The 52,803-nt window shown below is 34.3% G+C and overlaps 6 protein-coding genes across 7 annotated transcripts; 4 read left to right on the plus strand and 2 right to left on the minus strand.

The window, feature by feature from the left end:
- Positions 1 to 12,271: 12,271 nt before the first annotated feature.
- Positions 12,272 to 16,657, minus strand: LOC125188374 (putative protein phosphatase 2C 60). Of its 2 annotated transcripts, none has more exons than XM_048085172.2 (6): positions 16,437 to 16,657; positions 16,108 to 16,296; positions 15,248 to 15,710; positions 14,556 to 14,923; positions 13,634 to 13,870; positions 12,272 to 12,843 (listed from the first exon to the last, which is right to left on the minus strand). In XM_048085172.2, exons 3-6 carry the CDS (start codon positions 15,564 to 15,566, stop codon positions 12,586 to 12,588), a joined length of 1,182 nt encoding a protein of 393 aa, XP_047941129.1. In that variant the 5' UTR covers positions 15,567 to 15,710; positions 16,108 to 16,296; positions 16,437 to 16,657; the 3' UTR covers positions 12,272 to 12,585. The 2 variants fall into 2 exon arrangements, with proteins under 2 accessions (XP_047941129.1, XP_047941130.1); XM_048085173.2 differs by having other exon boundaries at positions 16,091 to 16,296.
- Positions 16,658 to 29,653: 12,996 nt separating this feature from the next.
- Positions 29,654 to 34,002, plus strand: LOC125186677 (uncharacterized). Its single transcript, XM_048083091.2, has 8 exons — positions 29,654 to 29,965; positions 30,072 to 30,150; positions 30,388 to 30,458; positions 31,187 to 31,285; positions 31,487 to 31,543; positions 31,852 to 31,920; positions 32,638 to 32,703; positions 32,811 to 34,002. The coding sequence occupies exons 1-8, from the start codon at positions 29,738 to 29,740 to the stop codon at positions 33,768 to 33,770; spliced, it is 1,629 nt and encodes a 542-aa protein (XP_047939048.1). The 5' UTR covers positions 29,654 to 29,737; the 3' UTR covers positions 33,771 to 34,002.
- A 621-nt stretch (positions 34,003 to 34,623) lies between these two features.
- On the plus strand, positions 34,624 to 40,515 carry LOC125186674 (Splicing factor, CC1-like protein). Its single transcript, XM_048083090.2, has 14 exons — positions 34,624 to 34,674; positions 34,919 to 35,540; positions 36,777 to 36,858; positions 36,941 to 36,997; positions 37,232 to 37,287; positions 37,926 to 38,151; positions 38,254 to 38,340; positions 38,473 to 38,547; positions 38,750 to 38,833; positions 38,980 to 39,044; positions 39,125 to 39,290; positions 39,391 to 39,479; positions 40,020 to 40,134; positions 40,230 to 40,515. The coding sequence occupies exons 2-14, from the start codon at positions 34,966 to 34,968 to the stop codon at positions 40,275 to 40,277; spliced, it is 1,725 nt and encodes a 574-aa protein (XP_047939047.1). The 5' UTR covers positions 34,624 to 34,674; positions 34,919 to 34,965; the 3' UTR covers positions 40,278 to 40,515.
- A 787-nt stretch (positions 40,516 to 41,302) lies between these two features.
- On the plus strand, positions 41,303 to 45,099 carry LOC125188929 (putative 26S proteasome non-ATPase regulatory subunit 3). Its single transcript, XM_048086030.2, has 9 exons — positions 41,303 to 41,468; positions 41,580 to 41,673; positions 41,896 to 42,086; positions 42,364 to 42,501; positions 42,595 to 42,731; positions 42,922 to 42,976; positions 43,046 to 43,156; positions 43,578 to 43,817; positions 44,413 to 45,099. The coding sequence occupies exons 2-9, from the start codon at positions 41,592 to 41,594 to the stop codon at positions 44,923 to 44,925; spliced, it is 1,467 nt and encodes a 488-aa protein (XP_047941987.1). The 5' UTR covers positions 41,303 to 41,468; positions 41,580 to 41,591; the 3' UTR covers positions 44,926 to 45,099.
- A 288-nt stretch (positions 45,100 to 45,387) lies between these two features.
- Positions 45,388 to 47,839, minus strand: LOC125188930 (uncharacterized). Its single transcript, XM_048086031.2, has 5 exons — positions 47,632 to 47,839; positions 47,319 to 47,415; positions 46,343 to 46,421; positions 46,159 to 46,240; positions 45,388 to 45,723 (listed from the first exon to the last, which is right to left on the minus strand). The coding sequence occupies exons 1-5, from the start codon at positions 47,674 to 47,676 to the stop codon at positions 45,583 to 45,585; spliced, it is 444 nt and encodes a 147-aa protein (XP_047941988.1). The 5' UTR covers positions 47,677 to 47,839; the 3' UTR covers positions 45,388 to 45,582.
- A 1,389-nt stretch (positions 47,840 to 49,228) lies between these two features.
- LOC125186423 (GCIP-interacting family protein) lies at positions 49,229 to 52,375 on the plus strand. Its single transcript, XM_048082783.2, has 6 exons — positions 49,229 to 49,362; positions 49,540 to 49,708; positions 50,360 to 50,550; positions 50,707 to 50,947; positions 51,767 to 51,903; positions 51,994 to 52,375. Exons 2-6 carry the CDS (start codon positions 49,585 to 49,587, stop codon positions 52,219 to 52,221), a joined length of 921 nt encoding a protein of 306 aa, XP_047938740.1. The 5' UTR covers positions 49,229 to 49,362; positions 49,540 to 49,584; the 3' UTR covers positions 52,222 to 52,375.
- Positions 52,376 to 52,803: the final 428 nt, after the last annotated feature.

The raw sequence follows: 52,803 nt of genomic DNA on the forward strand, positions 1-52,803 counted from the left end.
GCGTCCAGGTTGCCTTAGTCCTGCCTGGAGGGGTAATTACAATTACAATTCATGTTTTTAAGGCTAATTACAATTAAAATTCATGTCAACTATATATACTAGCCATGTCAACAACTAATATAATTATGTCAACTATGGTACATATCGTGTCAACGGTACATACAAGTCATGTCAACTACGGTACATATCGTGTCAACTACACGTACAAGCCATGTCAACTATGTTACACACTATGTCAACTATACGTACAAGTCATGTCAACTACACATAGAAAACATGTCAACAACAATTATAAGTCATATCAACTACACGTACAAGCCATGTCAACAACAATTAGAGTTGTTTTTTAGTTGTTAACATATACTACTAAAAGTTATTGATATTTTCTTATTAGTTGTTGATATTTGATTTTGCTCTCTATTGACATCTATCTTATGATTTTCTTTATTAATTAGTATAATATTTGTTTTCTGAGTTGTTGACACTTTATACAAGCTGTTGACATTTGGTTATAAATTGTTGACATTTCAACCAAGTTGTTGACATTTCAATACAATTTGTTGAACTGATTAACATTTGATATAACTGCTAAATTCAAAATTCAGAATCCACAATAATAGTTTTAAAACAGATCCAACTATATGATTTAAGATTACTTACGCATGGAGATGTAGTCATATAATTTAAGATTAAATAAACATATAATTTAATTATGCTCAATTATAATTCATGTTTTTAAGGTTAATTACAATTAAAAATCATGTCAACTATATATACTAGTCATGTCAACAACTAATATAATTATGTCAACTATGGTGTATATCGTGTCAACGACACATACAAGTTATGTCAACTATGTTACATACTATGTCAACTACACATAGAACCATGTTAACAACAATTATAAGTCATGTCAACAACAATTATAAGTCATGTCAACTACACATAGAACCATATCAACAACAATTATAAGTCATGTCAACAACAATTATAAGTCATGTCAACTACACATAGAAACCATGTCAACAACAATTATAAGTCATGTCAACAACACGTACAAATCATGTCAACAACAATTATAACCAAATGTCAACTACACTTTCAAGTCATGTCAACAACAATTCAGTCATTTTATAAAAACAATATACTCTACTATTTAATCTAAGTTTTAGTTATTTTATTTTAACAATATTCTCTTCTTTCTCTTTCCCTTTCTCCTGTTGCTTTTCTTTGTTCGTTTCAACTTGTGCGTCATCCATTGGGCCTGCAGCTGGTGGTGAGATATGAGAGCCTGATTCATTATTCTTCTACTTCTTTTTCTTTAGCAGCCTATTGAATTAGTAATTTATAATTAATATCAAATTAATTTGAATTAATTCTAAATAACAAAAAAATAAGATTTGGCTCACCCCTTTAGGATCATAACCTGGCGATGTAGGGATATTTTCTCTGTTTCTTTCTTCTGCATACTGTTTGTAAATTAGTTCTACAATGTTAGTATATAAACTGTAGGAGTAATCTAATGTCAACTCAGAAAAACATATGTAAGCAAAATGATGTACTTACTTCATCAAAGAAATGTCCAAATTTAAAAGTTGGAAATTCAGTCAAATCTTCAAGAACTTCCTTTTTTTTCCAGCAATAACTATTGATTCAGATATTGTTTTCCGGTGATCAAAAGTATCAGGCTTGTCTTGAAGGAACGTCTTGGACAAATGAAGAAACTTGTCGGCCACAGATTCAAGTGGAGTCGTTTGGCTTCCAAGTGCAGATCTAGCCATATCACACAACAATCCAAATAAAAAATTAGATTTGATGTGTGAGGGAGCTTCTTTAAGGACCCTGGCAAGATTGATCTTCCCGTAATTCATATGATTAATGTTTTTCACTACATTCTGTATGAATTCTTTTGGGAGTAGGTTCTGGGAAGACCCAACACCACTGTCATCAACATCAGGCATTTGTTGTTGAGGCACTTGTTCTTCCTCAATGGACCCAACTTCACCGCCAACGACTGTCTTTCTCTCCACCACGATATCATCTCCCGTCTCCTCCCCCATTACATCCTCTGGTCCAAAACATACAGCATATATATATATATATATAGGGATGTATTCATATCCTTCTTCCATATAATGTTCTATTCTCCTTTTTAATCTTGGCCATCTATTTTCTAAATCTAATGGACGAAATTAGATGCTGATTTATTTTAATTAATTAAAAAAACTGATAAGGGCTTTTAGGGTAATCACAACGCAGACGGTTATGGTAAGTGCTTGATTATCTCAATCCAAAGATTCTACAAAATATTTTTTCTCTTCTTCCGGTATTCTTCAATCTTTCTCCATTGCAGAAAATTATACAGATTGCAGCGGTTTTATTTCTCGTGGTCGCCATATTCGAGCAGCCCCGTATCGTGCTCGCTATATTATCATTTTCGTGTTCTTGAACAATGGAAGAAGGTAATTTTAGACGAATTTATTTTGTGATTAAACTGATTCAGTGTGACTTGAAAACCCTTTGTTTGGTTTTTTTGTTAAATCAATAAGCAATAAGGTTTTCGCATGGTTTCAGCATTAGTTTCGAGTTCTTCTAGGGTTGAGTGTTTATTTTTTTTCGCAAGGTTTAAGCATTAGTTTCGACTTCTTCTCGTCGTCGCCATATTGGAGCAGCCCCGTATCACGCTATATTATTGTTTTCGTGTTCTTCTAGGGTTTGTTGTTTATTTTGTTTTATGTGCTGCTGTGTTGTAATTCTGGATTTATATAATGTACGAATAGTACTGTGTAATGTATTCTTTCTTATATTTAATGTATGGTTCATATCATATAATGAAACTAAATTCTAATATGCTTGTTGTCTTGATATTATGTATAGTGTTTGTTATACTTGAATGTTCTCCACAATTGAAGCCTGTGGTTGGTCAGAAGTTCCAATCCCTTGATTTTGCTTATGCGTTTTATGATGTGTACGCCCGCACCGTCGGTTTTGATACGCGAAAACAAGGAATGAGGAAGGCGGCGGACGGTGTAACTACTAGGTATTCTGTCGTATGCAACAGGGAGGGTAGCAAGAGGTCCATCCTCCGGATGTTGTAAAGACCAAGGGTCATGCTAGCAGCTCCGCGAGCCAACTGATTTCAAAGAGAGAAAAGGCTGTAAAGGAGGCTAGTAGGCCTCTTAGACGTTGTAAGGCGTGCGATGAGTTGGGACATCACGACTCTAGAAACTATCCAATGCTTAAAGAGATGGCGAAGGAGAAAGAGTTTAGTAAAGGCAAGAGGAAAGCTTGATGTGTTTTGTACCTAAAAAATTAGTTTTCGTTTTGTATTCAGTTTTATTATTTGTTTCGTTGTCTTAGTTTTATTATTTCTAGCGCTGTGAACATTTTATGCATAATAAATTTGCATTTTTCGGGAGTTAATGTGCATTATCGAACAATTGCCTTGCATTAATAATGATTTTCTGTGCATTACTCCCTTTATTTATACCATTATTCCATTACTTTGTTAACGTGCATTATCGAACAATAGTCTTGCATTAATAATGATTTTCTGTGCATTACTCCCTTTATTTAAGTACAGAAAATTAAGTGCTTGTAGACAATAATGTACAACTTCGTTACTAATAATGTACATTAACAGACTAAAAATGTATAATTATTATGCATAAATTGTTGACAGTGGTAGGATTAATAACACATTCGAAACGAAATGATAACTAAGACTAAACCGAAAACTAGAACTAATAATGTTTTTAGGTACAAGATACATCAAGATTTCCTCTTGCCCTTATGAAGCTCTTTCTCCTCCGCCATCTCTTTAAACATTGGACAAGTTTCTAGAGTCGTGATGTCCCATCTCATCGCAAGCCTTGCACCGTCTAAGAGGCCTAGTAGCCTCCTTTATAGCCTTTTCCCTCTTGGAAATCAGACGGGAGGCAATAGAACCTTTGCTGCTCAACCAACCTCTCCCTGAACTTTTGCGCAATCGCAAGTGGAAGAACATCATCCACCGCTTCGTCAATATCTAACCAAGGCTGCTTCGCCGCTGCCCGAAAATCAATAATGTATCGCATTAATGCACAATACTAACTGTATGTATAATGTACAAAAGTAAGCAAATAATGCACCAATGAATATTACATTCTATCAACCATTGACCTTTTATAAAACCGAAGCATTTAAAGTAAAACAAAAAAACATAATGTACACCACTCCCTACAATAATGTACAAATGGCAACAAATAATGCAAATATGAATACAAATTTCACTCAATTTTAAGGCATTTTATCAAACCGACTGATGTAGATTCAAACAAAAAAGTAATGCACACCACTACCTACAATAATGTACACATTGCATCAAATAATGCACGAATGAATATAAAGGCAAATGCAAGACAAACCAAAAATCAACCCAGATACGATTTCATCTACCAAATCGCCCAATACACAATTGGAAACCAGTCATTCATTACAAACTTCAATAATGGACAGAACCCTATAAAAAATGAACACGATTTTACGATTTACAGTGGGTATTACGAAAAAATGAACCCTATCAATAATCGACGATTAGGTTGTGTGTCCGCGGTGAAAATAGGCGATTCACAGTGGGTATTACTAAAAATTGAATCATTAAATGTGTCGACCAAATGTGTGAAAAAATCGTCACTGTTTTAATGACGAAAATTGACGATTAGAAGTGTCTCTTACCAAAAATCGGAACTTTTGAAACCCGCCTTGTTGTCGACTGTAAATCTATCATCGCGCGGCCAAGGAATCACATTAGAACTATGAATCGTCGACCGGCGGTGCTTTCACGGCGAAAAATCGGCGGGAGTGGTGGTGTCTCTTCAATTTGAGTAGCGGCTAGGGTTTTTCCTAGTTTGAAATGGGGGAGACGGTTTGAGAATCGTGGGCTGATGGGAAGAGACGTTTGGAGTGAGAGAGAGAGTGAGCATATGGAAGGATTGCTTAAATCTCGCTCCTGCCGTTTTAATTCATGGCTGTTTTACAATTTTACCCATATAATGCACAGAATGAACCTAATAATGCAACACGGGATGATTTTGTGAGGCTTCATCTAGTCCATCCATCATACTAATCTAATGGATGTGATTAAGAAGGAAATAGTAACTAAAGGGGTAAAAGGAGTTTAATGCTACCCTATATATATATATATATAGGGATGTACTAAGATGACAACCCTCTTTATTGTAACACCATACCACCATTTTAGGCCACTGGATCTGAAAATCGTGTGCTTGTCATGCTGCCACGTGTAAAAACACGGAGAGGTAAAATAGGAAATTTCTAATTTTGCGTTACCAGATTGCAGTGTTGTTCATTGAATATTGCAGTCTTACCACAACAATATTGCAGTTTACCACGACTGCAATATCTAATGCAGTACAATATCTAATACAGTAGACTGCAAACCCGTATTTTTTCACGAAACTTAATCCTAGCCGTCCATAGATGAGATCTAACGGACTATATTGGTGGTATGGTGTTATCCTATCTATGGTGGCACCATAGTGCACCCCTATATATATATATATATATATATATATATATATATATATATATATATATAGGGGTGCGTTAGACTCCTTTGCACCCTAAGTGTCCTATTTCCTTCTTAATCTCAGCCCTTGGATCCTTGAATTGGATGGTTGTGATCAATGCATTATTAGTCTATAATGTTCCATTATTAGCCGCTGTGCATTATTAGAATGAAAATGTGCATTATTAAATGACACGTGGCATTAATCTAACCGTCAGATGACAAAATCGTGGGGCTAGGATTAAGAAGGAAAAAGGACAAAAGATATGAAAAGTATTTGAATGCATCCCTATATATATATATATATATATATGTATATATATATATATATAGGGTCTTGTTAGGTTGAGATTATTTAGCTAAATTGAGAAATGAGATGCAATATGGACCACTCATCCAGAATATTTGTAAAATGTCAACAGCATGTAGTTTATGTCAACAGAGGGGCATAATTGTAATTTTATTAATTTTTTTTTTAAAATTTTTTAATTTTTTTTTATTTTTTAAATTTTTTTTTAATTTTTTTTGTTTTTTTATTATTTTTTTTTAATTTTTTTTTTCAACTATATGTACAATTCATGTCAACTACACATTAAATGTCAACAACTTTATTCAATAAATACTATTTGACATGAATTGTACATGTAGTTGACATTATATTGTGTAGTTAACATGGATTGTACACATAGTTGACATTATATGTGTAGTTGACATGAATTGTGTGTGTGGTTGACATGGATTGTACACATAGTTGACATTATATGTGTGTAGTTGACATGAATTGTATATGTAGTTGAAAAATAAAAATTTTAAAAAAAATGAAAAATAAAAATTTAAAAAATTTAAAAAAAATTAAAAAAAAATAAAAAATAATTTAAAATTTTTTTTTAAAAATTAATAAAAAATTAAAATTAAAAATTTTAAAAAAATATTTATTGAATTAAATTTACTATGATATTACCATTCGCCTTTCATAATTAATTAATCTAAAGATATTTTCCATGTGGAAAAATCTGGACCACTCATTTAATAAAAATGAGTGGCTGATATTGCATCTCATTTCTCAATTAGCATAAAAAATCTCAATTGATCACAATCCTATATATATATATATATATGGTATTGATAAAATGCAAACTTATATATTGTACAAACTCAAAACTCTTCTATACAGCTTCAACACAGTTTCAGTATAATATCAACACAGTGTAAAATTTCAAGATTTTAATGTCAACACATTATCAACGCAATATCAACACAGCATCAATCATTGACTACTGTTGAAATTCTGTTGACATTTTCCTGTTGATGCTTTTTTATGATCTGTTAACATTTTTCAATGGTCCAGATCATAGTTTTGAGTTTGTACAATATTTAGAGTTTTCATTTGATCATATTCCTATATATATAGGGTCTTGTTAGGATGAGATTTTTGGGCATAATTGAGAAATGAGATGCAATCACAAGATTAACTTAATGTCAACAACTATCACATTATGTCAACACGGGGATATAATTGTCTTTTCATTAAATTGTGTTTGAAATCATTTTCTAAAATCCTCTAGCTGCAAAGTCTTCAAATCTTCAACATTCAAATCTTCAAATCTCTTCAACATTCAAATCTTTAAATCTTCAACATTCAAATCTTCAAATCTCTTCAACTTTCAAATCTTCAAATCTTCAAATCTTCAACATTCAAATATTCAAATCTTCAACATTCAAATATTCAAATCTTCAACATTCAATAAAATAACACTTATTAAAATGTCAACAACTAAAAAATAACACTTATAATTCACATATCAATACCGAGAATATCGAATGTCAACAACTCGTATTGAAATGACAACAACTAACAAATACTCCCTCCGTCCCCGAATACTTGACACGGTTTGACCCGACACTAGTTTTAAGAAATATAATGGAAAGTGTGTTGAAAAAGTTGGTGGGATGTGGGTCCTACTTTTAAAGTATTAGTTTTATAATAAATGTGAGTAGGAATGAGTTAGTGGAATATGGGGTCCACTACCAAAAATGGAAAAAGTGAACTGTGTCAAGTATTCGGGGATAGACCGAAATGGCAAACTGTGTCAAGTATTAGGGGACGGAGGGAGTAACACTTACAATTCACATATCAATACCGAGAATATCGAATGTCAACAACTCGTATTAAAATGTCAACAACTAAAAAATAACATTTACAATTCAATATCAATATCGAGAATATCGAATGTCAACAACTCGTATTAAAATGTCAACAACTAACAAATAACACTTACAATTCACATATCAATACCGAGAATATCGAATGTCAACAACTTGTATTAAAATGTCAACAACTAACAAATAACACTTACTATTCACTTATCAATACCGACAATATCGAATGTCAACAACTCGTATTAAAATGTCAACAACTAACAAATAACACTTACTATTCACATATCAATATCGAGAATATCGAATGTCAACAACTCGTATTAAAATTAGGGGTGGCAAATCGTGCGTGTCGGGTCGTTATCGTGTCGACACGATAACGACACGAACACGACCCGTTAAGAAAACCTCAAACACGAACACGAACACGACCCGCTACCCTCAGACACGAACACGACACGAACCCATTAACGACACGAACCGTTTCGGGTCAACACGACACGAACACGACACGAACCCATTAATGACACGAAAATAAGTATTGAAAAATGAAAATAATAATAATAATACTATTAAAATATTATGTGTTAATAAGAATAATAGTATTAAAATATTATATGTTAACGGATAACACGAACACGACACGAACACGCATTGTTAACGGATAACACGAACCCGACACGAACACGACACGAAATTTTCGTGTCCTTAATGGGTCGACCCGATAAGGACACGAACACGACAAGGTCTGACCCAAACCCATTAATTTCGTGCCGGTTCGTGTCGTGTTATCGTGTCGTGTCAAAAATTGTCAGCCCTAATTAAAATGTCAATAACTAACAAATAACACTTATAATTCACATATTAATAGCGAGAATATCGATCATCAACAATTCGTATTAAAATGTCAACAACTAAAAAATAACACTTATAATTCACATATCAATAGCCATAATATCGAATGTCAACAGCTCGTATTAAAATGTCAACAACTAACAAATTATATAGGCAATTGACATTATACGTGTGTAGTTGACATAAATTATATATGACACAAATCTTCTTCCAAATATCCAATCGGAAGGCATCAAATCTGCAAATTCGAACTTGAATATCAAAACACATATACAGTCATCGAAAATCCAGAATTTATTGTATATACGAAACTTTCTTCAGTTAAACTCGCAGAAATATCCAATCGGAATGCATTACCGCTCAAGAGATAATACAGCCCTACAAACAGAATAGATTCCGGCAGCAACTCCACAGAGCTTCAATTTCACTCTCCACACTTCAAATAGAGCTAGGAGCTTCGGCTTTAATCTAATGGAAGAAATAATTAAGAAATGAGCCAGAGACGAAACGGAAACGGAGACGAAGGAGATTGACTCGCCGGAGGTGAAGCAGCTGAGGGAGGATCTGCTGGACGGAATCGAAGAGGATTCCGATCTCTGTACTTCCATCCACGACTTGTTCATGAAGAGCTTCGAGGAGGAAATCACTGCATCTCCCGCTTCCGGTCACGGATCCGAAGCGGCTGAGGAAGGAATCGGCGAATCGGCGTCGGATTGCGGCGAATCCGGAGGGGTTGAGGAAGGAATCGTCGAATTGGCATCGGATTCCGGCGAATCGTCGGCCGGATCTAGGCTATCTACTCGAATTGGCGTCGTAATCCAGCTTCAGCGACACACGCTGCCGGTCCACGGCGGAGCTCGTCACCTCCTCCTTCTTCACCTTCCTCTACACCACCTCCGAGTAGCGCACCCACTTCTCATCGCCTGGTTCCCGATTCCTGCTCCTCAACGACGTATGCACCAGCGCCGCCCGCTCCTCGCCGTAGGCGTATGTTAGTGACGACAGAGATAAATAGTCCACCTTGCCGATCGAGATCGTCAATTTAGCATAATTTGTGATATAATCAGTTTTAATTTTGGATCTAGATGATTTTTGGAATCACCCAAATTCCAGAATTCCAAAAGATGTCTCGCGCAGATCACTAAACACAATATGAAGAACACTAATTAAAATATAAATTACCATTCTGCCCTTTCATAATAAATTAATCTAAAAATATTTTTTGTGTGGCAAAATCTAGACCACTCATTTAATAAAAATGAGTGGCTGATATTGCATCTCATTTTTCAATTACCCTAAAAAATCTCAATTGATCATGAACCTATATATATATAGAGAGTTGTGATCAATGTCGAACCAATTTTAAAGACCGAACTAGAGACCAAATCTGGGCCATTAGATCTAGTTTTTTTGATGAGATGTACTGCTGTGAAAAAAAATTCGGCTTCATTACAAGCCCATTTTACTTCATTATATAAGTTTATTACTTCATTCTGTACGTAATACCTTGAAACTACAATATGTTTTTACTTGCTTCCAATAGGTTTTGAAATGATTCAACATATGCTTCATTCAAATTCATTGACGTGGGTTTTTGCTTGATTAACATTTAAAAATGCAATTTATTCAAGTGAGTTTATTACTTCATTCAGAAACGTTATTACTTCATTGGATAAGATTTTTACTTCATTTCTGTAGGACTTCAAATGCTTCTACACATACTTCATTCCAATAATTTATTACATTATTCCATATGTTTATTAAACCATATTAGCGCCATGGCATTGGTGATAGATATTGTAGAGAAAAAGAACGGCACGCGACGGCGAAACCACATTTACGTACTGGAATGAAGTAAAAACCTACTAGAATGAAGTAATATATTATAGAACGAAGTTAAGTCTTCGTAACATGTTAGTATGACTTATTTACCTTCAGATGAATTAAAATAGGCTCGTGATAAAGGCGAAAATAATTTATAAATTTTTGTATCTTATCCATAAAAAACTAGATCTAAAAGCCCTAATTTGGTGGGGTTCGGTGGTTCGGTCTTTAAGAGTGGATTTGTGGATAATGGGACTCTATATATATATATATATATATATATATATATATATAAAATCGTTATTATCATAATAGTAATTAATAATTTATTAAATAATTATAATATAATTATAATATAAATGATATAATAATAATAATAATAATAAATTATTATTACAATTATTTTATAAATTAATAATTAATCAATAAAATCGTAGTAAAACTTAAATTAGAAATTTTTTTAATTATAAATCCGCAAATATAATAATAATAATAATAATAATAATAATAATAATAAATAATAATAATAATAATAAATAATAATAATAATAATTTTTATTATTACTCCATGTAACTATAATGACAATTATATTATTATATATTATGATGGATGATCCATATTTAACCTATCTATAGTAATAATAAATATAATAATATACTTAATTATTATCATTTTCAATTAATAATTTATTAAAAAAATTATATTATTATTTCTTTTTATAAATAAAAAATAATATAAAAATAATAATAAGTACAATATTTTTAGTTTGGTGTTTAAATCAAATATAAAATATAAAATCTTGATATTCAAACACTGGAAAGGTAAGTTATTAGGAATCATATTCCCGGGATTCATTTTCCCGGGAATCATTTTCCTTTCCAACTTTATTTCCCGTCAACCAAACATGGCCTTACAGTTTTTGTATTCTATCTCCAATGAAGTGGTCACATTCTCTACTATACTTTTATTAGTACTATTTTTTTCCTCTCAATTAATATCATGTTATATCAATTTTGTATTAAAACTATAGTCATTCATTAATAAGATTACTTAAAATATAGTCCTTCCTTGTCAAGATATTGGGACATTTTTTTCATGATATTAGATTAAGTATTGAGAGAAAAGTATTAAGAAAACATGCTTTTGTGATGGTTAAATAACTAAAAGTATACACTTAACTAAGTAAATACTCCAAACCCAAATTACTTCCCCCAACCCAAAAATATGTACAACTCAACTTTTATTATTCCTCCAACCCAAAATTACTTGCACCATATTCTATCTTTTATACTTGCACCATAATTCTCTTCTATTAAAAGCATGTTCTTTTAATACTTTATTCTATCACTACTTAACTTTTAAACATAAATTTCTCTAATATCGTGCCAAAAAAAATGTCCCACATAACTTGACAAGGAAGGACTCTATTTTAAGTTAAGAGAGAATGTACATGTGAATGATATAGTCATAAAGTTTGTTAAAAACTGAATTACGGTAGTTTGATTAAGTTCACTTGGTTGTTTAGTAAACTGTTCAAAAAGATGCCTGACACTGACACTGACATGACAGTTAACACAGTAAAAAAGCATTCAAAACCCTATCTCTCTCTGCACCACCCCAAAATGCACCCCCAAACTATCACACAAAAGAAATGGAGTAATTGCGGTACATGACTAGTAGGTGGAGCAGTATTAGTCTCAGATCTTCTCTCTCAATAAGAAAAGGTGAAATGGACCATACTACTATTCTAGTAGTAGTATGCAATAAAAGTAAAACACAATTAAAAAGGCGAAGATAAAGGGGAGAGGGATAGATGTAACTTTAACAAGAACTAAATCAGGACATTAAGCTAGGAGATCCAAGAATTTACAAAAGTAATAAGTATAGATTAAAAGTGAAGCTGAATGACATACGAAACAAGAAATGTAAGAAAAAGGGACGTTGGCCCAGAAAAACACAGCTCTCCTATAATCATCTTCACCTTCAAGACTGCTTTTTTTTTACCCGGCATTTCCAACTATGCCAAGTATTAGTCTCCGGTTAAAAATAAAAAGAAAAAAAAGTTACAGTGTACATTTTAAAGAATTCAACGGCTGCTCTTATCATCGAGGCTACCTGTATTCACATGACGATTGTACAACATGTCATTAACATTAGCAAATGGGGGCGGCCAGCAGGGTCAGGTGGCCGCGGGTTCAGCCGGCGCGAGGAAAGTGGGAGGCACGGTGATGCCACCCCCTTTAACAGATACACTAGGACTCCGAACTGAACTAGCACGGCTCACTAGATGTGAGTCGAGAAACAACACCACGACGGTGATGTCGTCGTGGAAATGTCGGCGGACCCCACGGTCTATCTTCTTCAAGTCCGAATACCTCATTTCTCTCTTCTTAGCCGCCTCTTGTAATGCTGTTTTCACTAATCTCCTAGCACTTCCCTGCACGTTATACGAGCAAATGACCTTATTCACTTATGCTAATTGCTAGCCTAGAATCCATAGTTAGGAGGGAGAATGGGGAAAACAGTAAATCGATTGAAAGAAATGTCTTTTGCTAGTTGGAAGGGTATTATTTACAGGAAACAAACACTGCAAAGTCATTACAGATCATCTTCATATCTTCATCTATGGATTGTTTCCAAATCAGCCATTATTGAAGGTATTGGTAAATCAATGTTGGGAGACTATTAGTGATCATTCACGTAGTTACAGAAAACTTACAAATACAAGAAATAATATAATAGCTCCAAATAATATCTCAGCATCAGAACCTACTACTAGGAACTATGGTCAGTAACAAACAGAGTCGAGGGTAGGGAAGATTTGTTTAATGGGAGGAACCTAATGTTGTTTGGCCATAAAAACAACTGATTCAACCATCCATGTAGTAATTAAAAGATAGTATGTCATTGTGCTTGATAGGGCCATCTGTGTGATCTTTTTTTGTCTTTTTCTAGTCCTATATGATTTTTTTCACCTCCACAAGCAAAGTTTAATCACCAGTTATATTTCATTCAACAAATGAATATGCACACATCTCTAAGCCTACATGTTCTGAAAAATTCCTAATTTATTATAGTAACTGATTCTTGTAATATTCGGATGACGCTAAGCTACGAGACTCGGCCGCTCTTTTACTCAAATGATGAAGTGAATCCGGGGCAGGTTGCACGTCAATGTAGTTCTTAACTGATAAGATGAGAATGAGTTAAAGCATTAAATAACTTACGCTACGCGGATGGGTTTGGACAATATCAACTGCTTCTTGATTGGTCAGGTGCTCCCAAAGACCATCTGATGCAAATATAATGAACTGATCTTGAGGCAGCAGCTGGTGCACTGTAATAGCAGGGTCTGCACTCAAAATCGGTCTTTTGAATGGCTCCCGAAGTCTAAATTTTTGGTATAATGGTTCTCTGTTGAATTCAGCTTTTTTCAGATACACATCTCCGATTGATCTGGAGACCTGTAAAACAACATACCTATTACCAACTGTAACAAATGAAACAAAAATCAATATTAAGGGATAATAGCAAAAACTGCCGGTTCTTGATTTAATTAATAGTCCAGGACACATCATTAAAATGCAATACAATTCTGAAGAGAAAGAGTAACTGAGGTGAATGTTGACTTCATCCACTACCTCAAAGACATTAAATGAAGTAACAAAATCCACAAATACTGCAAAAAAATTGTTATCAAAGCAATAACTTTACACAGTGACATGCAAATGTCCTCAACTGACAAAATAGGTCAATTTGATTTCATGAATCTTTCTCCATCTAACACAACCATATTAAAGGCAGAAAGTCATAACTATGACAACCATAGATTAAGACAACCTAAAACTGAAGGGAGTACAGAGGAAGAAACTTTTGCCTCAGATATACCATCATACTTCATCTTGTGACTGAGCATTTCAACAGATAACAAGCACAATGGATCAGTTTACATGGTTTACAATCTCTTAAACTGGAGATTTTCCGACATCAGCTAATATATGGACAACAGAAATCCTTTGATTTTTGCGATTGAGGTAATTTAGATTGAAGATTATTTCTTGCACACCCTAGTACCATTCATGTGACAAAGGAACAGCACCAAATGTCAAACTAGGTCAAATGCCACTATAGACCTAGAACAAGACGAACCTGAATGAGACCCTTGACACGCCATACATTATGCTTCAAAACTACAATGTGCGAGTCATCAGGGTGCAAAGACTGCAGCTCCTGCCTCACAGATTCTATACTTGCATTATGTTCTGCCGAGAGTTGAATTGCAAGCACTTCCCCAGTAGCCTTGACAAGTCTCCCTAAAACAGCACGGGAATCGCCAAGGTTGGCAACATATAAAGTTCCACCACAGATGATTCCTACTAGACAGCACGAGCCAACTGCTGCAATCTGTGGTTTCAAGGGCCACTGTCTGCTGACAACTGAGAAGAAACCATCTTCTGTGGCCTGAAATGCCTTCTTAATAACCTCCACTGACATGGATTGATGCTCCGCCGTGAATCCTGCAAGATCAAGAAATAAAAGAACCAAAAAATTCAACAGCTATTGAGAAAATAATAATTAGCATAAGAAACCAAGTTTAGTAGTCAAGCTCCTATTCATGTTTCTTGCCACTTTAATGACAATAAAAACACATAAAAACTTGCCTTTGGCACAGGACTTTCTTTGCAACAGCAATCATCCATTCAAGATCTTATACCAGCAGATGATATTAGGTGCAAAATATCCCAGATAATCTATTCTTTTTCTTTCCAATAAAATAAACTAAGCTTTTACAGTAACTATACATACAGGAACTTCAAATTCTGGCGGATATCAGCACTTACTCTTTAGGTGTTGGAAGAGGTGTTCATTGATAAACCGCGAGGTCTCTGGACCACCATGTCCATCATATATTCCCACAAAAGTGCCATATGGACCTGTCTCGTTCGAGCTCAAACACCCTGATTCCAGTTGGCTCTGATCCTCAAGTAAATTATTAGCTTGAACTACAGACATGGAGAACTCTCCATTAAAATGTTGGCCAAGGTCCTTGTACCATAGAAGCCCGTCTTGACGACCACTCGCTTCAGAACCCGAGTGAACATAACGATCCGCCCTTGGCCGAAAGCAGGCCCTTAAAAAGTTCATTAACCCGGATAACATCCCCTCATCTCATCCAGACCACCCTCCAAATTATTCGCATTCACCAACCTCCCAAAACCAACTTCTCTTACCTTAATTAAACCCAATTGTGAACTTATATTATATCAAAGCCTCCTCCACGAAGCAGAAATGCAAGCTAGAAGTCTGAAAGCAAAACCCACAAAAATATCAAAATTTAGAGCTCAAAACTGTCCCATGATATCAAGCAACGTTTACTAATTAATGGAGAAGAATTTTTCACATGTGCGGGCAAGGAAAGATCTATTACCACTAACGCCGCAAACAACATCCAGAAAATTCAACACCATTGAATAATCGGCTTTGAAAAAATCAAAATTCACTTTTTCTTCGGAAAGTTATTTGGTCAGCTAGTTCACATTCTGGAAGGTCCAAATCCCAAAAAAACAGAAACTAATATTGCTAAACCAAATATAGCTAAGATACAAACGCCCTAAATTTACTAAATTCGAAAAAACGAAAACCCTCAGCAAATTCAGCTCCAGTACCAAAATTAACACACACACCTTACTACGGAAGTTACCTTCAGAGCTGAGTGAACGGAAACGAAGATCTGAAAGTGAAAAAACGGCGTAGATCTGTGGGTCCGTCACCTCAAAAAGGGGGAAATTAGGAAATTTTCAAAATGAACTTTCTCCTCTAAGGATTTTTTGTTCCTTTCAGTCTTATCCCTCTTTTCTGCGCAGCAATTCGATTGTGATGATATGATTGACTGCGAGTGAAAATGAAAACAATAAACAATATATATATATATATATATATAGAGAGAGAGAGAGAGAATAGCAAGTGAGAGATGAATTACGAAATTGAAGCAGTAGAGAGAGAAGAGAAGAGAAGAGAAAGTGGTGTTACTATTAATATTATGGTTGTGTTGATTGGGGGTAACTGAACTCTGGTCTATCTCATCAGACAAACCCCATTAGAAACCAACAATGGAGAGCTTGAAGCCAGCAAAGCAGAGGACCAGGTTCGGGCTCCACTCTCTCTCTTCCAAATAGCGAAGATCTAGAGAGAGAGCTAAATAATGTCAATCTAGAGAGAGAAACAATATGCAGGAGAGAAATGCAAAAACTAGGGGAAATTGAAAATCTATATATAATTAATTTTAGAGTGAGAAAAATGGTTATAAAATTGATTTTTTTGGAGAGAAGAGAGTCAATGAAGTGGCGATAAAGATAGGATGAGGTCGGAAATTGCATGGATTTTCCATGTTATGAGCTCTTGTGGTGACGCGTGGGTATCAATTCAGCTATTGGTTGGTTGATTTGATCTAACTATTTATATTCTAAATTATTCAAAATTACTTTCGGTAATATATTTATAACAAATTCATGATATCCTCAATCATAGTCATTCTCATCCATTGTGTATTCTCATTCATGTGCAGTCAGTACTAATTGCCACCCAAATTATATGAAGTACTGAATTTATGTCTAAGACCATCTACAATGGCGGCTAGTTGGCCGGCTAGTTGATTCACGGGCACTGGCCAGTCCGCTAGCCGACTATTGTAATAGGCGAGCGGCAACTCACCGAGCTGATCGGCTAGCCCACGTCGATTCGCTAGCCGGTCCGCTGGCCTCTCCCGATCGGCTAATGCTACTTTTTTTTCGAAACTCTATATATATGCGATCTGCACGTCATTTTCATTCGCACCACTTGTTTTAACGAGTTTCTCTCTCTCTTAATTTCTCTACAAGAGCAATATCGCGAAATGAGTGATGTGGGTGGCAACAGCGTGGGTGGTAGTGGTGGTGATAGTGGTGGGGATGCTGAGGAGTGCAACTGGCGATTTAACAAAGAGTTGGCGGCCTATACGTCCCGCGAGGTAAATCGGCTGATACAAAGGGCGTTGTAGTCGCAGCAGTCGGCGGTACCTCGACCCATTGTCCACCGCCAAAATGTGGTTGATCGGGATCAGTCACTGCACATTAGCGGTTATATGAAGACTACTTCGTTTCTTGCCCTAGATGATGTGGCAGAAGGAGTTTTTGACTAGGCTATTGCTAGCCCAGGAACCATTGGAGATGCTCTAGGTATAACAAATAGAAAGCTATATAGAAGGCTATATACTTTGTGGTCTAGATGGTTAAAAAAAATATTTCCTCAATAATAAAAGCTGAAACTAAGAATTGTATACCTAACAAATAGAAAGCTATATAGAAGGCTATATACTTTGTGGTCTAGATGGTTAAAAAAAATATTTCCTCAATAATAAAAGCTGAAACTAAGAATTGTGAGCTGAAGTTCACATATTAACAACAAAGTATTCCTCAATAATAAAAGCTGAAACTAAGAATTGTGAGCTGAAGTTCACATATTAACAACAAAGTAAAAATAAAGTTGCTATCAAAGTTACTATCACTCTAAGTGATCGCAAAAATAAACAGCCAGAAAAAAGTACTACTACAATAAATGAAATTATATTTATGTAGTACTCCATGATTTGTCAATTATATATTTTAACCGCACTAAATATCTCTTATCAAACACATAAATTTTTATATATTACCTACCATATTTTTGCCTCTTCTCAAATAAATTCCTACTAACGCCTATGCTATCACAACTTAATAATGACATCTCTTATCTTACGGTTTCGATTCTTTTGACTTGTCTATACAGACAGAGTCCTATTAACCACAAATTTACCTTTAAAGACCGGACTAGAGACTAAATTAGGGCTATTCATTTTTCTTAATCTTATGGTTATGATTAATTTACAATTAATTTAATATTTTATTAAATAAAAATGTTTTTTTTTTTTAAAAATAATTTTTTTAAAATTTTTTTAAATTTTTTTTATTCGATAAAAACTTGCTGGAGTATATAATGAACTATATTCACTACATAATGAACTAAATGAATGTATGTTATGAACTTATTACTTCATTCCGTTAGTTTATTCCTTCATTTATTCATGCTATTACTTCATTCTATTAGTTTATTACTTCATTCCGTTAGTTTATTACTTCATTGAGTCATGCTATTACTTCATTCCATTAGTTTATTACTTCATAATGTGTTATGACATAATTAGCTTTCAGTTGAGTTTAGGGTTATTACTTCATTCCGTTAGTTTATTACTTCATTCAGTCGTGCTATTACTTCATTCCGTTAGTTTATTACTTCATTTATTCATGCTACTACTTCATTCTGTTAGTTTAATACTTCATTTAGTTAGTTTATTACTTCATTCAGTCATGCTATTACATCATTTCATTAGTTTATTACTTCATAATGTGTTATGACATAATTATCTTTCAGTTAGGTTTAGATTTATTACTTCATTCCGTTAGTTTATCACTTCATTAAGTCATGTTATTATTTCATTCCGTTAGTTTATTACTTCATTCAGTCATGTTATTACTTCATTCTATTAGTTTAGTACTTCATTCTGTTAGTTTATTACTTCATTCAGTCATGATATTACTTCATTACGTTAGTTTATTACTTCATTCAGCTATGTTATTACTTCATTTCATTAGTTTTATTACTTCATAATGTGTTATGACATAATTATCTTTCAGTTGAAGTAAATTCAGTATACGATGAATGCGAAAAATTACTTCATAATATACATTCATTTAGTTCATAGTGAATATAGTTCATTATTTACTCCAGTAAGTTTTTATCGAATAAAAAAAAATTAAATTTTTTTAAGAAAAATTAAAAAAAATAAAATTTTTTTAAAAAAATTAAAAAATATATTTTAAAAAAAATAAATTAAAAACGTTTTTATTTAATAAAATATTAAATTAATTCTAAATTAATTATAACCATAAGATTAAGAAAAATGAGTGGCCCAAATTTGGTCTCTAGTTCGGTCTTTAAGAAGGGTTCGACATTGATGACAACTCTACACAGACATCTACTATATATATATATATATTGTAATCTCTCTCATTTATTTTTAATTATTTCTCTCTCATTATTTTCAACTTTAAGGAATTAATCTCGGCATGTTTGTGATACTCTTTGTAAAACTTCATTTAAACTTGATTTGATTTCATTATTACAAAATGACAGCTTCAATTTAGTAATTTTCGACTAATTTAATTACAAGTAAAAGCCATGTGTGGAATCAAAATTAAAAAAAAAACTCTGTTGCGTAATATTGTCACGTCGACATTGGTCCAGTAGTCAATTTAAATTAGTAAACTGCATTGTCACTATATGAGTCGCCAATTTTATCAAGCATTTAAAACTTACTTTGTGTAAGACAAGTATACGATGTGTTGATAATTATTGGTGATCGATGATTACATATCTGTTTGATCAATTTCATACCATTGAAATAATATTTTTGTACGAGTTATTTGATTAAGTGTTACTCCCTCCGTCTACAATTAAGAGTCATATTTCTAAATGGCACGAGTTTTAAGAAATGTTAAGAAAAGTGGGTGAAAGAAAGTTAGTGGAATAGAGGTCTCACTTGTATATATTAGTTTTAAATGATATGTGAGTGGAATGAGTTAGTGGAATGTGTGGTCTCTTTACCATTTATGGTAATTATGAACCCGGACTCTTATTCGTGGACGGACCAAAATGGAAGAATGAGACTCTTATTCGCGGACGGAGGGAATAACTAATAAAATGGATTTTAATGGAATTTCCTCAATTCGTATTGTTATTAAAACTATAATATTACTGTTTTGACTATATATATATACCTATATGAACTTATGATTTTATGTTGCGTGAATAAAATTGCAAATGAGATATGAAACAAAGTCAAGCATGAGATATTATGACTTACACAAAATTGAGATCTTTTTATTGAGTCTACTAACGCATTAATTATTCGGAGAAAAAAGTATAACAAACTTGATATTTTCTCTTTGACATTGTTGTACTGATATAAAGTTTGACACATAATTTATCATTCAATTTAAAAATAATATAAAAGCACACAAAAAGTTTAAAATGTTGTATATATGGCAGTATTCACACCCATCGTTTGAAATGCAAAATTGCCCATAAGAAAATGTGGGGCAACTTTTTGAATAAAAGTGAAATGAAAATTGAAAATTGAATTAGAGTGTGAAAAGAAAAAAATAGTATTCCCCACAAGTCAAACTCATATATTTGTGTTTGGACATTTTTCAGCAAAGCCGATCGGATTTGGATCCTTTTGCATTTCTATTAATAATATTTTGTCAACTTAACATAGTCTACAATGAATGTATCGTCTTACTATAATATAGTATTGTGATGATTTATTTATGTGAATCAAATATTCTATCATTTCTCCCTCGATTTCATGTTTTTTTATGTGTTTTTAGATTTACAAATCTCTGGGGCGGATGCATAAATCATCACATGTAAGGGCTATTTTATTAATAAAATTATTTAAACTATATTCATGTATAATTTAGCTTGTGGATAAGGGTTTTTTTTTATAAAAATTTACATAAAATTGGTATAAATTAACAAAAAATTACAAAGGAAAATATAAAAAAATCATGTTTATTAAGGGTGCGTCCGCCCATGATAAGACCTGAACCCTAATAGAAACATAAATATGATAATATAGAGCATTTTATTTCTGGCTTTGGTTTTGGTTTTTAATTTTTAATTTTTTTATATTGTAACAGATCATTGCTAGTTGTTTTTGTGAATCTATATTCACTATTTTTGTTAGTTTATGCATTTTTTGTTTAGATGAGAAAAGAACTTTGACAAATGACAACATCGTGCTAAAGTATAGTTTCATAATCCCACTTTCCACTTTACACTTATTTTTAGCAATAACCATCAAATTATAATGAGGATTTAATATTGGAGATTAGATATTTTGGTTCTTTATTTTTTATTCTTACTTAACGTTGATATGTTTTTCGTTTGTGTGCCATTTTGGGAAATCTATGCGGCTGGCAAATACACCAAACTTTTTCAAAAATACAATATCGTCCTATCCTAGCCCATTCATTGTTTTCAAGCTGTCGCACAACTATATTTGGTTGAGAATTTTCGATAAAATTTCCTCATTATTTTTATTGAAGTAACAAGAAAATACAGCCTACAGGGATCCCAATATCACACATAAATTGGTTAATTATTGAAATTATGGAACAGAATTTGTCAAAAATATTAAATATAACCACTTGTATGATTATTTGATTTACAATAACAATTTCAATGCTAAAAAAATACTCACCTATACTCTAGTAATGATATATATACATAAAATGCAAATATAGAATTGGGAAGATAGAATCAGAGATGGAAGTAAACGCGAATTAAATGGTTAGATTTTTGCACACAAAAATCAGAAAATAAAATGAGTAGTCATTTTCATTTTCTGATATGATGGCAGAATTTTGAGTTATATTGGCAATAGGATATGATTTGCTTCTTTCTCTGCGTGGAGGAAATGTTGAGTCAATTTCAAGGGTCTTCTTTCTTGTTTTTATGCTAGTATACAACTTGAATCAAATAACTTTATAATTTGACTGTGATTTGTGACCAATCATTAAATTTTTATGTAAAGTCGGATTCTTATATAAAATCATTTGATCCTGTTTGACAAGTTCATGTTTCGATTTTGGCTTAATATTACATAAATAATTGAAAAATAAAGTTGATGTATATAAAAATCATAGTGAAGTAAATTTGGCGATTACTTACACAAATGATAATTTAATTAGGGCCTAAAATTTAAAGGGATGTAATGCATTGAAAACGTCTCGCACATCATTTTGTGAAATATAAAAAGAAAATTCACATTTAGTGTATTCTATTTGACTTTTAATCGATTATAATTGGCTGTGAATCTGTGATGCAAATTTATGGTGTAAATAATTATTCGATATTTGCATATGATGGAGAATGCAATCAATAATGTTGTCCTCGCTGCTGTTGTGTGTATATGGACTTGGGGTAGGCCATTTTTATTACTAGTACACTTATTTGCATGGTTGTCATTTCATGAGTTGTCTATTCTAATTTCAAGAAGAAATATTTTTCTCTCACAGTTGTTTTATATCCCATAATTATATAATTAATCATTTTTATATAAATAATAGTATGTGCTATTTCGCCGACATATGCATGCATTAATTAAATTTATAGTATGATATTAACTATAAACAATTATAATTAGTTCTGCCATATCATATTTATAAATAATAAAATTACCTGCCCAGAGTATCATAACTCATAAGTATCTTATGGTCTTGATTAATTTGTACATTCTCTCCATTTAAAAAAAAATATGTTGCATTTTTTAAATAATACTACTTCATATCATTAATTTTTAGTATATACTAACATATCAACAACTATACTACAACTTACAATACTGTATTAAAATTATTGAAAACGTCATTATAATTATGTTTCAATTTGAACATGTAATAGTGTAATACTACTTTTCAATTCTTCTTTTGTAATATTATTAATTTTATTTTATGTGTTCTTGATAATATTTGAGATAATCATATTACTTATTAGTTCCACGGTGTAAAAGTTAAACTACTTGTATTGTATGAGACAACCAAAAAGACAATAGGGGTCTATTAAGTTGGAATGGATTGTGTATTAATGTGAGTTAGACATTAACAATGATTTTTTTATACAAAACAAGCTCAAGTCATAGAAATTAGCGAGCTAAACACAATACAAACCATCCAAGTCCAACCAATTTAATTTAACCATCCTAATTGAGGACAATAGCATAAACTAAATAAAGAACAAAACAATCACACTAGCCCAAGCTTACCCATATAATTAGCCATGACAAACAAATTAGACAAAGAGCATAGAAATTAACATCCAGAAATGTAATAGAATAAAAAAAAGTCAACCCCTCAATCAATTAAAGTAAATCATGAGACAAGAACATCACAAGAGAAGTACCTGATGAACTAAAAAAACTATCATAAGCAATAATAACATCATGTCATGAGCTTCTATTTTTTTTTAAGTTCGCTCTTTTTTACTCACACTATTGACTGAGCTCATTTGCCTCGGTGAGAACGAGAACTGGGAAATACTTATTCAATGATTCATGCAACTAGTCACCAAAGTACTCCCTCCGTGGCCCACCAATAAGTGTTTTATTTTGTCATTTTCGTCTATTCATCAATAAATGTTTCATTTGTTTTTTCACTATTTTTAATAATGGACTTCACCACATTCCATTCCACTAACTTTATTTCATTCGCATTTCACTATAAAACTAATACAGAGTATATAAAAATATGACTCACCTTCTACTAACCGTTTCCACTCACTTTTTACTACATTTATTAAAATCTGTCTCCGATTAAATTGGCTTGGTATTGGTGGACGGAGCAAGTAAAAGTTTCTTTTTTTTTTTATCTTGCAGTTTGACTAGAACTCATGAAAAATAGTTTTAATACATTTTTTTTATTTAGTTCTTTATTAAGTAGTCAGTTCGCGAGCAATAAATTCATTAGTATAATTGTAACTAGTATATCTCCAAAAGGTTAAATAAAAAACAGCACCCCTCTAAATTCTATGGTCAAATACACTGCAAATATATATGATAGTATCAGAAAAACAAAACAAAACACCAAAAACAAATAATCTTGTTTGAATGTAAGCACATTATATAAAACCCACACACAATCATATAGCATGCAAGATACGATAGCATGTGTGTTTTATATTAATGATTGCATATTTTATACATACAAAATTTAAATGCAAAATCAAATTATCTATCCTTACCTAACAAGTATATTCAGCAAGTCCCACTGAAGGACAGTGGTGAGTGGACTGTTTTTAGTTATGCTCAAATAATCAAATAATTTAATTATTCTATTTTGGATGATGTACGTTGGGCTAGTTGAATAGGAAAGCGACAATTTGGGGGTTGCAATTATTTGGATTATTTCAAGTGGGTGAATTAGAGTGTATTTGCGCAAATTATAAATTACTAAGATGCTTTAAAGAGTTTATACATTCATTTAAATTGTTTGACAAATGATAGTATATTATTTTCCAAGTAAGATGTTAGAGTTTGTAATTTTTAAATTTCTTTTGGAGAACCCTTCGGTATTTTTGTTATTGTAATTGTAATTTAATCATTACTTCTAACATATTATAAACTCGACAACGTTAACATTTTCCTCTTAAAATACCTAACATTTTGGATCTCATTATAACTTCTAAAATTTATGCTTTGGAAAGCAGCACCCTCATAATATTTTATCAAGTCAAGGTATTTAAATAATAATTTTACATAAATCATAGTCTAGTTTATGGGAAGATCCTAGTTGTGATATTTAATTAATTAGTATCGCATTGCAGAAAGTATCAGTTGAAGTGTAGGGATAAGATCCCCGATCTTATTAATAATGATATTGTCAATTACTTTAGCTGGAGTAATTTGAATATTTGGTACTGTAGCATTTAGTATCCCTTGAGTATATTATTTACTCCATATATTAAATTATATAGTATCACCTAAAAAAAGTAATTGTATAACTATACATTATAAGCATAAAAATATTAACTATTTATGGATGCACATGTTAATAGTACTCCTATATTTTAACATCATGTTATCTTATACTCTGAAAACTTACTTTTTCGTGAAGATTTTAACACAATAATTTAGAAATAAGTAATGAAATTCAATTATCCCTTAAAATTAAGAGAGAAAAGGGTTGGCACACCAATTTCCATAACAGTATATATCCATTAAAAAACGAAGTTGAATATTTATTTATTATATTCCGCCATCCAGAACAGAACACGTATAGTCTATTTATTTTAACTTCGTGTTTGGAATAATATGAGGATCACAATCCCAATTATGATCATTATTAATTATTTATATAGAGAGTTTTCTTCTCTGAAAAATAATGGTTGATTTACAAAACAAAAAGTACACGACCGATCATATGTGATTCTTATCCCAACCACTTCTTATAAATGGGACTTTCTCACGTCTTCGAGGTGGATGAGATGTTCCACCTAAATAAACCTTTGGAATTATTTCTATTTAATAAAAATCGATTAATTACTTTAAACAATTCTTTAGCATTAATGGACGTCAATTCTCAATTTGCCAAATTCCAATTTTATAATTGGTAATAGGCATGATAGCATATTAGCATATATAACAATTGATATCGTATCATATTAGAAAATATTGGCATTCCATTTATACGATTGTAGTCTATATTAAACACTACAAATTGTTGTAGATATTCATGGCTTTATCATTGCTAATCTAGTTTTGCCTACATCCTTCTACAACATTTGGAACATCATCAACAAGAGAAACGAGCAAGTACAATATTGAATTAATCACAACCCTCCATTTGAAACCATCAAACCCCACACCACATGCATGAATGCAACCTATAAAAAAAACAAATCATCGCACACAATTGATCGCACTCAAATCAATTGAATGTGATTACTAGACATAAATGTCAAATTCGAATATGAACACTGACAATAACAACCATCCATTATTTGCAGCCACGGTGGAGTCTGATGGGACTCTGGCCGCTGTAGATTCGTCTCAATCCGATCCTTGGAATGTGCCATGCCAAGCCACACTCTCGTTCGCTGGTCGAGTCTTCGTTTTTGACAACGTACCGTGTGATAAGGTCAACTTTGCACTTTTAGTTTTGGGAGGGTATGAGTTCGATCATAGTAGCACTAGCCGGCCATTGCCTCCTATTAGAAGCAATGACCCAAAGAGACGACAATGTCTACATAGGTATTATGAAAAGAAAAAACGTCGATGTTTTGAAAAGAGAATAAGATATAATGTTCGTCGAGACGTTGCACTCAAAATACACCGTGATCGAGGTCAATTTGTCGGGAAGAAGGTTCAAGAAGGATCTAGAAAAGTAGCCATCGAAATGAAAAGTAGTTGTGCTAATTGTGGAGTTATGTCGAGCGATACACCATTGATGCGGAAAGGGCCGGATGGACCGAGGACTCTTTGCAATGCGTGTGGCCTTTATTGGACAATTAGGGGGAAAATGAGGAATATTTGTAAGTTTTAGCGCATACTACTATATTTTATTTTTATGCTTTCTTAATGGTAGTTGGTATTAAACTAGTTTATATTTAGATTTAGACAATGACAACTTTAAAAAAAAAAAATAAACACTAGTTTACGGAAATGCATTTAGATAAATATCCAGTTTCAAAATTTTAAGTTTCACTCTCGACACAATACTTTCACTAATATAAACCCCTAGTATATTTTAATAGTACTACATTACTTTTCATTTATCCATATACCCATTGTTACAATCGAGAACTAAAATGAAAGGGTTCAGGGAATTCTAATAAGCTTAAACTTGCATTCCAATTTTAATGAAACTATAACAATACAATCATAGCAATTTTTTTTGGTCATGCTTTACAACTGATATGATCTGCCTCATTGCCCCGCTCGATTTATTTCACTATCGAATAAAGATTTGATTTTCAATCTTATTAAATACTCACAAAGTTAAATTGAAAGATTGACAGGACTCCAGGACTGGGGTGTAAAAGCTAGGAGTATTTCGTTGATGGAAATGGGAAATATACGACTTAAAATATAAGAAATTCATTTCCGTAAAAGTCAAACTTATGAAAATTGACGTAAAATTATTCTGGTATTTCACTTGGACTTTTACGACATTGTAGTATATGTCATTTTGTTACTGTGACAGTAACTATTTACATATTATTGGTATCACCTGTTTTTATCAATGATTGAGCCTTGAATGTGACTTATCTGCATAAAAAGATGCTAATTTAATAGGAATTGAGAATTTGCGGGGGACTGCACAAAGATGGAGTGGGAAAGCCGATGAACAAGGAAAAGAATAGGAAATGCCATGAAGATTACAATTGTTGAAAGAAGAAAATATATAAGTGTCCTAGCCGTTCAAGCAATGAAGTTGTGCAATCTGATGACCCTTGATATCTGGAGTTTAGTACTCCAACGGCAGCCAAACTACAAGGCCTACTTCTTGAGATAAGGAACTAGGATCGCAAACAATTTGAATTTAACGTTTAATCTAGTTTTAGTTGTTTTTTTTTTGCTTAATGCTCTTTGACAGCTCTCTCTAGTCCTAGTTGTTAATTTACCTACTGTATTTTGAACTCTTACATAGTTGTTATCTTTACTTGTTATGTATTTATGATTTCGGGCAAGAATATGTCTTATGATTGGTGTTGGTGTGTAGATAGCATTTATTTATAGCAAGTGTTGTGTTGAGTTTCATTTATTTCTTGTTAAAGTTGTTAGTCTAAGCAACTTACATTTCCTTTGTTCATTTATTGCACAAAGATCATTTATCTTGCACGCCTAGTATTGCTGTGTTTGTTTTTCAATATGTTTGAGAAGGAACGCAGGTGGAGCTAAGTTGGTTGCGAAAGTGAAACATAAAATAAGATAGGTCGTGTGAAGTTATGTTTGTTTTCTTGCTTGTTCTAGTTCGTCACATCTAATTAGTTATTCTGATTTTATTTCGATCGTTGTAACACCACTGTTCTCTGTCTCTTCAAGCTCACTAGCTTAAGTGGCCATAATTGTTCTTAGTTACTTGCTTGCAAAGTTCATTTTTCATTCTTACGAAATCATAATTTTTGGTTAAAGTTAATTTTTGGTTAAATTATGATTTATGACAAAATTCTTTAAAATTTTAATTGTACGTGACGATTGAAAAATACGCCAACGTTATGATTTAATTAGCTATTTTATAAGTTATGAAATTGATTAGGACTCAATCAAAATTTGTGATTTAAATAGCAATTTTTTCTATTAAAAAGTATACCATTTAAGAAATACTACCAGTAGTTCATAGTACTTCCTCCGATCCATAATAGTGGAGTCATTTTGTCATTTTTGTACGTTTCATAGTAGTGGAGTCATTTCTTTTTTTAGTAAAAGTCAACACATTTCTTCTCACCTACTTTTCCTTCTCACTTACTTTATTCTCTCTACATTTCTCTTTCATACTTTATTATCTTTTTATTTAATACATTACACATTTTTTTCATAGTCTCTATGCCAAAAAAAATACTTCCACTACTATGGAACAAACAGAGTATTAAATATGATACCATCATTTTTTAAAAATACTGGCCATGTGTCAGCCACCCATTAACCCCGAGTAAAAAAAAAGGGAAAAGCACGTGTAACCGCCGCATACTTCATTTCTTTGTCAATATATGAACAAGGGTGCATTATAATGACACCAGTGTTAAAATGACAACCTAAATAAGCAATCTGCAATACATAGGCAAACAACTTGGTATATAGTTCCAAACAATAAGGAATACGAAATCAGAGCACTATAATGATACCATAGCTAGTTAAAATGACAACCTAGGGCAAACAATCTGCGATACATAAGCAAGGAACTCGACATATGATTCCAAGCAATCTGTGATATGAAATTAGAGATAATCAAACAATCTGTTATACATATGCAAGCAAGCATGCCACATGGCAAGTTAAAGTTGAATCTTCTTCTAAATCTAAGGATTCTCATTGGTGGTAGATTGTCATTTTAATTTGAATTTTCATTTGAGTATAACCATATATGAACATCTAGACTTATGCAGAAGAGTGGTTCAGCTGATTATTATCTTAAAGTGAAATTTTAAAACTTACCAGTTATAATCACAAAGCATACATGTTGATAGCAATTGATGTATATTTTATGCTACAAACTGATACACTTTGTGCTGTCAAAGGATAAGTTCTAAAGGATAAGTTCTGAAGTTTTCATTTTAAGATAATTATCCTCTTAAATATCATTATATATTAAGAACTGGAATATGTTTTTATGTACTTAATAATATAATTTTTATAAATTATACTAATACCCACCATGCAGATGCTCAAAAAATCCTAAAGTCGCAAACACAGTTTTCTGTAAAAAATTGAACGGATTAAATTCAAATTATTCTAAGCAATTAATTTCCAAAATAACAGATGATGTGAAATTACAATAACAAAATAAATATGGAACTAATCGAGGAAACCCATATTCCGATGAGACATTCGGTTCAATACTCGTGATTTTTTATAAAGCCCATATTTTCAGCCCATCAAACAGCCCAAATCTAACATCTTCCCCAATTCTCCTATCGAAATCTTGATTCAGGGTTTATCGCAATTGTGTTCATTTCACAGTTAGCAGCAGCGCTAGGTGATGCAAAATATGGTGCTTTGGCGTAGATTGAGGGAATCAAGGTTTATAGTTTATGCACCTTTCAACGATTTCAGGAGGTTTTACAATCTAAATCCAGCTCCAGCTAGCGCAGATCAGCTTGTCTCTTCACGAAAATCACTTCCGATTTTGTACCACCCTAAGGTCATCGCTCAAGATGAGCAATGGGCGCTGTTCCGACAAGTCAGATTCTATGCAAGGCCTATTAAGGTAAGGTGTTACGTTCATAATCATAGTATGCGTTGGTGAGCTCATGGATTAAACGCTCGAGGGCTAATTTTAGACGTTGGTTTTATGCGTAATTTTGTTCATTCAGAAGAAGATGAAGGATGATAGTGAGCCTACGATGAATGAGGAAATCACGGCTCCGACAGTTAGACTCGTTATTGATGAAGGTGTTAAATAATTAACTGCTTTTTTTTAATGTAGAGTTTTGGTTTACATATTCATCAGTTTTGTGATGAACTTTTGACTCGTATTGGTTTATCGCATTTGGTAAATAACATGCCAAACTGACAAGAAATGAATCAGCTTTTTTTTCTTTTCTTTAAATTTTTTTAAATTTGGCTAAAAATACCAACTAACTGTATGATGAATTGATGAGGATAATGTCTGGCTGTGTGTACTTGTAGAGCATCATATTATAGTATCGAGGCATGAAGCATTGGCTCGTGCAAAAAATGCTCAGCTGGATTTGGTCGAGGTAAGGTGTTTATGATAGTATTTATTTATGATTTTGCGAATTCATGTGTGCTTCTGGCAGACAAGTTTGACGTTACATAATAAGTTCAATAAATTTTGATATTAGATGGTCTTACTGCTTTGTGTTAGGTCAGTTCCGCAGTCTCTGTCCTTTTTGTTTGGCACAGCCAGCTTACAAAGCATGAAAATATTTACGAATTTGTGCATTACACATGAAAAAAACTCTCATATATGGGAGCACTATAAAGCTGCACAACAGCACAGATACACCAATGAATCATCTCTTTTTTCTCATGGCGGATTCCTTGGGGCTCTTTGACTAAACATGTTAAAAGCCTAAAAGAAAAGGTGAAATTGAAGGAAGGCTGGGTAATATGTGTGGTTTGCGCGATAGTTGTTCTATCCATTATTTCTTCCTCTTCTGAAATGACTAGTGTTATAAGCAAATAAGATCTCCCATATATCATGTTATGTAGGTTGCTATAGTATGATCACTTTCTGTTACTTTTGTCGCACTTGCCACTTGAAAATGCAAACGACACTCTGGAGCAATGTTGAAATGCTCCTCATAACTCATAGGGTACTACAGAAATGGTCACTGTTAGGTAGGAGTTTTAGGATTTAATTTCCCATCTCTCTTATTTTATAATGTTATAACATTGTACATATACTTTAGCTCAACATGGTCTTGCTTTTGTCGCTGTACTGATGATCACCTGCTTGTTACAGGTTGATAAAACTGGCAAACCACCTGTTTGCAAGATTTTTGACTACAACAGACAAAGGTATATTCAACATGCAAAAGAAAAGGAGCGTGCTAAAAGCAAGGTTGAGTACATCCTGTCGATAGAATATTTTTAATTTGGTTGCTTACAGGCTAAATAGTTAGAAACCTCTATCATTCAATAATAAGATTTGCCTCGAATTATCAGCAGAAGAAGCTGTGGGAGTTGAGTGGTGAATCCATGAATGTAATTAATTTTGGATTTTTACTTTTTTTATATAATTGCTGTTTTCTGTTTCGTGCAGTCTGACTCCACACTCAGGCCTGGGCCACCGAAAGAACTTAGATTTGGTGTTAATATTGTAAGCATGCTAGCCTTATTTATTTCCAACTACTTATATGGTTATAACTCATCCATATAAATTCCAGATAGGATTTATGTTCTTACTATTGGGTAGTACTTGCACGTCCTGGGTAATTTTACATTTGTTCTCCAGTTTTAGACTTTTATTAGAAATGCATGGTACAAAGTGTTCTGGAGGTTGAATAAATCTATGAATTGCTTTTGACAAAACCATTTACGTGTTCTTTACCCTTTTGACTTTAGCTCATTAAATGGTATTATCACATTTAACATTTTCTGGCCCTCCAATGGCCTTGTTTGTATCAGAAAGAAAATGATCTGAAAGTAAAAGCTGATATGGCTAAGAAACTCATGGAAAAAGGTTATCGAGTAAAGGTACTCACTAACTCTGTCTTTTCTGTTCCCTTTATTGGAAGAATCACTCTCTACTGTGTTCGGACTTTGGAGGCAGTTTTTGTTCCTGGAAAACGATATTGATAATCTTTTAAATTTGAAATATCTTTTGAAGCGCAAGAAGAAAAGGAGAGCTCATGGTTATTTTCTTATGCAATATCACCCTACATTTGAAACATATGGAACCAGAAAATACAAAGAGCTGTTTGTTCCTCAAAAAATAAAATTTTTGCTGCTGTGTATTCAATTGAAAATATTCGCTGTACACCTCTGTTGACTAGTAACACCCAAAAAAAATACTTTTGTGTTGCTTTATTTCTCTTATTATATTTCACTTGACCCTAATGCATTGGGTGCCCCATCTAAGATTTTTGCATGAGAAACTTGACTCTGGACCATACTTTATTTGATTCTATCTAACACTCAATTATTCAAATGTCAAATGTGTTATATTTCACTTATGATGTGCGGTTGATAATTTCTCACAGCCAAAAAATTTACACTGGCACGTATTTTATCTGGAGTTAATGTCTTGATTAATAGTACTCCGTATTATGTTTTTTTAAGAGTTCTCAATGTGGATTCACGCTGCAAATGATCATATATAAACTTCAATGATGTGATGATGATAAGTCTGTGTATATATATCTCCACTGCTAAGTCTTCATTAACTAGTTTCTGTAATTTTCTCTTTGATAGTGTACAGCCGCAGATGCTAATGAAGGCGTGGACTTGAAATCACTGTTATCTAAATTTACTCCTTTAGTAAGAGCTTACTCCTATTCTTCCCGTGGTTTCCCTTGCTGATGCTCGTCTTAACTTTCCCCGTTCTCCCTACACAATCATGATTATAAATTTATCATTTGCATCAGATTGATGATGTTGCTGTTGTGGAAAGTGGACCTAAGTATGAAAAGAAGCAGGCATTTGTTGTTGTCAGGCACATCAAATATGGTCCTGCCAACAAGAGTTCAGGAAAGAAAGCTTCTGCAACCACCGACTCTCCAAAGGCGACAGAAGCCTCGGCTGAAGATGCTCAGACTAACAAATCCAACTGGGATACTTTTGACGGAGATGATGGTGATGTGCACCCGATTTTTGAGATAGACAATGTAGAAAGTGGTCATCTTGAACCTTCAAAGCATACAGCTTCATCTATTCCATCTGGGACCCCAAAGCCTGCAACAGAAACCCCTCAACCTGTGTATCCACCGAGGGTACCCGTGGCTGTGAACGGCCGTGGTGCAGCTAACACTGCAGACAGAGTGGCTTCATCTCCAAATCTAGATAACCAGACACGTTTTGACATGAATACGCCGCCTAGAATGAGACCTGGCCAGCAAGTTGAGGTGCCTCAGCCTGCTTATCCGCCAAGGGTACCCCTGGGTTTGAACGGCCGTGGTACCACAAACACCCCAAACAGAGGGCCTCCATCTCCAAATGAAGAAAACCAGACGCATTTTGGCATGAACACGTCGCCTAGAACTAGAATAGGTCAGCAAGCTGAGTCTCCTCGTGGAATTCAGAAGCAAGGTTCTTCCTCCTCGACTAATCAGAACTTACCGCCCAAAAGTTACGGTATATTCAGCGTGCCAAAGGCAGAGGCAGAGGCAGCGGCAGCAGCACCAGCAGCCGACAGACACCAGCAAAATGTACCTCCAGCTGTGGCCTCGTCTCCGACAAGAAATCCTAGAGAACCTTCGGCTGCAGCCTCGTCTCAGGCAAAAAATCCTAGAACGCCTGTGGCCCCGTCTCCGGCTGCAGATTCTGGGCAAGGAAGATATGGAATATTTAGTGCTGAAGAGAGAGAAAAGCAAGCACACAAACGGTGAGGTATAGTTCCTCTAGATGCCTTTCATCGATTTTCAAATGGCTTATTTTTTGTAGATTAGTTGCATACATTTATTTTTCTTCGCATTGATTCAGCTATAATTTAGTAGATGGAAAAGTTGCATCTATTTTGCGATATCAACGCTTGTTGTACTAGAAAAATGATTCATAGACTCAACAGCTTATATTACTATGAAATACAGTACTATTAATAAACGTGAGTTATTGGGAACACATCGATTTATTCATGTTTATATTTTGTTTTATATTTCTGGTATGAAGATAAACTGGAGATATAAATATTTCTGCATAATTTATCTCATTGAAAACCTTCACAAACCCAAATAAATCCTTAAGTATATTACTTATTTTTAATTATGTTATAAATATATTGACTACATGTAAAACTTTATATAAAACTTACCATCCAATAATACAGCAATTCTATGTTCTAAATTTTTTTATGCAAAACATTAAAATGTGTTTAATCATTATAGGTATTGTCGTATTGATAGTTGATAATGTCTTAAACCATTGGAAAACACCTTATTTTTCATTCGTTAGCCATACCAAGTATAAATAAATTTTAAATTTTTTTATCAATTCCTATGTTGTTATAAATCGCCCAGAAAAAAAAATCAAAAAATGTCTAAAATACTATATAAAATACTGTATAAAATCAATTTGTATATAAAAAATTTCCTCTACACTACAATCTCATAAAACAAAGAAACTGATAATGATTTAAAGCCCATGTAAAAGCCCAATGCTGAACATCTAGGCCCGGCCCGATAATCGCTTCAATTCGAAAAGCCCGTTCATATGTTCAATTTAATTCAATAATAATTTATTACGTTTATAAAAACAAAAATCGGCTGCAGCGCTTCTCCAATTCACTGCGATTTGGTAAGTTCAATTGAATTCAATTTTTAATTGTTAAACCCTAGTTCCCCTTCCCGTTGCGTGATTGCGCTACTGAAATCTCGATTTTTGTTCAGTATACATGTGTAAATTTAGGGTTGCGAAGTCTCAAGTGTTCCCCGCGTTCGCGAAGAAATGATAGACCGTTTTGTTAATATGTAACCACGAGAAACTGATTATTGATATTGATTTTCTTCTAATTTTGTTGGTGTTCTGTTAATTGCTGCAGATTTTTGCGCAGTTTTATTCAAGCTTCTAAAATTTAGCTTGTTAAGGATGGATTTTGATGAATATGAATACCTAGAAAATACAGTGGAGAATCCAGAAGCTAAGAAATTGGAGGGGAAGGCCAATGGTGGTGGAAAAGGTGATTATGAAGAGAAGGACAGGAGTCGGAGCTCGAAGCTCAGAAGTGTCGAGGAAGATGGGGATGATTTGGATCACCCGTCGAAGCCGTCTAGGTCAAGAAACGAGTCTTATGATTATGAGAAAGATAGGGGAACACGCTATGGCTCATCTTCAAGAGATAGGGAGAGAGGCGAGAGAGGTGAAAGAGGGGAGAGAGGCGAGAGAGATAGACGGGAGCATCGAACAAGGGACAAGGAGGAGAGGAATAGAGATAGAGAGAAGGATAGTGACAAGAAAAGGAATGGTAACAGAGAGAGAAGAGAACGTGATAACGACAGAGATAGAATCAAGGACGAAGAACACGAGAGGTCCAAACGAAGCAGAAATCACTCAGAAAGGCATCATGAAGAACGTACGAGAGAGAAAAGTAAAGAAGTGGAGAATGCTGAATCAGAATTTAAACCAAGGGAGAGGGTGTTTAGAAATCAAGACCGTGACAACAGGTAACTTCATATTTTTCCGTCTAATATATTATATGAATGTGGACCATAACCTGGGTCTGCAGTTTAATTTTGCCAAGGAGAATTGTTCAAATTGCATTAAGATGATGAATTAATAGGAATCTAATCAGCAAAAAATTGCCTTAAGCAATTCTTTGGATTTGATGTCCTCATCAATTGGTCCATTCACTTAAGAAACTGAAGGTAGAAATAGTGGGACTTGGGACTCCCTAGAAATTGTAAAAACCATTCTTCTAGCAACACGCCTTTTTTTTGTTATAGAATATTTAGGGAGTTTCACAGATCTCAAATTCATATTCGTCACACTTTCCGTGGTCATATGGATGAGGTTTGTGTTAGTAGAATCTCAATCATGTACCTATCTCACAGTGGCCATATTATCCAGTAATAAGGTGCTCTTTGAACCTAAGACTTGCATGGCTGGCTTGACTATACAAAGTAAGACACCACAGAAATTCAAATTTGATGTGCATGGCATGTCACTGCGAAATTCATTTTCTACTAGACTTGCATGCCCTTGTCTCTAATAGTTAAGATCCTTTATGGTTATTGAGTGATTGCCTTGCATAATTTTGCATAATGTCCGGTAAAAGTTTCTGTATTTTGATAAATGATGATGTCCATGCATCATCATGTGTCTACCATGTGATTTACTTGCCCATCTGCTCAAAATTTGAGGTCTAAACTCCTGGATATGGTGGTTCTGTTAGCTTAGCTGGCTTCTTTGGTGTCGCTGTATAATTTGCCATTTCATGATAGTAGAATTATTCTTTAATATGTTGGTTCAACATGTAATTAGGTTTGCCATATAGGGGCCCGCGTTGTTAGTCAATCCTGAAGTTTTTCAGTGTTCACATTTCTCTTAATTGCCACTTTGTCCCCCAGGTTGGTCTCATTACTTCAATATCAAGATGTTACTTGTTTTGACCTAGTTAGACAACATATTGACCCTATGGAGTTGCCTGCAGGGTTGTGATCTTGGGTTTGGCTCCTTTAAGCATACTGGAGATATTTTTGCTTCTTTGTTGGAACTATCTCTTTTTTGAATATGAAAACTTCGCACGCATCTATTTATTTTCAAGAAGCAAAGAGTTTTTCTCGGACTTTACTATGCAGATGGTCAAGACTGCTGCTTATGTCTTAGTTAACTAGACCATTGCCTGATTGTTATTGCGGCACACTAATATTATAGCTTTCACATGTTCTATTGTTTTGCAGAAGATACAAAGACAAAAGGGAAGAGAAAGTGGAGCCAGAAGTTGACCCCGAGCGAGACCAGAGGACAGTTTTTGCTTATCAGGTGTTTGATCGGCCGATATTGTTTTTTCTAGTTCTTTCATTGCATCTGAGGCCCCTGACACATTTTGTTACCATTTCTGTAGATCACCTTAAAGGCTGGTGAGCGAGATATATATGAGTTCTTCTCTAGAGCTGGCAAGGTTGACCTCACATTCTTATTGTTGTCTTACTCATTTTTTAGTTATTATGTTCTATTTCTGTAGGTTTCTTGCTTCTGCTAAACATATAGTGTGTCATACAACCTTCCTTTTGGAATATAAAAATTAAACACAGATCATAATATGAGCTTGTGTTCTATTATGATTGCATTTTTTAACCACCTGAAGGATTATGGTTTTTGGTTGGTAAAAGTTTCTATTGTTTGTCACTTTTAGGTCAGAGATGTGCGGCTTATAATGGATCGCAACACCAGACGCTCCAAAGGAGTCGGGTAATTAATTATGCATATTGGATATAAATTCATTTTTTCCCTTGGTTATTTGCTTAAAAAGCTAGCATATATTTGGTCATAGTGAAAGATTACTTTACTTTCTTTCAGTTTTTGTGCGCGTTTTATTTGGTTTGGGGATGGGGTCCAAAACTAGAAACCTATAACAACAAGTCAACAATGACATGAAGTTATTTATGCAGTAATTTTTGTTTGACCAAATAATACTTGCTGTTTTCATGGTATATAGAAAAGAAAATGGTTTTATTAGAAATATAAAATCATTTGCTGGCTGACTTATCTTCTAGATTTGTTGTTTCCGAATTTTGCTACAAATGATACTTCCTGGTTTATGATGTAATGTGAACTTTGCGCCTTTGCAAAACCTGGTAATAACTGTATCCTGTTAATGATTTCCAGTTCATGTGAGCTACACTACTAAGATCCAGGAGAAAGTTTCTTTGAGTTGAGAGAATTTTGTTGATGCAGTAACCCGTCATTGTAACTTTGAAATTTGAATTATATAATCTCCATCAGCAGAAATATGTGCTCGTTGTTTGCAGGATTTTCACTGATATTATACTAGTATGTTATTGCTATCCTCCATGATTGCTGATGATCAACTTCTTCTGTGTTGGCAGATACATTGAGTTTTATGATTCAATGTCTGTTCCTATGGCAATAGCTCTATCGGGTCAGCCACTTCTTGGTCAGCCAGTCATGGTTAAACCATCTGAAGCTGAGAAGAATCTTGTGCAGTCTACTACCGCTGCCAGCGGAGGACTTCTTGGCCCATATTCAGGGGGTGCTAGAAGGCTATATGTTGGCAATCTACCTCTTACTATCAAAGAAGAACAGCTTCGCCAGGTGGGAGATCCCAATATTTGTAATTAGATCGTATCATCCTTGTTAGATGGTAGGCATGTTGTGTGTTAGTCAAAATAGATTCTGATTTGGGATCTTGCTTAGGTATTTGAGCCTTTTGGTGCTGTGGAGCTTGTACAGATGCCCAGTGATCCAGGGACTGGGAATTGCAAAGGCTATGCTTTTATACAGGTGAGTTTATGTTTGCTATGGTATGACTTTCAGATGAAAGTAGAGAATACTCATGGCATTATCCACCCTTGTGTTAAGGGTACTTTTATGGCTCTTTGGTCTTAATTGTATGCCTGACATTGTTCCTGGCAGTTTGCGCGCTTAGAAGATGCAAAGGCTGCTCAAAATCTGAATGGACAACTGGAGATTGCAGGTCGATTAATCAAGGTATTGAGTCTTCCTTTATTTCCCCTTCCTCATCAATTTTAGTACCAATTATTTTTTTTCACTGTAGAGGAAGATGCATAAAGGTGTGTTAATAGTTTATGTTTTGCTATGGAGCAGATTGTCACACCTCTAGGAATTTTCTTGATGACAACTCCTTGGTATAGCTCTTGTAGTTTTCTTTGTTAATTTTCTCACTCTGTAGGTTTCTGCTATTACTGATCAAGCCGGAATGCAAGAGGCTGGAGTAAATCTTGCTGATCTGGATGATGATGAGGGCAATGGTTTGGTTAGTCATGCTACACATTTCTCTCATCCTTTTAAATCATGCTATGTTTTTTCCTAGTTTTTAGTTGACTCTAATTCTCTAAGCATCTAGTTTGTGGTTTAGTATTGCACACAAAATGCTGATCTTTGGTCTCACCTGATATGCAGTCCTTGAATGCACAGTCTCGTGCGCTTCTTATGCAGAAATTGGACCGAACTGGAACTGCTTCAAGGTTAATATCTTTTGGTTTTATACTGTTGTCTAGGATTTATGTTAATACGTCCTCTTATACACAATTTTCATGTACTGCAGTATCACTGGTTCATCAGTAGCATCAGCTTTTGGACAGGCCTCTGGTCAGATGCTTCCTGGTCTAACACCTTTTTCTATGCCTGCTCTTACGGTTCCACCTGTAGATACAATTGGTACTCCCAGTGAATGTTTATTGCTGAAGAACATGTTTGATCCTAATTCAGAGGTATGAAGTGGGACGAATGATATTTGCAGCTTCCTGCTTTTTTGGAGTTATTTATATTTTTAACGGTTCTGGATAATATTCAAAACTTATTTTACTGCAGACCGAGCCAGATTTTGATCTAGATATAAAGGAAGATGTTCAGGAGGAATGTTCAAAATTTGGCAGATTAAAGCACATCTACATTGAAAAGTAAGTGGCCCATCATAGTACCTCCCAATTTTTCTTAAGAAATTGTAATTAAAACTGTTTCCTTAAGTAAAATGGATTAAAAAAATGGTGCTCTTTGCAATTGGTTTGGTTTTGTGAATTTATTTGAATGGCTATTGACTCTTTGCAACTATCCTCATTTGTGAAACCTTTTCGCTGGTCTGTAGCCCTATCAAACTCATTTAGTTCTCATTCATATATAACAAGCAATTATCCTTTTCTTTGTCTGTTTGGCTAATATGTGGTATATATGTCCCACTAACCACCAACCTTTTTAGGTTTATTTGTCGTTACTGAACCATAATAGTATGTTTTTCTTATCAACCTTTTACCAATAAAAAAATCAAAAAGAAAAATGGACTTTCTATCATTGGAAATGAACTTTTGCTTGTACTAGCTGGGTCTCGAAATCAAGTGTTCTCTTTCTTAGCAGATTTATCCTTTTGTATGAATTACTTATTACTGTTTAGAGTTCTTGGTTCTGGCATGTCAATATTCGTATGCATGTTTCTTTCAAATCAGGAATTCAGCTGGGTTTGTGTACCTGCGGTTTGAAAATGCTCAAGCGGCCATGGCTGCCCAAAACGCACTTCATGGTAGGTGGTTTGCTGGAAAGATGATCACGGCGACCTACATGGTAACGACTGCCCCCCTCTTTGGTTATAGCTAAGATCGGGTATTCAATAAAATTCACAGTTTTATTTAAAAGTAACTATCGCTGTTTCGATGCAGGTTCACAGTGACTATGAATCTAAATTTCCTGATAGCAGCAGCAGCTAGAGTGTTGGTGGCGGTGGATTGCTAAACAACTCATCCTTATTCATTTTGGCGATTTTGTTTCTTTTTGACCATAGAGAGGCTGCATAAATTAAATGTAATTTTGGAGCTTGCATTCTTTTCATTCTAGGTTGAAAGATTTTGACCTCTCTTCTCAAATATACTAGTTATTTGGATCTATTTTATTTAATGTTGTTGTGTGTGACAAAATTAGTAACTAGTCATTTTAAATTTGGGATTATCAAGTTGACTTATTAATATTTTGTATACTTACAAGTATATGTACATTTACAGTGAATTAGGAAAGTGGGGGATAGTATGGAGTACAATATTGCAAAAATAGTTGGATCGAGTTGTATGTTAAGTTACAAGAAATATTGGTTTTCGACGTCATAAACTTTGGTGAAATTCTAATTTTTCATGAATTTTAAAATTAGTTTAAAATATGAATACAAATTTTACATTTTATTTGCTAGATGCCAATCATTATATTCGTCTAGATATGTGGTTTTTTTTAATCCTATTTTATTCAACTAAATTAATGTGAGAGTATTATTTTACTTGTTATGAAGTTAAGAAATAAATTGATCCTATTTTATTCAATTAAAATTGTCATAAATGTTTCATAGTTGTTCACTATGGTTAAAGTTTATACTCCCTCTGTTCTATAATAATAGAGGTATTTCATTTTGCGTACTCGTTTTGAAAAAATAATTATAAATAGTTATAGTGGAGAAAAAGTAAAGTAAGAAAGTGAATATTGTAGATAAGAAATGATTCTATTACTGTGGAACGGAGAAAGTAATTTTTTATACCAATTTTAAGTACAATACGGCTATAGATTGAAACTTAATGTAGAGGGTTCAAATTTGACAAGCTTAAATTTATTTATTTTTTTGTCAAAATTTACAAAATAAATTAAAATTGATAAATTTATTTAAAAATTTCAGAAGTAATGCGTCCAAAATAAAATATGCTTAGCTATGATAAAACATAATGGATGGAGTGTTGAAAAAGAAACATTTGTTTTACTCTGCTTAGTAGAAAGAAAAAACTAATAGCCTTGCAAACAAGTCCTTCAATTCTAGGGTTTTTCCTTCATATTTCATTCTGGCTCAATATCATCGAATCTGAGGTTCGATTCTTCAACGTTTTTTTGCATTTCCAGTTCAGTTCCGACTGACTCGATTCTAGGTAAGGACAGTGAATCAGGTTTCGTAACTAAAAGGAAGAGAATGGAATTGGAGATTTTCAGCTGTTGTTTATGTATTTTGCCTGACGATTGTAGTGGCGTTTGTGTATCAGATTTCGACGAAAATGACGCAAGACGTTGAAATGAAAGAGCAGCAGCCCACTCCATCGAATCCTGTCTCATCGACTTCTCCTTCGGTTCTTCAGCGTCAGTATTTACTATTTATGCGTGTGAAATTTTACTTTAGATTTACTGTAAGGCGTTGGCTAATCGTAATTGACTTTGGGGATATGGTTTGAAGTGCCGGAGATCTTTATCTGCTGTCTTTTGTTACATTTGAAAATATTGTGGAATTGATGTATGTGGATCAATTTTATAATCAATGCACTTCATTGGGTTTCATTTTGCATTTTTGGTTTCTTGTATTAGAACTGAAGGACATAGCTGCATTAATCGAGGTGGGGGCTTATGCAAGAGAAGTTCGTAGGATTGTCAGAGCTATTCGGTGGACGATCCAGCTGAGGAAGAATCTTACAGCTTCTGTGGTTTCTGCATTTCTTGATTTTGTGCTTTTGCCAGGATCAGAAGTGCATACTCGCTTGGCTTCTTATGTTCCTAAGGTAAACATGTCTATATTCGACTGAATTGTTGAATTTACTATAGAGTATGTTGTTCGGATTGTAAAGTGATGATAGGTGATTGGGTGTATTTTATACAGACCATGTGTTAAATCAGTTACCAATTTTTTTTTTACATTTTTACATTCACTTGTTGGTATATGCGATGGTTTCAATTTTTCATCTAAACTCTTTTGTTTGTCCTATCTATAAAGTTCTTTTAAGTTAAGGGGCAGCATGTATTGGTACCATCATTTTACTAGATTTGTTATGGTTATAGGAGGACGAGCATGATATGGTAATTGATACAGCAACATCTGGTACCCAAACTCCTGCAAAGCACTCCTTACCCGAGCTTGAGATCTATAGCTATTTGCTTGTTCTGATATTTCTGATTGATCAGAAGAGATATGATGAGGTATGGGTGTGTGATTATGTTAGCACCAGAAGCTTGTCACATTCATGATGTCTGAACATTTGGAATATATGAGTGGTTCTTGTTTGTCAACAGGCTAAGGCTTGCTCTTCAGCTGGCATAGCTCGTCTAAAGAATCTCAATAGAAGAACTGTTGATGTCCTAGCTTCCAGGCTCTACTTTTACTACTCTCTAAGCTATGAACTTACTGGAGCTCTTGCTGAAATACGGGGGTATGTATATTTGTCTGGTGTTTGTAAGGCTCTTAGCACTGTTAATGCCTCAGCTGGTCTTTGATGGATGTCAGAAGTTTCTTGATCAACTTATGTCAAAAGAGATAATAAATCCAAATATTTGAACTTTATCATGGTCTCTTTTGTTGTAAACTTATGTCACATCTAATGGAATAGCATTTCTTAACAGTAATCTTCTCGCTCTACACCGAACTTCGACTATGCGCCATGACGAGTTGGGTCAGGTTGGTTGTCGCTCTTTAGATAGTCTTGTTATTGGTTTTTGTGACTGATGACATACTGGCATAATACAGGAAACACTTCTGAACCTGTTACTGAGGAATTACCTCCATTACAACTTATACGATATGGCAGAGAAACTGAGATCAAAGGCTCCTCGTTTTGAAGCTCACTCGAATCAGCAGGTAAATCAATTCATTGTTTTATGTGGGTCAGTTTCAAGGCAGATTTCCAGCCCATGTGTTAAACTGATATTGGAAATTTGGAATTGGACAGAAATGTGAAATAGAATTCCCATGTATTCAATCTTTGTAGGGTTGGTGAAGGGCCTGAATAACTTACTGTACTGTACTCAGTTCCCATTCATTATAATATCAAAAAGTATAACTGGATTTTTTTCTCTCAGCCATCAACTTTTCTGTATGTATGCATCCGACAAATTTCCATGTTACTACTGCTCATACTATTATAGTTACTTAGGTTTTTATGTCGGTTTATTTTGTTGTCATACTTGTCTTAGGTTTTTAGGCTATAGCTAGCTATAACTTTGGTTGTTGGAGTTTATGCCGATGCATTCTATTGTTCTCATCTCTGAATCTTCTGCAGTTCTCTCGGTATCTGTTTTACCTTGGAAAGATCAGGACAATTCAACTAGAATATACTGACGCTAAAGAGTCTCTGCTCCAAGCTGCCAGGAAAGCACCCATTTCTGCCCTTGGTTTCCGAGTTCAGTGCAACAAATGGGCTGTTATTGTCCGCTTGTTGCTTGGAGAGATTCCAGAAAGAACTGTTTTCATGCAGAAGGGGATGGAGAAGGCACTGCGGCCATACTTTGAGCTTACAAATGTGAGTACAACACTCTTAAATTCTGACCATAAGAATCACCTTCATGTTTAAGTCCAGGTTTTGTTCTTTCTTGAGTCTGGTTTTTGTCCTTGTCAACCAAACTATAAATGAAGAGAAAGTGGAATTTGCAGGATAGCTGAGAAAAAAAAAGCTAATTAACAAAATCACTATTCAACTTTATTCTGCATAAACTTGGTGTAAAATCTTTAGGGCTGTTTGGACTGAAAACCTAATTCTACTTATCTGGCTCACTTGCACACATGTATATACATCTATATCCGAACCTCGTCATCCAATGCTCCTTCCGTCCCATAAAAATAGATCTCTTTTGCCATTTTTGCCCGGCCCTTAAAAATTTGCCAATTCAGTTTTAGGAAATTTTCTCCCTAATGAGGTGGGCCTCATTCTTCACCAACAATATTTCAATCACTTTTTCTTTCTATATCTCTTACAAATTGTGCATTAAAACCCTTGCCGTTTCAAAAGTTTGGGATGGAGGGAGTGTTTAATACATGGGAGCCTTTTTTGGCTTCTCTAACAAGTAATACTCCATCCCATAGTTATTTGGCATTCACATATTCTGTTGTGGGCTCAGGCTGTTCGTATTGGAGATTTGGAGCTCTTCAAATCCGTGGCTGAGAAGTTTTCCAGCACCTTCAGCTCTGACGGAACAAGCAATTTGATAGTTAGGCTACGGCACAATGTTATCCGGACTGGCTTGCGGAACATCAGCATCTCATACTCCAGAATCTCACTTGTTGATGTAGCTAAGAAGCTAAGACTGGATTCTCCGAATCCTGTTGCTGATGCTGAGAGCATTGTTTCCAAAGCAATCAGAGATGGTGCAATCGATGCCACTTTGGATCGTGCTAATGGATGGATGGTATCGAAGGAGACTGGGGACATTTACTCCACAAATGAACCTCAAATAGCATTCAACTCAAGGATCGCTTTCTGCCTGAATATGCACAATGAAGCTGTCCGTGCCCTCCGTTTCCCGCCTAACTCCCATAAAGAAAAGGAAAGTGCAGAAAAGAGGAGAGAGAGACAGCAGCAAGAGCAAGAACTTGCTAAACATATAGCTGAGGAGGATGATGATGAATTCTGAGTTCTTCCTTTTATCCAAGAATTTTCTGAGTTTTCAGCAACGGAGTTTCATTTCTAATTCCATAGACTGCATGTGCTACTGCTATTCTCTCATTATAGCTTTTGCATTCTGTTGTATGAATTTTCTGCTTTAGGATCTAAAGTGTTTTAATTTATTTATTTTGCCTATTTTTAACTGATTCTGTCGGTGGGAACTGGTGAAAATTCCCTTTTTTCTAGCATATATTCGCAGCTCTACAGTTATAATTTGGAAGAAACATTATGAACACCTGAGATATGTGATTTATGCAATTGTGATTGGCTAGACATGTCATGTGTTGTGAGGATCACTATCCCTGATGTCTGTCTTGAATTTGGATCTGTATCTTGATTCTCTCGCCTTCTTGCTGCATCAATCATGATGAAATGATTTTATATGGTAAGCTAATGTGGTTCTAATAAACTCGAAATAGGGACCTTTCGCTACATCAAAACTGAAAGAAATAAATAAAGATTCAAGTTTTGAACTCGCAGCTTCTGATTATGCTGCCACGTTCAACGATGCGGCAAGTTCTACACTTTAAAAAGATAAAAAAAAAATCTGATGCAAATCAAAAATCAACATGTATTAGTAGTTACAAGGTGTGAATTTGTCAACAGAAGAGGGGCTTTAAATCATTCAGCCACCTGAACTTAACCCAAAGGACTTGACCATTGTGCTAACTCTTTCAGCAAACTTTCTGGATGTTATTTTCTTCCCCGGGATGTGAAACGGGTTTGAAACTGCATCGATATAGGCAGTGTGGAACCTCCCGAAGAACTGTGGAGATTCAGATGACAATGAAAAAGCATTGGGACAACAAACAATCAGAATAGAAAAGTTAGTAATCTGATTAACCACATGCAGTATAGTAAATATAAAGGACTAATAATGATCCAATTCTGATTAGTTGGAACTGATTTCATGCTGTTGAGCCAAACTCTGATAGTAATATATCTTACTGAGCACAAGATTGAGGAGGAGAGATTCAACCGCATGAAAAGCCTAACAATGATAAAAATTGGCTTCTTGTGGTTTTTGGTGGTCAGGTTTTACAAGAAGTGACTACAATAACAGATAGTATAAGATTCATGATTGTAATATAGATGGAATAAGCATGTTTCCATTAAGACAAAAAAGCGAAATTCTCATGTTAAGTAAAATAGGATTAGATAGAAAGCAGTGGCAGATATTTGTCGAAATTGTGACACTTACAACTCTAGCATCTACATCTCGGACTTCAAGATCAGTTGATACCAATATGAACTTCACCTTGGTATTGGTCAAGTAACCATACCTGAGAAGCATTAGATCATGAGCACAGGTGAGCACTTACCTATGGAAAAATAAGCATATCCATCTTCTGTTTTCACCAAAAATAAGAATATTTTGTGCTTACACTTTGTAGTTTTCGGTTGGATTTAGCAAACCAAGAAATGTCTCGTTTGTTATAAGGCCAGACTTTTTCGGGTTGTTCGCTGTTGAAAAAAAAATGCTAATCATTAGGAACATGCCATTGTTAAATGAACAGAAAAGAGACACAATTCCAGTAAAGCATAAACAGTAAGATCATAAGCTACAACAGATAGGGCATATGAGAAAATTAGACCTATTTCTTTACACTTTTCTTCCACACGATACTACCAAGTGTCCCCTTTACAATTTGAATCATAACTATATCAGACTACTCCTCTATATATTTCTACATCAACTCAAATGATTCTAATGTAAATTTTGTTAGACGGAAACTACTTGTTACCAACTCTAGATGTGGTACTAAATAGATCATTTTCACTGCCATACACCAACTTAACAATCCTCAATTGTATTACCTCTACCTTCTGTTTGCGCGCTCTGAAATACGACAATTTTGTGTATCTGTGGTAATGTTATAATGCTCTCTCTCTACATCTGTCCAACCCCATATATGCTGCTGTTCAATCTGACTACATGCAACACGATTCTAGACACTTTTATCAACATAAATCTTGGAATTTTATGCATCCATACATGTGGTGAACTGCATCATGGTATCTACCACTGTTAAAAACACTGAATCACACATTACACACACATGTAGACTGACACAAATCTGAGTCAGTTACCGCATTCAAAACACCTAAAAAATCTCCCCTCATTTCCACCAATTGAGCTCTATCTAGCTAAGTTTCCATTTCATTGAATTTCAAACTGAATCTCAGTTTATTGACTTCTGAAGATCCTAACACGCAATGAAGATTCAAACGCATCCCACGCGAATCATCATTTGCTCTATACCGACTAATGAAAATGCCTCGATTCTAATGTTTTAAATAATACACTGATCAACAATCGGCCGAGTAGAAAACCAAAAGCGAAGTAACAAGCATATGTACCTCTTTCATCAACGACGTCGAGAGAACAATGCACGATGTGATGAAGCTTGAGCGAATCATCCCCCTTGGTAAAACTCTGTATGTACAACGGATTATTCTGCACACAACACGATTTTACCATTTTCAACATTTGTTAGTCAGCTAAAACAATCATTTGCCTCGGTAAAACCGTAAAACTCTGTATGTAGAACGGATTTTACAGCCACAATTTCATTTCAATTTCAACCTTTTTGATCAATCAAGCTCAAATTCGGATTTTAGAAGACAGATTGAATTAATGTAGAATCAAAACGGGAAAAAATGGGGTGAGAACCTGGTGGCCGACGACGGCGACGCAGACGATCATGCCTTCACTCATGGTTGAGCTCAGATCTTTTTTGCAGAGTTAATTAATTGAGGGGGAAAAAATAAGCAATAACTTCGCCAACTACAAATTATTTACACATCACATTTCAATATTTTTTCAATAATATGTGATGAAAAAATTGACAATCAAATCACCAAAATAGAGATTGCTCGATATCGAAATTTGGACTTTGCAAAAAAATTTAAAACTAAAAACACAATGATGCATAAATGACCAATTTTGTGATAATATATGTTGTACCCTTAATATTATAGCCTTTACATATTACTTCATATTAGCACGTTAGAATCTTGTCTTTCTATAACTCTACTATTCTTATAGTATTTGGATGTATATAGTACATGAAATTTTATGTAAATATACAAGCCTTGCTGACTGCAAAGCTCGAGACCAAGATCCTCGATCATTCAATGTTGGCCGCGCTAGGGGCAGGCTTCAGATGGAAGCATCGGATGAATATGGAGCTCCGAACCACTTATGCATACGGAATTCTTTCCATTTCTCTATGCTCCAATTCATTTCTAGGACATTTCATTCAATTGAACTTAGACCTTTTAATTAAATCAATAGATACATAGGTTATATAAAAATATAAAATGTTTTGCACAATGGTTTAGGTGGCTTTTTTCTACCGAGCATGAGGTGATCGACTTCATTATGTGTCGATTGCAAAGAGCTCTGCGGCATAAGGAGAGGTTCATTGTCGGGTTGGTCGACTCAACTAAGGGCGGAAACCTCGACCCCCCCGCCAGGCGGTATATGATCAAGAAATGAGGCTTTGAAAACAGTTGATCATGTAAAATAGGCTGTGTTTTTTTATCCACTATTAAATTTGTTTTTGCTGCTAAATATATCAGATCTTAACTACTTTACCTCCCTTTTTGTATCCCTGTAAATACCCATTTTGGTTGGTTACTTTTGCTATCTTCAATTTTTTTTTAAAGTTCAACAATAATGATTAAATAGTTGCATTATCTCAAGCTATCATTTTATATCACGAATTATTGGTTTTCAATAAATGAAAAAACAAGCTACTAATAATCATACAAATTGGCGTGTTTAAATAGTACTCCCTCCGTTTCTTCATAGTTGAGGCGGAACTTTTCGGCACGAAGTTTTAGAAATTAATGTTGAGCGTGTTAAATAAATAGATAAAAAAGTAAGAGAGAGAAAAATGTAGAGAGAATAAAGTATAAAGTGAATAAAGTAGAGAGAATAAAGTAAGAGGGAGTAAAGTAAGAAAGAGAAAAAAGTTATCATATATGACTCAACTATGAAGAAATTTTCCGAAATGAAAAAATAACTCAATTATGAAGAAACAGGGAGCACAGTAGTATAACTTTTCTTAAGGCAAGCTATATGTTAAGTCAAACTCATCATAATAGTATTCAATATTTGAGTATTAATTGGTAATTTTACTAATATCATAAGGATCCAAAACTTTCACCAGTAATAAATTTTATAATTTGAGTAGTAATTTGAGAATTAGTCCATTAGTTGAGTGTAGAATTGTAATATTTGGGGCGTATATTAGTCGGTGTATATATGGCCCAAGTTTCGGAGCCCAAATCGAATGACGTTGATAAAAATTCCCCAATTATTATTCGATTATTTCCATCATCTACATTCTACAAGCATTAAACCCAGGCGCCCTAAATTCGATTGCATAATTCAGAGGTACTTTTCGTTTATCAATCTGAATTTCGTTGAATTGTATTTCTTCTGCTATAGGCTCCCGTTTTTATTTGTTGGTTATTTTCTATTTTCTGAATTCAGCTGTTCTGGTTAGTAAATTGATGTTTGGGTTTAGTTAGGGTTGAAGCTAATGCATAGATTTCTATATTATTTATGCAGATATTGTTACACTATCACCTGATTTATAGATCAGTGTAGAAAATTATGGTTGCAGAGAGAGCAGTTCATCCGGATTGCAGGAATGCGTCGAACCCGTATCACGAATGTAGCGATTATTGCTTCAATGTTATTGCTGAAGCGAAACTGAAAACGAATGCAAGTGATTCAGGTTGGTTTTTTCTTTCAATCGTCAATCTTAAGGTGTTTTATTGCCTAATTGAAAATTAGAAATAAGAGAGAAAGTTACCCAGAATCGCTGCTGCTTATGTCAGATAGGTTTAGACTTTAGAATTGCTTATATTGTCGAGGTTAGCTTGCGGCCTTTCGCGGAAGCAATTCCACCCACTATGCTTAAATTATCAAATACTCCATGAATGAATACTGAGTTACTAGTTCGAGATTATTGCTGATGCCAGGAAGACAATAGACTAAAGTGCTGCTGACTGGTCTTTGATTCATCCCTTAGTAATAAATTGCTAAGAGTAATTTGATGAAAATTGGTTGTGGTTTGCTGAAACTAGACCATTTTGATTGATACCTTAGTAGGAATATTTTGCCAAGACTTGTTGATGAAATTGGTTGTGGTTTACTGAAACTAGACCATTATTATGAAATGGATCACTTTTCCTTGGAGTCTTTGTTTGTATAAGTTCTTCATTCTTAGACTGTTGTTCAGGGAAATATAATATTTGCATAATAAGATTTCAGATTGCATAATCAATTGTTTCATTGTTTGCATAATCAGATTTCAGATTGCATCAATTGTTTCATTGTTTGGAATGTTACAGATTCAACAATATTTTCGTGTTTAATATCCTAGGACTGGATGCTGATCATCAGAAGCCAGGTGTGGTGGCTGGGCCAGATCAGCAAGAAGAACAGGATGCTGGAAATGATGGCCCCCAGGAACATTCTGATGGGGAGGCTGGCGTGAATGATGAGTACGCTGCTGTTGATTTTGCTAATCTTACAGGAAGGAAGAAGAAGTTATTTGAACTGAGAATGAAAATGGTACGTGCCTTGAAGGCATAATGTGATGGACATTTTCTCCCTAGTTCATATCAATCAACATACACATGATAGACATTGTTCTTTGTTTTTTCGTGTCTTCTTGGTTCTGGTTTTGTTTATCAGTATTTTCATTTTAGTATTTTTTTTTTCACGCAGAATGAGGCAAGAAAAGCCAATCAGGTTGCTATGGTTACAGAGAAGAAAAAAATGGAAGCTCCAACAGAAGCTAGAGGAATTTCCAAGCAGAAATGGCTCGAGGAGAGGAAAAAGAAAATTGGAAAACTTTTGGATGCCAATGGCCTGGATATGAGCAAAGCATATATGCTTGATACACAAGAGATGGCGGAGTCGAAGTACAAAAAGTGGGAGAAGGCACCTGCCCCTGCTGGATGGGATGGTAAGTGAGCAATCTATTCTGTTGTTTAGTGCTGCAGATTTTTTTATTTGGGCACATAATTCTTATATTTTGTGTGTTTCTTTGCTGCCCTGCACAAATTGATTATTGTATGTGTTACATCATGCCTTATGTGAACCACGGGCGGATCCAATGTATAACAAGGGGGTACAACTGTACCCCCATATGTTTTGTGTTTTAGTATATATTGAGCCGAATAAAAACCTAAAGCTTTGTCGGTGGAGTGGTAGAGTGTAACCATTGTTAATTCGAAGACCTAGGTTCGAAACTCAGCGGCAGCAGATTTGTGTTTTAGTTTTTTTACTTTCATTTTTGCTCATTTCTACATGCATTTTTAAGTTTTTCTTTTACTTTTCGTTTTTTTTCCTCTTTCTCTGCTACTCTATTTTATTGTTTTTTTTGTTAATTATATGATAATTGTATAACAAAATATTTTTCAAAAATGAATCAAACCTTTCACGACTAATTTATGTAAAATACATATTATATATCTATTTATCGCACCCCCAAATGAAAATTTCTGGATCCGCCACTGATGTGAACTGTGAGAGACACTTCACATACAGGATGTACTTCATATTTATGCTGGGTGACAGATAACATTCAATGATCAAGCTTATCCTTTGGATGTGTGGCAACTTGACCTTTAGTTATTTGATCCTTGTTGCTTGAGTTTCTTCAAACACGAAAAAGCATGTATAGTAACACATTTTAATTTAGGGAAACAATATTCTGATTGATGCGTCTTTCACGTTTTCCATTTTTCTGTACCTCTAAAAATAACTTTTCTTGTATGTACAGTATTCAATCAAAAAACTCTGTATGATGCTCATAAGAAGAGGACCAAAAAAATTGAAGTAGACCTTGATGCCTACAACCGACTGAAAGAAGAGGATCCAGAATTCTATCGAGGGGCTTCAAGTCTCCAATATGGAAAGGTAAGCATCACTGTAATTTCTAGACAAACCTATTACATTTGGGGATCTCTTTTTCTGGAAGTCGGTGTTCATGGTAATTTTATTGGACAGACGCCACACATCTCGGATGAGAAGATTGATAAAATGGTCAAAGAACTCACGAGCAGGGAGGACAAATCAAGGTCCTTCAGTAGGAGGCGAAAGTATCGCGAAGAAAAGGATGTCGACTCGATCAATGATCGTAATGAGCATTTCAATAAAAAGATTGAGCGAGCCTTCGGGAAGTACACTTTGGAGATCAAGAACAACCTCGAGAGAGGTACTGCTTTGCCTGACTAATGTACTGGTTGATTACCTCCCATTTTACATGGTGTGCTGCTTCATTTCTATTTCTGTACTTGCTACTTGACCTTACTTTGAGAAAGATGTAAAATAGTACTCCACTAATATTTTGTATGATGAAACTTGTTTAAAGCTACTGTTACGTGTGCCATTTGTGTTTTCTACTGATGCCTGAATTTTTACTACTACTAAACACCTTAAGACACAGAGATGGGAGCAGACTCGTGTGTCTGCTTATGTCTCTCCCTTTTCCTGCTATGAAGAAATAGCAGACTGCAACCACACATGACAACATCCTTTGTTACCTATATGTGTTGCACTGGCAACGTGAAAATCAAATGTGGTCCTAACGCAGATATACTTTCTCGTGATCGTGTGCTTAAAATTTATGGGTAAATATTCGCATCACGAGATATATACTTGGAATTGTAATTCCCCACTTTTGCAAGAAAACCACATCCTCATAAGCAAAATACCCATATTAATTCATTCCATGGCTCTTCATGTGAGCAAGTGACCTCTCTTATTCAAATCACATCATAAGCTAGCTATTCCAATGTGTTGCTCTCTATCCCTCTC

Source organism: Salvia hispanica, chromosome 5 (genome assembly GCF_029641045.1).
Source record: "Salvia hispanica isolate PSC_SH4W2 chromosome 5, Shi_PSC_v1, whole genome shotgun sequence".
Classification (NCBI taxonomy): domain Eukaryota; kingdom Viridiplantae; phylum Streptophyta; class Magnoliopsida; order Lamiales; family Lamiaceae; genus Salvia; species Salvia hispanica.

What these genes read in the sequence shown, in the direction of transcription:
- LOC125186677 (XM_048083091.2), top strand. Translation starts at nt 29,738, where the DNA reads ATGCAAAATATGGTGCTTTGGCGTAGATTGAGGGAATCAAGGTTTATA. An exon ending in TCTATGCAAGGCCTATTAAG is followed by an intron (nt 29,966 to 30,071) that starts GTAAGGTGTTAC and finishes TTGTTCATTCAG; the next exon opens with AAGAAGATGAAGGATGATAG. An exon ending in CTCAGCTGGATTTGGTCGAG is followed by an intron (nt 30,459 to 31,186) that starts GTAAGGTGTTTA and finishes TGCTTGTTACAG; the next exon opens with GTTGATAAAACTGGCAAACC.
- LOC125188930 (XM_048086031.2), bottom strand. Translation starts at nt 47,676, where the DNA reads ATGAGTGAAGGCATGATCGTCTGCGTCGCCGTCGTCGGCCACCAG. An exon ending in CCAACCGAAAACTACAAAGT is followed by an intron (nt 46,241 to 46,342) that starts GTAAGCACAAAA and finishes AATGCTTCTCAG; the next exon opens with GTATGGTTACTTGACCAATA. An exon ending in GAGATGTAGATGCTAGAGTT is followed by an intron (nt 45,724 to 46,158) that starts GTAAGTGTCACA and finishes GAATCTCCACAG; the next exon opens with TTCTTCGGGAGGTTCCACAC.
- LOC125188374 (XM_048085172.2), bottom strand. Translation starts at nt 15,566, where the DNA reads ATGTTATCCGGGTTAATGAACTTTTTAAGGGCCTGCTTTCGGCCAAGG. An exon ending in CCTCTTCCAACACCTAAAGA is followed by an intron (nt 14,924 to 15,247) that starts GTAAGTGCTGAT and finishes TTGATCTTGCAG; the next exon opens with GATTCACGGCGGAGCATCAA. An exon ending in TCCAAACCCATCCGCGTAGC is followed by an intron (nt 12,844 to 13,633) that starts GTAAGTTATTTA and finishes TATAACGTGCAG; the next exon opens with GGAAGTGCTAGGAGATTAGT.
- LOC125188929 (XM_048086030.2), top strand. Translation starts at nt 41,592, where the DNA reads ATGACGCAAGACGTTGAAATGAAAGAGCAGCAGCCCACTCCATCGAAT. An exon ending in GCTCTTGCTGAAATACGGGG is followed by an intron (nt 42,732 to 42,921) that starts GTATGTATATTT and finishes ATTTCTTAACAG; the next exon opens with TAATCTTCTCGCTCTACACC. An exon ending in AAGCTCACTCGAATCAGCAG is followed by an intron (nt 43,157 to 43,577) that starts GTAAATCAATTC and finishes AATCTTCTGCAG; the next exon opens with TTCTCTCGGTATCTGTTTTA.
- LOC125186674 (XM_048083090.2), top strand. Translation starts at nt 34,966, where the DNA reads ATGGATTTTGATGAATATGAATACCTAGAAAATACAGTGGAGAATCCA. An exon ending in AGACGCTCCAAAGGAGTCGG is followed by an intron (nt 37,288 to 37,925) that starts GTAATTAATTAT and finishes CTGTGTTGGCAG; the next exon opens with ATACATTGAGTTTTATGATT. An exon ending in TGATCACGGCGACCTACATG is followed by an intron (nt 40,135 to 40,229) that starts GTAACGACTGCC and finishes GTTTCGATGCAG; the next exon opens with GTTCACAGTGACTATGAATC.
- LOC125186423 (XM_048082783.2), top strand. Translation starts at nt 49,585, where the DNA reads ATGGTTGCAGAGAGAGCAGTTCATCCGGATTGCAGGAATGCGTCGAAC. An exon ending in TTGAACTGAGAATGAAAATG is followed by an intron (nt 50,551 to 50,706) that starts GTACGTGCCTTG and finishes TTTTTCACGCAG; the next exon opens with AATGAGGCAAGAAAAGCCAA. An exon ending in TGCCCCTGCTGGATGGGATG is followed by an intron (nt 50,948 to 51,766) that starts GTAAGTGAGCAA and finishes TTGTATGTACAG; the next exon opens with TATTCAATCAAAAAACTCTG.